The following is a 72,089-nucleotide window of genomic DNA, read 5'->3' on the forward strand; positions in this document are numbered from 1 at the left end:
CGGCCACCGCCTGCTCTTGCAGCAGCCGCCATCGACGCCGGTGGTAGATTGATGCTGCCCATGTCCACCACCTTCCCAACTGACCGCCACCGCTGATTGCCACTGCCACCCTCCAACATTGGTCGTTGCTCACCATGGGCACAACTTTATAATATCTTAGATTGCATTTATTTTATTTCAAATCAAATTAAAAAAATAAAATTATGTATTCCTTTTGCACTCATTCAAATAATATTAAAATATTGTTTTTACCAGGAAATATTTTTTATATTCTAAATCCTTACAAACCCAAAATATATGGAGTCTTGCCCTTGCCAAAATCCAAGTGCATTTTACAATATTGCAGCTTATGTAAGCCATAGTTGGAAAATTCGCCGACAAGACCACCATATGTAGTCGCGGCCAACGCGGGAGAAACCTTCTGAAATGTCAAATTCGAAAAAGATTCCCGCCAGGTCAAAACCCGCCCTCGCTGTTCTCCTCAGTCCTCAGCACAATGCCAATCCCTAGCGCGCTCCTCCGACGATTCTTTCATGGCAAACCTCAATCTCAACCCCTCCGCTGGAAGTAATTTCTCAGCCATGGATACCTCAAACACTAACCCTATTCTCTCCTCCAAATCCAACATCTACCACATCAGCGGCGTCCCGGTAGAGTTCCCCTACAAACCCTACGGCTCTCAGCTGGCCTTCATGAGCCGCGTCATCTCCACTCTTGACCGCGCACGCCGACAGGGCCACTGTCATGCTCTCCTTGAGTCCCCCACTGGCACCGGTAAAACCCTATCCCTTCTCTGCGCTTCCCTTGCGTGGCAGCAGCAACAGAGTCTTCGTCACCTCTCCAGCCCCGCTTCCATTGTCTCGCCGAATGCTGAGGTTGCCGATCCCCTTCTCCACGGTGGTGGTTTCATCCCTGATCCCGATGCATCTGGTAAGATATCCATTCTATTTTTTTAATCTAATTGTCTTTTCCTCTCTTTTTCTTTTGTAGAATCAGGGTTTTGTTTTTATCCTCGCAGGGAATCCAGAGATGCCTCAGCAAGGAACGAAAGCTAAGACCCAGAAGAGGCTCACGACTCCCAACATTTATTATGCATCGTAAGTGTTTTACCATGCGGTGGCTGCGGTTGTTGATTAGTGGTTATTTCGTATTGATTATGTTCGATTTTTTTATTTGAAGGAGGACACACTCTCAGATCAGTCAAGTGATTCGGGAATACAGGAAGACATCTTACCGCGTGCCTATGGCTATTCTGGTGACATTCAACTTTTACCTTGGCGTATCATATTGCAAATAAGTTAGCAAGTTTAAATAGCAGGAAAATTATTATGTTAGGATATCCTAATTAAAAATTAATCACAGTAGGTCTTAAGGATATTGCATTTTCTTTGAGATTAATACTATATATTTGTAATTAAATCAAACTTGTATTGCATCTTAAAATAAATTATAGAAATTTAAAGCTTGCAATGACCAAAGTTTGATCAAAATAGACGGACCTTTACCCAAAAAACATCTTATTAGTGGTTATAGCAAGCAGTTTGGATGAAAAATGTAATGCAAATAGTTGGTCACTTCTTTTTCATGCAAAGAATGGGCAAATTTAGTATTGGCTTCTCTAGATCTGGTGAATTTTCTTCACATAGTAGTTAGTATGCAACTTTTATGTTCATGCATGGTAACATATATATTAAACACCTATTTACTATTTAATGTTTAATATCCTTAGCCGCACATAATATCAAACAGATGTATGCAGTTGAGAAATATTTTCATTAGAGTTTTGGTTGTTTTTTTAGATTGTTTTTCATCATGACTCAGGTTCTTTTGAGGTACTAAATTTTTTGGTCTAGTAGTAAATGAAATATATTGTCATCTTTATTAGGCATCACGCAAGCACTATTGTACCAATAAGTATGTATGCGGTAAAGAAAACGTGGATGAAGTATGGTACATCCTCTGGCTCAGTTGACTACTAAAAGATATTTCCATCACTTGTATTTTGTGACATTTTTGGATATGCTGCAGTAAATTGCTCCTGAAGGATCAATCTGGAGGTTGTCTTGAGTTCAAGTTAGTAGATTCAAATTTGGTGGAAGTTGTTCAAATATATTTCTGTTTTTCATATATTTTGATTAGTCCTGGACGAAGTGATGTTAAAGTAATTTGCTAACAGAAATGCAAATAAAGTCAAAAGTCATCCTTCTCTTCAGATTGGTGGATGTTTTGAGGTTCATGATATAGAGGATCTAGTGAGGATTGGTCAACGTGTAAAAGGTTTGATATACCATTGCTCGTGCTTTGGACAATTATTACTACTTCTAGAATGTTGGACTGACGTCCTTTGTTTTATTTTTCCCTCCTTTTCAGGTTGTTCATACTTTGCTGCTCAAACTCTTGCAGCTGAAGCACAGTTAGTCTTTTGTCCATACAGCTACATCATAAATCCAATTGTTCGGAGAGCTATGGACGTTGATATCAAAGGATGCATTATAATTCTTGATGAAGCCCAGTATGCTTTTTAAATTTTTTGGAAAAAGCTATTTCAAAACCAGATTTCGTAACTATATTAACTTTGTAGTTTGCTTTTATAGATTTAGCTGTGCTAATTATATTGAAGTGCAAGTGATTATGAACTCCGTAATACTATATTTATGTTTTAAATATTAACATTACTGTTGCTAGCTTGCATGGTCTGTAAGCACAACCTTCCCTATTAGCTGCAAAACGAACATTTAATTGCTAACCTTTTTCTGTACGTTTATTTTAAGTAAGTTTTGGCTTGATTTTCACACTTTTCTATACATAAATACATCTTATTCTATGCCTTTTGAATAGCAACATTGAAGACATGGCACGTGAAGGTGGCAGTGTGGATATTGAAGAAGAAGTGCTTCATGGTTAGAAAACTACTTTTCAACGCCATTGCTTCCTGCTCGATAGATTAAAAAATACACTCATTGTAATTATTTTTCTTCTGAAGCACTTCAGGTAGAATTAGAGCAGTTGTGCATGAATGATAATCTTGCGGTGACATATAGACCACTATATGATGTCATTGAGGTAAATTTTATGGTTAGAAATATCGCACTTATTTGTTACACTCTACCTTACCATATGCGTTCAAATCTTCAGGGAATTGTAGGTTGGATCAATATGAGGAAAGATAATTTGCAGAAATGTGAATTTGAGCATTATTTATCATCGTGAGTTTTTTTCCTCATTGATCATCCTTTAAAAAAAAAAAATTTAGGCTGTCCTAAACTAGAGAGGATTAAATTTTCAAAGGTGTTTGGTTGGATTGATGAACACCAACTGTCCTTTATTTTGTTAAAACTAACCATTATTAATCCTTGGTTGATTGAGCACAGTTTTTGTTGTTTTGCCAATAACATTTGTATTTTGTGTCCTTTTGAAGTTCAAGAAATTTGGTTTGAGTATCTTAGTCTTTCTGAATGACAAGTATATAGTTTTAAAATTTATGGTATATGACAAGATTGGAGGCATAAAATAATTGAAGGTGGACATGCACTTGCTGCCTATGTTTCTTTCACAAAATTTATTTTGCTTCTCATTTTTTCAAGCAATCAATTATATCCGATTCACTTTTTTCGTGCATAATGTTTTGAAGTATTGAATGAGTATTTGCAATTTTACTATTTTCTCTTTAATTGCAGATTATGCATGTTTTATTGATTGCACAGTTTGCACTTGCTGGGTGATAAAATTTCATTCATAGCTAAGTTGAAACTGCCATAAATAAAAATGTTAAAGATGTATGTGGCAGAGTTTTGGAGGCTAGTGCAAGGTTTATGATAGTTAAATTTTGTGGTTCAATAAGAGTAGCAATTGTATATTGTATGATATTGGGTTTTGGCAGATAAAATTAGATGGTTTGGGCATGTATAATATAGAGTGACAGTTTCTCCAATATGGTTCTTAAAAGGAATGCAAAATAATTATGAAGTAAAACGGATGTATTAAAGTTAAACATGAGTAAAGATTTTAAAAATATATTTTTGTGCAACAGAATATAAGTTGTAACCTTTAAAAAGAATTAAAGCTGGAGCATATAAAGCTGACATGGATTATTGGGATAAATCTGATAATTTTGGTGTTGCTTTCTTTTGCATTGAGCTCCTTTAATATAACCAATCTACAAAATAATGTACAACAATGAAAGACTGAGTTTTGGCCTGGGAGTGCTTGTTGAAGTGAATTTCTTATCTATATCTGATTCAAATACGTAAGGTAGTATGTGAATATGGTTATATGTGCCGTGTAACTGAATTTTGAGTTCCATCATTGATTACTCAATTATTTGCATGTTTTGGTCCCTACACCTTTTGATTGCTATTGATTATTTGAATGTCTTATGCTTCTGGTACAAAGATGTGATTGATGGTTTTGATGAACATTTTTCAATTTGTAATAAAATATCTCTTTAATAGTGTTGTGAGCTAGAATATACGCAGTAGAGTAAGTTTTTCGTCTTGGTGATGTACAAATATCCAATACACCAATAGATAGTTGAAGAGAGAGCGAAACAACAATAAAAAATTTTTATGTGGAAAATACGAAGAGGGTAAAACCACGGGCCCCGCTCATGTGAAAAGATTCCACTAAATTTGAGAAAATTACAAAAGTTGACCCATCATTTAACTTAGAGATGGAGCAATTATAGTAGTTTGAAGGGTAGAAAGTCCAAATAGTGGTTGCGTTAAAGTTCAATAGCGTTTGGATGGAAGTGCGATTGAGGTTGGCGGCCGGATGGAAGTCCTGCAGCAGTTGGCGGCCGGACGGAAGTCCGATGGTGTTCGGAGGGTAGACGATGGTCAGTCGGAAGTCCGAGTGACGTCTGGTGGTGGCTTGACAGAGGTTGGCAACCATGCAGTGGACCGACTTCGATGGTTCAGTGGTGGTTGGGAAAAAGTACAGTGGTGGTCGACGGTCGGGTGGTGGCGTGGCGGCTATCGGCAACCGATTGGTGGTCCAACGGTGGTTGGTTTGAATTCCGACGATGGTCGGGAAGTCGAGCAGTGGTCTAGTTGGTTGATAGAAGTTTGCTTGTAGTGGTGCTTGGATGGAGCTCTAGATCCTCGAAGCCACCTCAGAGAGCTCTCCAATGTCTAGCAAAATCTCCCTCATGTAGAGGCTGAGGGTCTATTTATAGATTTTTGTGAGTGACACACTATGAATATAGAGGATATTTAGGGTAGATTTGGAGTGACCATCGAATGACCCATACTAATTCCCTGAATCATAGAGCATTTTCAAGCATTTATATTCCTTAATGATGTCAGAATTAAACAATCTTGTGCTTGTTGGATTCTTCTCGTCGAGCCACTCAATTCAACTATAAGTATGCCATACTTAGATATCATTTGGTCATCCAATTAATGATTTGAACCTTTTAAATATGCTTAGATCTCTTGATTTGGACCTGTTTGGGTTCGAATCAGATCAATTTTGGTGTCGTAGGGTTCGTCTCCTTGAGATGTTCAATTTGAATATAAGTTTTTTAAAATCAGAGTTCAGATAGTCCCAAATTTAATTTCAAAAGTTTCTAATTTGGATATGCCTCTAGATTCATGCTCAATTAAGATAATTTTTCGTGATGTATCAAATAAGAAGTTAAAGTTTCATTCATCTCCAAGTTTGGTACCTTCATTATCAATTTGGCTAAATATGGTCTCTTTTGGTCTTTAGCATTTGGTTCCATACTCTACAAAAAGTGTGTCAAGGATCTTGGATTGAATACCTAGAAATATGCTACAGAAAAAAAGGATTTTTGGTTGTATCTCACTTTCCTATCAACCGTGATTTTTCAATTCATTTTTTTTGAATTAACATTTAGTTTTTGCAATTATCAATATCACATATTCAAACAAAAGAAGTATTATTGAAATTAAAAAAAAAATAAATCTATGGTTTAATAGATTGATAAGTTAAATTACTGTCGATGACTGGTAGAAATCAAGTGGCGGAGCTATAAATTGAATATGGTTAGAGACTATAGTTAGCATTTGACTAAATTGATGAGATGTTTGTGCGACTATTCACATGGGCGGTGTGTTGTATTGTGTCATTGTGTGGAAGGGAGGAAACACATGCAAGACTAGTGATACCTTCTGCAGGACCGGTGGAACCTGGAAGACAAGTTAACAACACAGCAAAGGAAAACAACAATTGAAGAGAAATACCTCTGTATTCTCTGTATTCTGTATTGAAAAACTTTGTGTAGAGATGACAAAAGCTCCCTTCCTCTCTCTTTCTTTTCCTATATGTATTTCTCCTATTTACTTCTATTAGCTAATAAGTAAAAAGATAATAAAAAGCAACATGCTATTAAAACGGAAAAGAGGTAGTGGGGAATAAAAGTTCGTTAGCCATAGGTAAGTTGTTCCCTCGTTATTGAATGCATAACCTGTACTGCATCAGTCCTCCCCGGCTTCAGAAGAGCTCGACTCCGACGAGCTGAGTGTAATTGGAGCCTCATAGGTAGAATGATATGGCCAGATATCGGTGACGTTGAATGTGGACGATGTGTTACATCCAGATGGAAGTTCTACACGGTAGGCATTATCATTGATTTTTGCCACAATAGGGACAGGACCGATCTTTCGCTTTGCCAATTTGGAATAAGCTCCTGGTGGGAATCGTTCTCGGCGTAATCGCACCATAACGAGATCACCTACTTGGAAATTGCATGGCCGGCGGTGTGCATCAACAACAGCTTTATACCGTTGATTAGAGCGAATAATTTGTTGGCGAACATCATCAAGTAACTTGGAGTAGTCTTCCGTAAAGTTAGTAGCCGAGCTTGACTTGCATTTTGGTAGAACAATAACATCTACAACCAAGTTAGGAGCTTTAGTGTAAACAACAGTAAAGGGTGCTTTACCTGTTGATCGATTGGGCATAGCGTTGAAAGCAAATTCTGCCTTGCCGAGGACGTCCTCCCACTGCTTGGGATGTTCTTGCACCAAGCATCGAAGCATATTGCCCAGTGTGCGGTTAACCACCTCTGTCTGACCGTCCGACTGTGGGTGATATGCGGAACTGAATCACAATTCAGTACCAAGCCTTTTCCACAATTCTCGCCAAAAATGACTGATGAATTTCTCATCTCTGTCCGAAGTAATGCTTCTCGGAATGCCGTGTAATCGAACTATCTCGTGAAAGAAAATTGTAGCTATATGCGCTGCATTGGCGGTCTTTTTACAAGCAATAAAATGGCTCATCTTTGAAAACCGGTCTACGACCACCAAAATTGAGTCATGCCCCTTCTTTGTTCTAGGCAATCCAAGAACAAAATCCATGCTGAGATCTTCCCAAATGGAATCCGGTACCGGCAATGGCATATACAAACCGGTATTTTGTGCTCCACCCTTATAGCTTTGACAAATGGGGCAGCCGTCCACAATGCGGAATGCATCCCGCCTGAGTCTAGGCCAAAAAAATCTAGCTTGCAGTTGCTTTAGCGTATTCTCCTTGCCAAGGTGTGCTGCGAGACCGCCACTGTGAATTTCTCTGATAAGGTGCTGACGCCAAGATGATTGAGGGACGCATAGTAAATTCTGTTTAAAAAGGAAACCGTGCCGTATAGAGTAGTCCTCAACTTGTGTGCCTTCACTGCACTGTGCCCATATAGTGCCGAAATCCACATCCTCTTGATACAGTTCTTTCAAATGCTCAAGTCCCACGTTTTCGGATTGCAAACTGGTGAGCAGTGTCGCCTTCCTGCTGAGCGCATCTGCCACTCTGTTTTCATTTCCGGGCTTATGCTTTAGAGTGAACGTAAACCGTTGTAGAAAGAGAAGCCATCGGGCGTGCATACGGTTGACTGTTCGCTGAGTATTTATGTGTTGTAATGCCTTATTGTCACTGCAAAGAATAAATTCTTGATGCAACAAGTAAGATTCCCAGTGTTTTAAGGCACGAACTACAGCATAAAGTTCCTGCTCGTAAGCTGTCCATTTTTGTCTAGCAGGACACAGTTTCTCACTGAAGAAGGCCACCGGTTTTCCTAACTGTGATAGAACTGCTCCGATACCTATGGCGGATGCGTCGGTGTCCACTGTAAACAATTGATCGAAACTGGGAAGCACTAACACTGGTGCAGTGGTGAGGGCATCTTTGATCTTCTGAAAGCTCTGTTGCTGCTCGGAATCCCATCGGAACGATTTAAGCTTCAGGATGTCAGTTATTGGAGCCATTATGAGACTAAAACCTTTGATAAACCTCCTGTAGAAGTTGGCGAGCCCGTGGAAACTACGGACTTCAAAAAATGTTGTAGGCGTTGGCCAGTCTCGTATTGCAGCAACCTTATCGGGATCCACTTGAATTCCCTCTGCCGAGACTATGAACCCCAAGAAACGGATATGGGACGTTGCAAATGCACACTTCGGAAGATTAACGAACATCTTCTGTTCTTTTGACAACTCAAAAAGGGATTTCAGATGTTGAAGGTGTTGATGCCGGTTATCACTATAGACCAAAATGTCATCAAAATATACGATGCAGAACTTGTCGAGGAAAGGTTTCAAAACCTCATTCATTACTCGCATAAACGTCGAAGGTGCATTACATAGACCAAACGGCATAACCTTCCATTCATACAGGCCGTGAGGAGTTTTAAATGCCGTTTTCCATTCGTCCCCTGGCCTGACCCGAATCTGGTGATATCCGCTCCTTAAGTCGATTCTGGAGAAAATTGTTGATCCCGTAAGCTTATCTAGTAGCTCCTCTATCCTCGGCATCGGAAACCTATATTTGACAGTAATCTTATTGATCGCTCGACTGTCAATGCACATTCTCCAATTGCCATCTTTCTTTGGTAAGAGTAGCGCCGGAACTGCACAGGGGCTCAAACTCGTTTGGATGAGCTGTTTTTGAACCAAATCATCTATGATCCCGGCCAAGATCTGTTGTTCTTTCGGGTTGAGTCTGTAGTGTGGCAAATTCGGTAAGATGGCGTTGGGGTGAAAATCAATTTGATGTTGGATGCTTCGGAGCGGTGGGAGCTCGGCTGGCAACTCAGCTGGGCACACATCTGCGAATTGTTTGAGGAGATTGCCCACATCTTCAGCAGGAGCGGTTCCGCCTGGTTCCCTAGCTGTAGTCGTTTCCACGATCAGCAAGGCGAACATAGGTGAGGGTTCTTGCCAACTTTGAAGTAATACAGGTCCTGAGACCAAATGAGCCGCAGCTTGTTTGGCCGCACCCTTACTTATTGCTGAATTTTCAGTTGTCCTAGGTAACAACCTCAACTTCTTGCCCTTCCAGTCAAGCGAGTATGCATTGGCTCTACCTTCATATCGAGCATCTACATCAAACTGCCATGGTCGTCCTAAAATCAGGTGGCAGACGTCCATATCAAGCACATCGCACAAAACGTCGCAAACATATTGTTTGCCAATGGAGAAGGATACCCGACATGATTCGGTGACCAAGATTTCAATGCCCCTTTTTACCCAGCTGATTTAATATGGCTGTGCATGCTTAACTGTTTTAAGCTGAAGACCTTGGACCAAAGAACGTGAAACTATGTTTTCGGTGCAGCCGCTATCAATTAGAAGATCGCATACCTTGCCCGCTATAGTGCACCTCGTTTTGAAAATAGCATGTCGCTGGGAGGTAGGGGATTGTCTAGGTGCTAGCAACAGTTTTTCTAAAATGCCAAGGAATGGCTCCCCCTCATCCGCCTGGACTTCTTCAATATCCTCTTCGGCCTCAAATTCCGCCTGTTCTGGGTCCTCCCCTTCTTCTGCTTCAGCTAATTGCACCTGCTGTCTCTGTGGACACTCATTGGACTTGTGTCCGGGTTGGAAACAGCGGAAGCACTTCAACGTCGTAGGCTTTGCATATGGATTGGCCGTAGGGGCAGTTTTCGGTTTTGATATTGTCTTCCCATCCATTCCACTGCTAGACGCTGCCGATACAGATGTCGTCTGGTTTGTTCTCGGTAACACCTGGGAATGAGATTTTGTCTGTGACTCTTGCCAATGACGCCGGTTGGAGGGGGTTTTAGCTTTACGGTTCTGTTGTACCTCTACCTTCATTGCTAAATTCACCGCCTGCGGCATCGACCAAACCGAATTTAACTCCAACTTATCCTGGATACTGTCACTGAGTCCACCGATGTATCGAACAACTACTTGAGTGGGTGATTCGTGCAGATCATTCCTCGCGCTTAACCGATTGAACTCCTCAGTATACTCGCTAACGGAGCGCGAGCCTTGGGTACGATGTTGGTACCTCATGTACAAAATTTGCTCAAAATCAGTCGGTAGGAACTGTGCTCGCAGTAGCTGTTTCATCTTAGTCCAAGTGCGAATGCAGCCACGTCCTTCCCTCCTGCGGGATTGTAATACTTGCTCCCATCAAGCGCTGGCGCCCCCCTTCAAGCGACACGCCACATATTTTACCTTCTTCTCCGGCACAATGTCCATATAATCAAAGAAATTCTCGACGGACTTCTCCCAATCAAGATAATCCTCTATGTGCAAATGTCCGTCGAAAAATGGAATGTCTAGTTTCACCTTGAACTCACCCGCCGGTTGCTGAAAGCGCTGAAATCTTCTGTTTCGGTGCCAATCTGTGTTGAATCGCTGATCCGTCTCCTCTTCACTGGAATCCTTTGGATCGTAATAGCGGCGGCGCGGAGGGGTTTCGTCTTCCGACTCTTCCCGCTCGGTTGGATTGATTTGTAAGTATCTTCTCTGTTGTCCGTCATCATTCTCCCGCCGGATAGCTCGCTTATGTACAGGCGTTTCTTCCCGATGTCGATGAGTCTCTATCGCCCTGGCTGGATTGAACCCCCGGCGAACTTCGACGGCAAGACGTTGAATCTCTGCCGCTAATTCGTCAATTCTCCTATTGACTTTTTCCTGGTTTGTCCACAACGCATCAATGGTGCGGACATCCTCCCGAGCTGGTTCCTTGCCTTTGTCGGTCATACTTCCTCTTCCAGCGAAATAGCTCTGATACCAACTGATACCTTCTGCAGGACCAGTGGAACCTGGAAGACAAGTTAACAACACAGCAAAGGAAAACAACAATTGAAGAGAAATACCTTTGTATTCTCTGTATTCTGTATTGAAAAACTTTGTGTAGAGATGACAAAAGCTCCCTTCCTCTCTCTTTCTTTTCCAATATGTATTTCTCCTATTTACTTCTATTAGCTAATAAGTAAAAAGATAATAAAAAGCAACAGGCTATTAAAACGGAAAAGAGGTAGTGGGGAATAAAAGTTCGTTAGCCATAGGTAAGTTGTTCCCTCGTTATTGAATGCATAACCTGTACTGCATCAACTAGGACAACAGAGGGTGACATGTGCTGTGGGATTTCAACGAGGAAATATCACATGGTGGCAGGGCCTCCTGGGTACATGTTATATTGTGAAGCAAGATGCAATATTGGGTTGCGAGTGGAGTAGATCACAAATGTTGGGAAGCATTTACAGTAGATGATACATGGTAGATCATAGGGTTTTTAGCTAGATGAAGTGAGGATAGGTGCATACATTGGGATAAGTTGTCTGGATGGGCATGGCCTGAGGTAGAGCAGACACGTGGGTGCGGTTTTGTAGCAGTGCATTGCGAAGGATGCAAAGTGAGGATCAAATCTAGTGGTGAAATCAATAGGTATGTGGTTGCTGATGGAAATTCATATCCTTTTCATAGAAGTGTGGTTTGCCAGATAAGTTCAAATCAACTTCAATTCAAATCTAATCCTTCCTAATCCTAAACAATTCTCATTTAAAATAAATAACATCCAAGCAAATAATTAAACCAATTTTTAATTAAAAGAAAACTAGAAAATTCTAATTAAATGAATTGTTTGAAATAAACCCTAAACCTTATTTATTGTGCTCATTTAAGCCTTCTTTTGGTGTATGCAATGCAACTCATTTAGTTGGACTGGTGAAAAGGCCACGCAAGAGCTTCAACAAGGTGGAATTTCTCAACAATCTTTTCCGGTTCTTCAAGAATGTGCTACAAAGGTGCTTTTTCAGCATTCTCATATTAGTGCATGATGGTTCATACAATATTTTGATTTATTACAATTTTCTTTAATGAAGGCAATCAAAGCAGCATCCGATGCAGCACCAGATGAACCACGTTTAACTGGCATCTCATTAATAACTCTTGAAGGTGAGAAATCCTACTGTATTTGTTTGGTTTCTAACTCGTTGCTGTATTACATGAGTAACAATTTCTACCACAGGACTCTTCTCCTCGCTTAGTTATTTTTTCTCCGGGAATGGATGTCATGCAAATGATTATCAGCTTGCATTGCAACGTTCTGTCAAGCGAGATGGGAGTAAGTAGCATATTTCAAATATTTTCTTCAAAGAAAAAAATTCTGATTTAACTATTTTCTCACACTTTCTTATCCCAAGGATCATCTGAAGAAAATTGTGCCTTTTTATACTAGGCCAATATTTCTACCGTAAAGTGACATCGGTCATGATATGCATCTTTCAAAATTATCATGTTTTGGACTTTTTGTTTCTTAGAACTTTGAATTATAAAATGCTATTCTCAAAAGGAAGTTTCATATTATATGTAAAAGCAAATTGACATTTGGATTAAACCTTTTGGGTTTATAATTGTTCGTTTTTAACCTTTTTAGCCATTTGTTTTTATTTTGAAATTCTGCAAGGTCTCTTTAAATACTGTGTCAACAAATATTTTCTCGTTTTGGTGGCCTTGAAATCAATACGGCTTCTTTCCTAATTCTTAATTAGTATTCAGCGGTTACTAGAATTTCTTTGATGCTATCCAATGATTGCTCTCCATTTTTGTCGAATTCCTTTATCATTATTTTATCCAGATATCGCAACAGCATATTATTAGTGGCATCTTGGCTGCTGTATATTGGCTCTTTCAAATATTTAAAGTGCATTTTTCAGATAATGCTGCCAGTGACTGGACGATCTCTCTAAGCTTGTGGTGCTTAAACCCAGCTGTCGTCTTTAAAGAGATCGCAGAACTGTCTCTCTCTGTGATTCTAACATCTGGGTACGTATCAATGCTTTTGTATAAAGATGAGTCCAAATAAGTACTAATGCACTTGTTTATTCAGCGTTTTGGATTTCATTTCTCATAGGAATTCAAACCTAGGCTAAAAGACGTATTGTGAATATGGTCTGCTCTGAAGTTGGAGAAAAAACAAAAGATCCGCTCCAATGAAATTACACACACAATAACAGAAAACTTTAAAAATGATCAAACCTGATAGCGATTTTCTTGTAACTATATGATCAAAATTTTTAAAATGGCCGCTGAATTTTAAGATACCAATTTCTTTTAAATTTTGAAATAGACTTTGTTGAGGCACTCCCTTAGGCAACCTTCAACATTGCCACATGCCATAGTACTGAATTAATTGCATATTTTTCTGAGAGCACTTTCGGCGGGGTGCTTCTAAACCCAATGCCATGGCCGCCCAAGGGTGAAAAATTCAAGTTTTTCTAACATGCAAACTGACCCTCGAGATCACCACTGAACACATATAGTGTCTCACATGCATATAAAGCATTCTTAAGCACATCCAGAAGAATACAAAGATTCAAGAAATTTACCTGGGATCAGAATAGGTTGAACTAAGTGTTGAATCTGAAGTTTTTCTCTCTTTGTCTCTCTTCTCCATCGCACAAGAACCCCCTTAGCCCACTCTTGTGCTCGACTAGTTGTCGCTCTGCATGCATGCTCCTAGTAGGGTTTAAAAAGGAGAAATTGAGAATCAATGCATTTTGCCTTAGTGGGATGAGGTCTTAGCCCATAACAAAAAAATAAAAAAATAAAAATAAAAAAAGAAATAAATAAAAAAAAGATAAAAAAAATGAAATAAACCATCAACATAATACTTGTTCAAAGTAAATATTAGTATAATACAAAAATTTGGAAATAAATTCAAATTAAACAATCACTTAAATCTTAAATATGGCCCGAGGATCAAGATACAAGCAACCTCATCCTCACTTTAACATTCTTTAGAAGAATCCTCGTAGTTTGTGTTAGAGTCATCTTCAAAATTTTCTTCAACTATAATATTTTTTTCCCGACCCCCTTGGCATTGAGGAAACATTGAAAAGATTGGCACATACATACATTAGTACAAGAGGCATTCGAGAAGTGATGTTTTCACTTCTTAGGTGCTCCACTTTAGTCTGAATTCTGCCTGAAGATAACTATATCCGGGGTATGATTAGAAATACTTGGTCTTGTGAAGTCTACTTCAAAGTGCGGTTAAGTAGCAAGCATACTCTAATTAATCGACACTCTATCAAGCCTCTTGGCAATAATATGCACTTAGCCCCTTTTTCATGCAAAAGACTTTTGTAGAGATTGAAGAGGGGGCCAAGGATCTTCCTCTCCAGAGTACTTCTCGAGGGTCCACTCTCTCCCCTAAATAAGCTAGGTTATCGGTTAATATTGTGTTAAATGTAGTCTAAACAAAATATCAAAACAATAAAATGAAAAATAATATATTATAATTCAGATCACTTCTTTAAAAATTGGACCGAACCATTTTAGTTTCTGTTACGCCGGTCCAGCTTGGACCGGCTCATCCTGGACCGGCCCAGCCGGTGGACCGAACCATTTTGGTTTCTCAAGTTCTTAAAAATAAAGGCCCATTTTGACAATAATCCTCAACTATATTAAAGGCCCATTTTGATCCCTCAAGTTCTTAAATCAAAATAGTTCCACTTTAAGGGGTTGAGGGACTAAAATGATTCTTTGATATAGTTGATAACTATTTCACTCTTTCATAAAGAGTCAATGGGCTGTTTTGATCTTTTTTTTGACAATACTGCTAATATTTTTGGTCCAATAACCCCACTTAGATTTGCCATTAATATGCATATGGCACCTTTAACAATACTTGGTCTATCTTCACAAAACTTGTTGGGAATCTGTAATGAAATGTGTCCGTTGGTATCTTTGTAACTTCACCATTTCTACAGTTAGAATTTCTGTATTATTCTATTTTAAATATGTTATTGTTGCAAATTTCCTTTTATCAATGTTCTCACTTCGAATTGTGTGGGTATACAGGACGCTTTCTCCTGTAAGCTCTTTTTCATCCGAACTTGGTGTACGGTTTGACACTTGCATGGAAGCACCACATGTGATTAATACGGAGTCCCAGGTATGTATAATATTCTTTTATGTCTTTGAATCTTTCTTTGGATTTCTATTTTCAACGATTATCCTTTTCAGCTTTGGGCAGCAGTTTTCTCTTCTGGAGTCGGGAATATTCAGTTGAATGCTAGCTATAGATCTGCTGATAATTATGCTTTCCAGGTATGTTGTCAATTTGACATAAGTTCAATTTTTTTTTTTTTTGATTTTTTGCATTGGGCTACACCGACTTTATATGCTGATTAAACATTGCCTATCCAGGATTCACTGGGAGCAACGTTGGAGGAAATTTGTAAGATTGTACCAGGTGGTGCTCTTGTTTTCTTCCCTAGTTATAAATTGTTAGAGAAGCTACAAGCTCGTTGGCATCAGACAGGCCAATGGTCTAGGTTAAATGCACAAAAAGACTTATTCATTGGTAAGATTTCCCTACACATTGTATTTTTTGTTATTCTGTTTTACATAGGCATCCACTTAGATTTAAGAATCTCTAATGAATTCAAAATCACTTGATATGATTTTGATTATGTCTGCCATGTATACTGACAGCATATGCTAAGTTACAGGAGTTAGTGCATCTTATATTACAGACAATAAGCAATTGGAGTTATCGACTTTATAAATGCAATTACATATGTTTCTTACAGAGCCAAGGGGAAGTACCAATGAGTTTGAGCCAGTTCTGAGAGGCTACTATGATACAATTTCTGGAAAAAGTAAAAATGTACCAGGAAAAGTTAGACTTGGTCTAAAGCGGTCACTCAAACATTCTGGCTTTAAGGATTCTCATCAAAATCTAAGTAAAGGGGCTGCTTTTCTTGCGGTTTGTCGAGGAAAGGTGAGCGATCAAAATACCCTCATTTCTAGTACTTGCACAACCGAAAATTTGATTTATTTTTTTAATATATTTTCTTTACCGATGGGTAGTGTTTTATTATAATGTAATGTGCTTTTATCCATTTTGTGTTTTGAATGTTGAATTTCCATGGTGTTGTTAAGTCTTTCTGTTTCTCTGCTTGCTAAAGTTCTATGGTCTAATGGTTTCTCTAAGTTGTACTCACCGTTGAAATTGTTGCTGGTTCTATTTTGATTGTGGCTATGTGTGAATGCTTGCCATAAAACAGTAAGCATTTCAATGTATTTTTCTAAAATTACAAAAAATAATGCATATCTAATCTCAAACAGGAAATGCTGCATTGTCTAAAGGGCCGAGAGATCTAACGTGTATTTTTTGCACATATGTTCATTGAAGTTTTGGTATAGATAATGGTTGACACTATTTGTGAAAAAAATTTCATTACAACAAATTAATGGGCATAAGCGTTCATTTCTAACTTTGTTGAAACTCGCGTTAACCTGAACAGCATGTTATTAACTTATGGAGTCTTATGTGTTATATCTATGTTAATGTATCAAAAGTGAAACTTCAGATTTTTTTTTCTATAAAGAGTAGTATTACCTATTTTTAAAATTGTAAACGAGTTTCCATAAGGATTGCCATCACTTACTGTTACTGCTACATGTTCCTGTCAGTAGTACTGCATTTTGTGAAGAATTACATGCCGTTTTATTTGTGCTGAATTCTTAGTTTCCAAACAGATAATTGTTAACTAACATTTAAACAATCAATACCTATTGATTATCAACGATGCTCCAAATACCTACTTTTTTATCTTTTGCTGAAACACATCATTCAAAATGAGACATATCTATTGATTCATTTAAATGCTTGCTTACATTTAAAGAAATTATTAGAATTATTTGGTGGTTTGTTAACTGTGAATCTTTAATTTAATTTGATTGTAGTCATACTAGGCATCATACTAATTACATTTGAAAACTGTAATCCTTAGAATTCCTGCATTGAAGTGAGGGACATTATCTGTTCATTAAATTTCTTGATATATGCTGTTGTAAAATAAATGAAAGGTAATGAATATATATGTACTTGTTAATATGTTTCAAATGGACCTTCTAAAATTAAGTTTCGTATGTTATTCTTCCCATTTAATATGTTAAATTAAGATTTTATAAATATTCTTCCCAATTTGAAGGCAAAATCTTTATCGTTAATTTTTCATCATATTTGTTTAGCATCATTCTCTTGGTAGGGTTACAAGATCTATCTAGTTTTTATTTCCAATGAAGAGTTATTCACTTCTTCCCGGTACACTTGGTGGAATTATTCTCATAATCTTAAGTTGATTTATGTAAGAAGTTTATTCATTTTATTAAATTTCTTATATAATCTAAAAGTTCTTGCTAAGTTGATAAATATTATGTTATAAATTAAAACGATTTAAATGGATCCAAACAGATATTAAATTAATGATTATGAAACACGTGTTCCACAATTTACTTTGGATTCACAGGGTGGGTACCATCAATTTCAATGGGTGATCATTTGAATATAGTAGAGATTGCACATATTATTTAGACAAATAAGTATTGCAGTTCCGTTTGCCTCGGAGAAAATATGGATCTCATTATCATGGAAGACACTCTTAGTCTCTTCCGAATTGGTCAAGGACGCTCATTATCTTTTTGAAAGGAATTATTAACTCCTATTTCATTTTCATAGATTTAAGAAAGTTAACTTGCAAAAAAAAAGACCAAAAGAATCAATAAATGTACTAGATGAAATTTTAAATTTCTCAATACTTTGCAGAGACATTCAAAAAGTTTATTTTCTCAAGTCATGTATATCGTCATGATACCTAGTTTATTCTTTGAATAATTGTACATGTCCTCAACGCTTAATATTCGTTGCTTGTTTTTATACCGTCAAGTGCAACCACCTTCCTCTGAGAAAACTGAAAATAATATGGAAACTCTGACTTGTCATGTTTTATTTGGCTACAAAGGTATATCTTTATATTTATTTCTTTCTGTATTAATAATGCTAATAAGCCTAACCCCCTATGTATCCTTTGAAGGTATCAGAAGGAATTGACTTCTCAGATGACAATGCAAGAGTAGTTGTATCCTTCTCATAATATTGAAGATTCATGCACATGCACGCACATTCAGACTATATTTAGGTGTCTACGAGACAATTAAATTTAGTTATCTATCCTTGTCATCTTGAGCACTCATATTTTATACACAATGGTTCTTTAAAGTTAACCTTGACAACTTCAGGTAATTGTTGGCATTCCATTTCCGAACAAGTAAGCCTTCTCTTGACATTTTATTAGATCATCTAATGTTGTCGGTTATTATTTTGTCCTTCTAATTGTTTGAACTTGTGTTAGAAATGACATTCAGGTGATGTTGAAAAAGAAATTTAATGACACTTACAGATCCTCAAAAAATCTCATAAGTGGAAGTGAGTGGTATTGCCACCAAGCATTCCGTGCCTTAAATCAGGCTGCAGGTATATCAACTTATATTTAATTTATATGCAATTTTCTTGCCAAATGTTGTGAACGTTTTTAGTAAAAAAAATGAAAATGAACTACATTTTTCCTATTTAATTTGTTGCTAACTCATTGCAATTGAGTGAATGCCTCGGAAAAATATTTTTGTATGAATATTGTTGGAACCCCACATATTTATTGCAAAGATGGAAATTAGGATCCAATGAAATATATCCTGACGTCTCTTTCCAGTCCTGATTGCTCTCGCATGCTTTCTTAAAAAAAAAAAAAAAAAAAAAAAAAAAAAAAAAAAAAAAAAAAAAAAAAAAAACTATGCAGATTATGATGAGATCATTCTATCTATCCCTCTTTTCATATGTTAGACAATTATACGGGCAATATGTTTTAGCAATGCTATTATAATTACAAATCATTTATCTTATGTTTTCATGATAGTCCTAACTGAGTAATGATTAATTTTTGTAGGTCGTTGCATCAGGCACAGGTTTGATTATGGAGCCATTATTTTGTTAGGTATGACCAACTCTGCAATATATCCTTTCGATTATTTTCTGAGATAACAATCATTTCATGGTATAATTTTAAATATGGACTCAGCTTATTATTGCTCAGATTTACTTCAATTATTTCGGCTGTGATTATTGATGTTGGTAGATTGAAACTTACAGTATACTTGGGATGACGTAAACATAAGATCTTGATCATGTTTACCTCCTTACAATAGAAAATCAAGTTGTTGAGTACTTGAGTGTGAAAGTATTTAATAATTAATAATTATTATGTATGGTTGTTCAAATAAGTAGTTCATATGATTAGTTTTTTACATTAAAAAAAAAATTAAAAGCTTAAAGTGCCAAGCGAACACAAATAATAATTTTAATACTTATATTTGTTTCCTTTAACTGTTTGTGATATACTTATAAGTATATTAAATAGCATTTATTAGAACTAATATTTTTATATAACTCATCATCTTATTAAATTTTCATTATTATATTTACAAGCATTTTGTATTCCGTGTATCATATTTAAATTACATATAATTGTTTAGTTTAGTAAAACTGTTTTATTATTCAATTTTATAAGTATACTTATTATCATTTGAACTTTGTATGTAATTTATAGGTTGCTATATATATATATAATAGTAATTAGATAATTTTTTTTGCTTAGCATTTCTTTACTCTAAACTGTTCTTGTTAAATAATTTTTCAATAACGTTTTTAAATTACTAACATGCTTTAGGATTAATATATAATAAATTAATCATAAGTAGTTATTTTATTAATAATTAATTATAATTGATTATTATAAGTTAATTATAATTAATTTTAAATTAATTATAATTTATAAATAGTTAATATTAGAAAAAGAAGAAGAAAAGAAGAAGTAAAAAACAAAGAAAATAATAAAAAAAAAAAGAGAAAAAGAAAAAAAATGAAGAAGTGGGGAGAGCGTGATCCCTTTTGTTTAGTTCTAAATCCTGTACTCGACACTAGCGACGAGTTGGCGGACATCCCTACGCGCTCATGTAGCGTGAAGGGGACAAAATAAGTACCCATACGTGGGAAAACTACTGTGTTCTCTTTTCAACATGTGCTCAGAGACCTTTAAGCCCTCATGTAGCGTAGTGGGGATTGAAGAAAATGCTGCCGCGGTGTCACTCGACATCTACCTGAAGCGCTCATGTAGCATGGAGGGGAAAGTTGCTTCTTGATTTTTCCCCTAAATGGGAGAGACGTCGGGAGGCTGTCAAAATTTGGACTGAAAATATAAGGAATTGGGACTTGAACTTGCAAAAATTGATTACAGAGGACATGCTTTAGAACTCAAGTGACTAATTGAAATTTGAATCTAATTGAAATGAGAACTCGACTTGAATAAATATAAAAAACTTGAAATGCACTCTATGCAACTCAAACTCAAACAAATTATAATGAACTTGATTTGAATCAAATGACAAGGACTCGAGCATACAAGGGACCTGTACCGAATTGAATGCAAAGAACTTGAACTTGATTTGAATATCAAGTGAACAAAATTTGGACATTTGAACTCAAGCAAATATTTGAATTGGATACAGAGAACTTGAACTTGTACGTCGAACTAAACTTAAACTAAATACGGACCGCAGAGAATTGGACTTCAATGCAATAAATACACTAGGAGATTAAAATGTGAAAGTCCTAAGTTATGATTCAAAAACTCTTAAATAAACACCAACATTTAAGGAAATCAAAGGACTTGTGGTGGAATACTTTTTGATATAGGCAGCATACAAGCAAACATGTTGGACTCCTTTACAACCATTGAAAAATCAATGTGTGGTGAGCATCAACGAACAAGACCCAATGCAATTGAACGTTGAAGAAACTCTTAAAGCATACAAGTGATAAACACAAGTGAATGGAGGAGGTCAATACACTACGAATGTAACAAGTTGCAATGCATGCATCATATCTTGTAAAAGAGAAGTTTCCTACATTTGTATTGCATATAACGACCCTATAAGTGTCATTAAAGGAGTTGCGAGGAATATAACATTCGAACTATCAATGTCAACCCACTTGTGGAAGAACACAATAGTTCCCTGTGAACTACGACGACTGATGGAATTACTTATGAATAATAATAGTGGACATGTAGTAAGTATGGTAAATCCATTGTGGACTCAAGTAATATGTTCTCCGCAAGCAAGGATGTAAGGCTACAGTGAAGGCAATTGCCTAATGACGATGGCGAAAGAACTGTTGTATACACAACAACACATCTACGGACCACTGTAGAGGACCCTTGATCTATACAATACATTATTTAAAGTAAATACGAAAAAAGCCACAATGAGAGCAAATACTTGTGGGCAGATGCAAAGAGACTTCAACAAATGCAGTACCCCACAACCAACAACCATGCGCGAATAAATATATGAAATCCTTAATAATACTGTTGGCAGTTGATATGTGGAGTTCACATAAGTCTTGCAAGAAGACATGGTAGCCCCCACTACATCTATTTGCAAGCATTGATGGGAGTTTGTAGTGGGCATATTAGCTTGTAGATAACGATGATGGATAAGATATAAAAGCAATGATCTCTCTGCAATCGATATCAGATGTATAAAAGATGTAAGTGACAGTTGTCACAAGAATTGGAAGATATGCAAGCTCCTACAGGTCTTCATAGAAGACCTGTCATGCTCTCAGCACGCTAACCACAAGCAAACGTAGAAGAGTCCTCACTCATATAGTGGTCCACTCATAGGTGATGACTATTAATGTGCAGTGGATGTTAAATCATCCCTACAGTCGATAACCACTCAGCATCAGTCAAATACATCAGCCTTCTACAGGCAATGATAAAAGATCTGCAATATATATAATCTCTTTACAAATACAGATGTACGCATCACATTTCACCTGTGGATAAATGTATAAAGACTTCAGTAAATACAGTATCATATAGTCAGTTTTAGTCTGCAAATGAATACATCTACCTGCGGCAGTTGCAGATGTATTATAGGGACCAAAGCCCACAACAAAATGCATAAAGAATCCAGCAAATGCAAGTACCCACTAACCTTTGTAGGAGACACCCGTTGTGTACACGAAATGTCATCTATGAACAAAATGCCACATGACTACAATAAATGTAAATGCCTACGGGCCACTGAGAGAGACCCGTTGTCCACCTAATATGCCACCGAATTCGCAATCTTCATGCAAGCAGACAAAAGGTGTTTATAAATATTTTAAAGTACCCCCACACATGCACCATAATTTGTATATACATAGGTATATAAAAGAGGCAAGGGTAATCACAAAACCCGCATGGGCTTCGACGAGCGTGTTGTGAGAACACACATGATGTTTAGGGATGATGCGCGGGTCAATAAATAAATCTAAGCTTGAGCTCGATTCTTCTATGCAGGTAGATATGAGTCGACATGGCTCTAATCATTAAATAAATATACGATCACGAGGTCGACTGAGATATTTATTTATACATTCATATTAGGCCTTCAATAAAGAAAATTCACAAACAAAGGAAAATGACCCCAAACACTTTGATGATGGCTGTGTTGAATGAAAATGTCAACCAGAGGGGTTAACTCCAACCATTTCAAATGCCTCTAAAATTTCACAAAATTTAAATATTTTCAAGTGACCTCAAAATCACCTCGATGATGGCCGCGTTGAATGTAAATCTCAACCAGAGGGGTTAATTCCAAATGATTCAGGATACCATACCAAATACTTAAGAATCCAAAAATCATTCCAAAATCTAGACATAACCATCCAACCACTTAAAGCAAAATCCATTCACCCTCCGCAATAGTTTGTTGAGGTGGACAAATTGAAATTTACTTCAGCTCATATAGAGCATAGTCGCAAACATCACTAGGATTCATTCTTAAAAAATCTCCTGTTAGTAAGGACGTGGTATGTGTCTTCTAACCGACAGTTTTGTCGCCAAATGACACCACATGATACATGGTTATGACCCATGACCATTTGAACCGAGTGGTTTTTGCCTCCAAATGACACCATGAAATAACAGTTATGGCCAGAGTCAATATTTTCCTTAGTGGCATCAAATCTTTGAGATAAGAATCAATAGGATATGATCGATAGGGCACACAGCCTTCTATTAGCTAAGGTGGATTCAAATTTGCCCCATGAGACACACAATCCCTCCAAGTTTATAAGGTCCCCTTGGATGAAGCAATCTGATGGATCGGTTCACCCGGTCCGGCCTGGACCCGTGCGGGCCTACAGGCGGAAGAGAGGGGGGCGGGCGGACCGGCTGGACCAAGGGGACCCACCCACTTAAGTGGGGGTAATTTGGGGATGGGAGGAATTTTGGGGATGGTATGAAGAGGGTCATTAGGGTTTAGTTTTGGCATCATGAAAAGAAAAGTCTCTTTCTAGTTTTCTTCTCCTAGTCTTCTTCTTGTTCTTTTCTAGGATTTTCTTGTGGGAGATCTTGTCCTTCTCGAAGTGGACAAACTTATCTTATTTTCTCTTGGCTTTCTAATGCAAAGGTTTTTGTTTTTCATCCCAACTCTCTTGTGATTATTTCTCTTTGATTTTGGTGGAGAAATTCCTCTCTTTTGGGGGGAAATTAGGGCAAAACCGAAATTGTGAAACCCTAGGGCGTATCACAATCCATGGCTACAGACAAGGATCCTTCTTTTAGGTTGGGTCGATTACCTCCTCTGACTAAGTAGACTAGGGACCACGATGACCCGGGACGACGAAACCATGGTATCTTGATTGGGCTCATAATCACTTCCCCCCACTATCCGCTTTAAGTATAAGATGATGAAATTTTGAATATCAAACTTTCCAAATACCCATGCCAATGCTGCTACTATATGTCGGATACTGTGTATCTACGAGTACGACGTATTCATTGATGACTAGCCTTAATCGAAAGTTCTCTCTCGTGACCGAGGGTGGTAATTAACTATAGGGGCTTGCGCCTATAGGAAATCATAACTCATATCATAAATTTCTTGCAAAATGAGGGCAAAATTTCTGGTTAGTGTCTTATCTACAATCCTATCTGCCTTCCTGAAATTTATCCCATAACTTAATTTCGTTAAAAGCTCCCCTAAAAAAAAAGCAAGGGGGTGGAGGTTGCGGCCGAATTTTTCGGAGCCCACAAATGTATTTCACAATCTAGAAGTGTTTGCTCACTCATTATATGAATAGAAATATGAGGCGAGCATATTGATTATACATTAATGACAAAACAATAATGTTAGAGTAGATAATTTACATAAGTTTGAGTTTTTCATATTGTTCTTAGCATAATTTAAATTAATCGTTTCATAATAATGCACTTCCCAATTTGTCTAAATTGGATCCTTATGCGGACTATTAGGAAAGGTCAGACACATGTATTCATATATTTTTCTTTTTAGGATAATAAACATCCTCTACTCAATAAGGATTTGATGTTATGAAATTTAAATGCAAGTTCAAAACTATCCATGAGCTAGTGTCCTCGCTTTTTTCCAAGAGTTAAAAATATCAAACCATCCATCCTCTTGAATATCATTAAAAATAGTGGCGTGTGTGATTCCAATATTTACATAAATTGGATGCATCCAAGTTTTCACAATGAATGATTTCAATTGCATGAGTATAAAGTTTCAAGTGTCTTGGAATTAAATATAAGGATTGTTGATGATATTTATACATTATTTGATGGTTTTGATTAGAAAATGCATTTATAAAATTAGATATTAAAGTGATATGCCACTTAATTATTTCTTTGTTTTGACATATGCTTTATGAATTATAAAGTTATTATTAAATTAATGAAATTTTATCTATAATCAGCTTTCATTTTTTAATTCACAATCAATGGTGTGAATTTGAACTTGAAGATGATAAATCCGTGGGTGCAAAACTATGACTTGGAAAAAAGCAATCATTCTCCTCCTAGGCTGTCTCCGTGTATCTATGTAGTGGTGGAAGCAACGAAGGGCTCCGTATGCCTCCACTCTATCCTAATATTTAAGAAAAGGTTTTTACAGCTTTGTAGAAAATGTGTTCTACCGCTACGTATGTGTTTGTTGAAATATTTGTGTTGATATACTATGTCTGATATCTTTTATGTTTTGTGCATTTTGGCTTACTTCCAGATGAGCGTTATAGGGAGCAACGTAATCTTGCTTATATATCAAAGTGGTTGAGGAGCTCAATTAAATTTTATAAGAGCTTCGATGACTCATTGGAGGGACTGCAAACCTTTTTCAGAGATACGAAGGTCTTATATTGATAACCTACTTTTGATTTCATTAAACTAAAATTTACTTGATGTTATTTTGTGATGATTTATTTGACAGAAACTACAGATTTCGGATGAGGATTCTAATGATCTTACTGATCTTAATAATAATAAGGGGAAATCCGAGCCTTTTAAGTCATCAAAACAGGCGACTCCACCAAAGGGGAATCAGAAAATAAATAAGTCCAGCAATCGTATCGAAAAAATTGATTCAGATAAGAAGACTTCAGCCAAGATTAACCAGTTCACAATAACATCAGCTTGTTTAGTTAATGATAGTTCTCTTGGCTTCCAGCCACAAACTCCAACAGTTAAGAGAAGGGCTGGAGAGTCAAATGAGAAAATTTTAAACTGCTGCACTTTCAATGATTCTGAAAATAAATCTCTGAACTGCTTATGGTAATTACTTCTATCTCTCTCTCTCACCACTCCGGGCTTTTATTACTTACCCTTAACCTGCTTTGTTTTGTGATTTCAATTTTCTTTTTTGGCGTGGAAAATTGAAATTATTACAGGTCTCAATCATTCTCCCCTGGAAGCAGTCCAGATTTACCCATGGTTATTGATGAAGATGTCAGAAGCACTGGGCAAGACACTTACCCAATTTTCCGGAATTTACATAAGTTTTCAGATTTCCCAACCTCGTTAACATGTGGTAAAACTTCAAATGGATTAGCTTCACAGGATGTTGGCATATTATCAGTTACACCTGCAAAAATAGCATCTTCACTACCTTCTGATCCTAAATTGGAAAATTTATCAGTTCTCCAAAACTTCCATCAGTTTCCAGAAATTCCTTCCTCCTTATCATGTGGCACAACTGCAAATGAATTTGCTTCTCAGGATATTGGCCTATCAACCGTTACTCCAAAAAAATTAGCATCCTCAGAGCCTCCAGACGCCAAACAAAGTCAGCATTGTGTTATGAGCATAAGCTCTTGTAATCAGAAGAAAAGGAGGTTGAAGGTCTTGCAGAACAATAGCTATCCTGAAATGCACTTTTCAAATCTGTGTTTTGATGAATCAATTGCTCAGCTTGCTCTTCCTAGCAGCATCAATATTCCTAGAAATATTGATCCAAGAACTGATTATTCCTTGGAGGATAATGAGAAAGTGAAACTAGAGCTGTTTAAATCTGAAAGTCAGGATATCATCTTTCAGTCTTCTGATATTTGCAGTGAAATAAAGCTGCATGTTAGCTGCTCATCCTGCAAATATCCCTTGGGATTGCCTAAGAACAGATTTCTTGTTAAAAGCCTCATGATACTATCATCAAAACTCTTTCTGTCATATATTCGGACATATGGAACTCATGGTTCCTTTACGCCAGAGTGTCTTTCAAAGACTCCCCCGACAGTCATAAATGTCTTAAGCTGTGAAATGTTGTCCATCAACGAGCTAATCATTAAAGGCAATGTGAACAATTTCTCAAAGCATGGAGTATGGTGTGAAGAAGATGGTTGTGTATTCAAAGCTATATTTTGCCCCTTTTGCAAGAATTATGATACTTGTCTTGGTGTCCACGTTTTAGCAACTGATTCCTCAAATGCTAGCTTACTAAACAAGGTAAAATTTTATAATTATATGTAATTTATGCAATGGCTCATGCAAAATTTGACACCAGGAACTTGGGAAGGCTTATTTTATTTCTTCCTTTGTAGGTTCTCTTTTATGCAGATTGCCTATGCATTAGTGAACCAAAAACATTCAACGAGGTAAGCTTATTTATTACAACTTTTGTCCACTCTGATTAAAATTCTCATCTAAAATTATCTGTTCTTTATTACGTTTATCATTGAGTGCTGAATTTGATTTAATTGACCATATTGGTACATTTATCAATTTGAAGATTCAATTTCTCCCCATTTATGGCAAAACATTACATTTGAGTCTCTTAAAGCTCATGCTTTCATTGTTTTTTCATCCTCAGAGTACTCTGCCCAAAAATGATAACCTTCTTGGTGAATCTTCTGATCATATTGAAAATGAGAAATATACTCCGCTCGAAGAACCCGCTTGTGATGCAAAGCAAAAGCCAGCTGCAATTATGAAATATACTGACAATCCTCAAGCCAAGAAGCCTGCTTTCAGTCCTAAGGAAAGGCTCGTTGATCATAAAAATGCCGACAGTCATCAACCTAAGCCAATAGAAATTGAGAAATTTACTTACCAACCTCAAACTAAGCCAGTTAAGTTTGAGAAATTTCCTTCCAATATCCAAAAAATGACAGATCAAACTGTGAAATTTGCAAACTGGTCTCAGCCCCGGGGCTCTAATTCTTCAGCCACAACAAAATCAAAGGTTTGAAACCATCATCATCATTTTTTTTTCATTTTTCATTGAAGGATGAAAATTTTGGTTATATTATGCAGCTTAAACTACCCAAACGGCAAGAAAATTCCTCCAAAAAATGATGAATTCACATATGATGGGCAAATTACTTGGAACTCTCAGCCTTCAGATGATGATGATACTGCCACGCATTTCATCACTCCTACAGTCATAAAAATAGGTATTTTTTTTAATGCGAATATGACATGCATTCTCATCAAAATGCCTACATCTCGCATTAATTATTCTCTACATTACAGTTTACTGCATCTTCTATGTTCCACAGTTCCAAGTGTTAGATAGAGCCCTGGAGCTGAACTTGTTGTGTATATATATGTTAGGCCCATTATTTGATGCAAACTACTTTGATTTTTTTGATCTGATGACATTATTGAGCAGATTAGTTTTCTTAATAATTCAAGCAAAAATTAGTTTTTTTTTTTAGTTGAAAATTTTCGTTTGTTATATTGGATCTAATGGGATTGAGAGATTTAAATTGGATTTATTCTTCAGGTTGACTTTCACTACGTACTTTCAGCCGAAAATTATTGAAATATTCTAAATAGTTGAAACTAAGCTAAATCATCAAATTTTAACTCAAATCATTGAAACTATTTAAAGTTAATTGAAATTCATTCTGACATTATATTTATATATTTAAAATTTAATTAAATGCTTTATTTTTTGAGGAAAATTTTGTTGAATATTTTATAAACGTTGAGATAAAAGCAATCGAAGCCAAATATGATAAACAAGTATTAAAACATTTGGAATCACCATAACTGATGATTCAATATGGGAGAAATTGAATTTTTTTAAAAGTGATTATTGTTCTTCTATTAAGGCTTCGTTTGGGACGGTTTTTTTATTGCTTTTGAAAATGGAGTTTTAGTAAAAAAATTAAAAAATTTGTACTATAACTCTGTTTTAAAAAGTAATGAAAAAGCCGTCCCAAACGAAGCCTAAATATGTGAAATAGTTTAGATGCAAAGTTTTTCTATGACATTTCTGTATGGAAGACGCAGTATTTAAGTGGAAGTACAGCATAGTTTGATCTCATTGCGAGCAATAGTATATATGTGTTTTTTGTTACAGCATTATAGAATTAACTTAAAAATAAATATAATATTTCTTATATGAAAAATTTGGGAAAGTGAAGCTCATTGGGATCACTAATATTAGTTAATGATTATTAAGAATATCTTTAATTACAAAGGAAAAAAAAGTTAATACAATGTTCTTAATAATCAGAGTTAAATTTGATAGTGGAATGTCTAAAGTTCACAAAGCAAACAAAGGCAACGCCTGAATAGCTTGCCAGCTGATTCAAGCCCTAAACTCTTAACAACCTTAAAACCTCCAAAAAGATGAAGATTTTAGTTTCACATAAGAAATGAGTGAAGGTAAGATCATCTCTTTTTAGAATAGATTTTTCATCCACAAGCAATCAAATGAGCTGTAATTTCAAAATAACCATGGCAACTTACTCAAATAATTCTATTTATAAAAAATAGAATAGCAACAGTTTGAAAGCCAGCCTTCTAATGTCTACGAAAATCTTGATCACACCAAGAAATACTTTTAAGCTTGGGGAACAAACAATTAGAAGTTCTTAAGATCATAAAAGCACCATTAAAATTGCAAGATTTTGATGAAAGCCCTGTGTTTTATCGCAGAACAATCTTTTTTTCTGGTTCCTTCTGTTGTTATATCTGTGGTCAGTCTGATGGCAAAAATGTCTCTAAAGTTCCCAGGAGTCGTCCATCTTTTCCATCATGTGTTCAATTCCTGTATAATACATCTTCCCCGCCAAGTTATCAGTTCCTGCACACGTTCATGTCATTGCATAATTTAATAAATGAATGAAAAATAATTTCATTGACGGGTAACACGAGAAGTTATTGTGTGCGGAGACTGGACAGTAAGATTCGTCTAGATTTGTTGTGCTTTTACCGGCCTTTTGCTGGCCTTTTGCAAATGCTCAGCAAATATACAATTATGGAAGTACTAATTGAAGATTTGTTGCGCTTTTTCTGCCCTTTGGTAAAAGCGCAGCAAATAATTAGCAAAAGTGCATTCATAATTACATATTTTCTGTCATTTTGTTGAGTATTTGCAAAAGTGCAGCAAAAAAATAGTAAAAGCGCAGTAAATCCAAACATTTCTCCAATTTTTATATGAAGTTAATGTTTTACACGTTAAATTAACTAACACAAAGGGGAGAGAGAGAGAGAGAGAGAGAGAGAGAGAGAGAGAATTTGAAATATATATAATATCAAACACAAAATAAACTTTTAAAATACATGTATTGCATCTACGCTATATTTTCAAAATAAATGGATTTTGAAAACATCCAATGCAACAGTCCCCTAATGTATGGCAACTTTGCACTGCAAACTGCTTGCAACAAACCAAAGCACCCTAAAACCAGAATCAGAAATACCTTTTCTTCATAAAAAGTTTAAAAAAGAGTCGATAAGGAAGATTCATACTTGGGTTTGAAAGAGAAGCTTCGAAGAATGATGAGTAGTCTCGCAATCTGTTGGTCCCTGGGTTCAATGAATGCACTTCAGAGTTCATTTCTTTATAATGGAATGAAGGATTAGTCATCTCCTCGGATATGATTGTTTCTGCCTTGGCTTTCTTATCATTTCGGGATTCGATTTCTATCTCAGCTTCAGATTCAGTATTGGATGGTGCTGTAGAACTCTGCTTGCGTTTTGATCTCGCCCTTCTATTCTGGAACCAGTTGTAAACATTTGTTTCAGAAATTTGACCATGTTTTGTCAGCTCAAGAGTTACTTCCTTTATCTTCTGTTTGGTTGGCGTTCCATTTCCCTGATCAAATATGTTCTCAAGAATTTGGAGCTGCATGGGTGTTGGTGTCCATCTTTGTCTTGAAGCAATTTTATGACTGCTTGATGTCAGCATGGGATCACAATACATGCTCCCAAATCTCATTCCTAATCAAAAAGCAAAATTATTAACAGTAGCCTCATTTCATCATTTTGTAGGAAGTAAAAGAAGATCATAGCAGACAAAGGGGACAATAATCTCGCTCTCTCTCGAGAGGAGAGATTATTACGTGCGGAATCCGGACACAGCATTGTTCGATTTTGTCTATGTGAACATTAAAAGTGCAGTGTGAATAGTACAAGTGCGCCTTTACTATTCACAGAGACAAAATCAAACGGTGCTTGTGCCCGTACTCCACACGTAATAATCCATCCAGAGAGAGATTATATATCTCATACACGAACACAAACATTCCCTTCAGGCAACGGTTAGTTGATTAGATCTGTTCTTCGCTCTTGTGAACAAGACATAGACAAGTGAAACCGTGTAAATTTTCATGTTATTTTTTTATGCATGACTTTTTTTTTTTGTATTTATTTTTTTTGTTCATAGTATTTACTCCTAAATTAACATTCATATACTATAAATTTAGAATTACTCTTTTGCCTAACGAGAAATTACTACGTACGGTCATTGGATGGTCCAAAGGCGAATCAGGATGCGCCACGTCACCCGGTATACAGCGGTACATAACAAAATGATGACGTAATACGTTCTGATTTACCTCCGGACCGCATGTAATAATTTCACTTGTCTAACATTATTGATCATCTTTGCATCGCTGTCCAAGAACTTGCATGACTAGTCAAGCAATCTGACTGCATGGCCAGTACAAAGGACATTGCCGCACTAGAGTACAAGCTGTGTGATCATGGCTAACCACCTTGTTGACCAAAGATTGATTGACCAACCGCAGAAACATTTGGTCAACAAAGCCGACCAGTCAAAGGCTTTTTAGGGTTAGTTTGGTCTGTCAATTAGTTGTGCGGAGCAAGCCTTCCAAGCATAAATACATGCCATGGTTGGGGGCAATTCAGACAATTTGCCTGAGTTGCACACCGATTGACCATACCCAACTAATGTGAGTGCTAATCATCCAACCATTTGATCAAGATTGAATGGCCTTGATTGCTAGGTTTAAGTCATTTGTCAAAACGGATTCAGTAGCAGCTGTATCTCCATCGGGCTTATTTAGAATAAGAATTAAGAATATAATTATATCAAATTTTGATTTGCAGGCACTTTAATTGTCGAGACTTACAACAATTTAGAGCAATCAAAGTGTTTTTTTTCTTATTAAAAAGAAATTAGGAGCACAAATACAGAATAAGAAACTTGCGCTTTCTTCTGAAAAGAGAAGCTATACAGAGTTAGCACAATCTTCTCTCTTTTTTTACATAAGCTGCAGGCCTATAATTGATAACAAAAATCTAACATACGAAAGGGTTTGGACCAAAAAAAAAAGGAAAAAAAAATCTGAAGGTAAAAATAGAAGAACCAGTGAACAGAAAGACCTAATCGATTGTGCTAGTTAAAATGGGAGTAATTTTATGGAATGCAATAACCAAAAAAATTAATGTTAAAAAAGAGTGAATCAGAAATAAAAAACAGTTAGCTCCACCGAGTAATTAGAGCAGGTAAATTCAACGAAAACCTAATCATCAAATCCTCTCAAATTAGAAAAACGCATCCCAATTTATCCCCCCCCCCAAATCCCTCTTTTTCAGATCCGAAAGCCATAAATCTCCTTCCGGTGTGTGCATTCCACCAAACACAGTTCGATCTAAAACCCCAGAATCAAATCAATTAGAAGCAATGAAAGGAGAAGAAGAAGAAGAACCTGCTAGTGAATCCTGCTGAGCCGAGACGGCCTTATGCATCTCGACGAGCTGCTCACAGATTGTGGCGTACACTGCGATCTGACGGCGGAGAATCTCCATTTGCTCGTCTGTCATCACCTTGACGTATAACACTCCTTCCCCCATTTCTTCTCCTCTCTCCTCTTCCTCCTCTCTTCTCCTCTCTTCTCCGTCATTCAAAGAAGCGGCGACCTTCACCCACTCCATTCCTCCTCCCCCTCTCTTCCCCAATTCACCTCATTTCTTCATACTCGTCTTCCCGAGGAAACACAAACAATCGAGTTCTCTGGTAGTCCGAGGAAAGTGAGAAGATCAATGGAGAGAGAGAGAGATAGAGAGAGAGAGAGAGAGGGGGGAAGGGGAGTGAGAGAATATAAGGAAGGAGAGAGATTCTCTCTCTTCTGGTAGACTGCTGATGATTCGTTTTCAAAGCTTTCTAACGGCGGTTCGGCTCAGAATGATTTGTCGGCCCGAATTGAACCATATCGATTAATTTCGGTTAATTCTCACATATTATATTATATTTTTTTTTAAATTAAAAAATGTATAATTGATATAAATAGTTCGGATTATTTACAATACCATAATTTTTTTTCTTTCAAATTCATAATAATATTGGGATAAATATATACATTTTACATAATTAAAATTATATTTTTATGTCATTTTAATTATTTGCATGTAAATTACTAAAAATATAAATAATTAATTATGAAATATTAATGCCTTCGAATTGTTTATTATTTTTTACATCATTAAAAATATATATATGTTTTTTATTTTATATATTATTGCTCATTAAAAAGACTTAATTAAGAAAAAAATATTATTTTATTAAATTCAAATTTTAATAAATAATTAATTGACCAATAGTTTTAGTCGATCAATAATGGTTGTATAATGTTTATTGATCATATTATGAATTGATTAAGATTATTAAGACAAATTTAAATAATTTATTGATTTTTAATTTTGGTTTTGTTTATCTGAGCAGGTTTAATTGGTTTTAAAAGTTCAATTATTTCATTAAAATTGTTTAATTGGATTAAATTATGTATAATAATGATTTCTATATACTTCTTTTAAATTTATGAAGTGAGTTATTTTTAATATTTTGAAATAGAACATTTTCTGTTGATTTTTTTCTTTTATCAATATTTGATATTTTCAACAAAAATTATGTGTCAAGATTTATTTCTACATTAATTTAAAAAAATGATGTTCGTTTACCTCTTAGGCTTCATCTAAGACAATTTTTCTTGCTGTTTTTTAAAACAATTTTCTAGTACAAAAATTAAATTTTTGAACTAAAAAATTGCTTTAAGAAGCAGTAAGAGTGTTTGTGTCTGCTTAATCATATGCAGCTTAGGTAATCCTGATCTATTTTATCCCTCTTACTATTAACTTATCTTCTTGCGTGTAAACTTATTCCATTATTTTTTAAAATAAAAAAATAATGTAATAAAATTATTCCATTGTTCGTGTAATTTATTTCATTTAAATAAAATAAAAAGCCCAATTAGGGTTTTAGCTAATGCCCTAAAGAATTAGCTATATTTTTCGATCAACCACCACATTTGAAACCAATGCACCACTCCTCAATTATTTGTGCACATTGCAAAAGATTAAGGAAGAAGATTCCTTTACTAGCTATGACCACACACTCAATAGTAATTAAAAGCTTCCCATCACATCTCCTTCAAACTTTTGCTTGGTGAACCATTAAAGAAAGGAAGCTTTCTGTTTTAGATTGTTGTCATATTTTATAAAATTGATTGTAAAGTTATTGTAGCAAAAAAAAAAAAAAAAAAAAAAAAACTTAGTTATTTTGATTGTAAAAATAGTTTTTCATCATAAAATATTTGAAAAATAATGAAAAAGAAACAACAAAGGAATAGCCAGAAAAAATTAGGTTGCCGTATGCAAAACGAAACAGTGAGAAAACTCTCTCATACAGACTTTTTATGTATTGATGTATGAGGTTTCACTTTCAATATCAAGAAATTAATGAAATATTTTAAATATACATCTATCATATTTCTTTCAACTAATAAAAAATATTTAAAATTCTAATTGAAAAAATATATTAAATGAATTATAATGATAGGCCCTAATATTAGGCATGTTGATATATAATTATTTTTTAGAGCAATGATATAATGGAAGCAAACTTTCTTTATGAGCATGTGGATGTCACATTCAAGTGAGATGGATAAAGAGAGGCAAGGAAAGAAGTGGAGAGCATGTGCATATATGGGTCCATATTTCCTTCCCTTTGGTCAAGCTTTATGAATAAATATTGTCATCAAAATCTTATGGACATTAGATTTGGTTGGAATTTGGTTGTTGGATGGGTGAAATCTATGCATCTATTTGCCTAATTGGTGTTGTTTATTTAATTACTATGTGAGACAAATGCATATGCAATTGGTATAAGATTTGCGCTCGATTGATTGCTAAGTTTAATTTAAATCATGATTAGATTTGCTTATTAACACTAAAAGACAAATAAAAAATATTTCTAATATTCAAAGATGATGGATGAGTAAGGAGATATCATTGTTACTAATTTTCACCACACACCGAAGATACACGCACTGAGATTTATAGAAAGAGAGAGTATGATAGGAAGATTAATGGTTGATGAGAACTTACGATCCAAAAGTCATTGAACTCCTCAACAATGATTTTGACTCGAATGATTAAATGACAAGGTTATATATTTTGGTTGAAAGAATTTTAAGTATGTTTTCTCAAAAAATAATACATTGTTTTGTATGTAGTTTTCGATTTTTTCCTATTGTTTTGACATGAATTAAATGCAAACTCACACGTACATCATATATATAAGATTCGAATACAAGATCTCTTTCTTGTTAGCTTGAGCTCCCAACAAATAGATCAAAGCGAATACAAATCTCTCTCTCTCTCTATATGTATATGAGATTTGCATTCAATGGGTTTTTAATTTATTATTTTTTAATAGTCAAGGAACAGTTCATAAGGCAGGTAGGGTACAATAATAATAATAAAAATAAAGCTACATATTTTTGTTAATGTGAACTCACATAGCCCCTTTTCCTTGAAGACAATGACAACAGCTCCCTTAAGAAAAAAATCTAGCAAATTGAATATTATTTCTCAACTTATTTATTTAACAATAAAAAAACCAACTCCATATGAAGAAGATTAAGATTTATAAATAATTCATTTAGTTTCTATTTTATGACATAAAATTATCACATATTTTCTAAAAAAATGGGCAAAAATAAATAAATAAATAAATAAATAAATAAATAAATATAGTATATATATATATAATATTTTTAACTATTTAAAAATTTTTAGTTAAACAAAAATTAAGTTGTCTAAGAGAGATTAAAGATGATTTAATACAGTAAAGAGACAAATTTTTATGTTTTATGAGAGTACAATAAAGTTGAGAAAAAAGAGCATCACGCACAGATAGACAACCTTCAACAAGACAAGACGGTCAGTAATTGTTATGTCTTCTAGGGTTTGCATTGCAACGGATAAGTGAATCATGAATTTGCATTTGACCTATAATGATTGACTTATTGAGTCAAGGGAATTGTTCATTCAATGCACCTCTAAATTTGTCCAGAGCAATTAAAAAAAGACTCATAAACCAACTCCATAAGAAAATATTGAGAAAAAGGGTCAAAATGGTCTCTTGACACTTACTGAAAAATCAAAATAGTCCCAAATTATATTAAAATATCATTTTAGTTCCTCAACTCCTTTAAAATAATCTCATCATGGAGTGCTTTGATTCATTTTTAAAAATTTGAGAGACAAAAATGATCATTTAATACAGTACGTTGTGGACTATTTTGATCTTTTATAAAGAATCAAGAGATCGTTTTGATCCTTTTCTTATGCTGTTTCTTGAAGCACATAATATTGCAATTCATCATACTATCTTGTAAGATAACACATTAATAACCAGACATAATGAGGTAAATAGTTACAGTTATGCACACAAAGAATGCACTCTTACTACGTCAAATCAGTCTGTAACCAAATGAATGAGCAGGGGTAGAAGAAAATGTTGCAAAAATACTACTAATGATAACATAATGAATTAAACCAACCATTCTGACAATAAATCATCCATCAACTCTCTCATGATCACCCATTCTATTTCCCTACCCAGAGAACTTATATCTTCATGAGCAGCAGTTAACAAAGGCATCAACTTCAGATCCCAGACCACTATGTCATCTATAGATTGGGGTTGTTCAACCTTAGGATTTGAATGTATCTGAATCTGAATCAATAAGTCATCAAGCAATTTTCTTCCATGAGGTAGTTTTGAGAGATAGTGAGACAATCTTTTCGACATTAATTGGGTCATAGAAGAATCTAGCACACTCGATAATGCCTCATTCACTAAATCAAACAACATCTTACGATCGATATCGATATCCCCAAGCCTCATTGTTGAGCTATCATCATCCACAGTCTTGAGTTTTCTGCACTTCTCCTCTACTTCATCAAAAACACAAGAAGAGATTGGTTTTACTTGTCCATCCATCCTTGAAATTGCTTGATATAAAGGCCAACAGGACCTGTAAAACCCTGAAACAACAAGGATATCTCTTACATAAGCTTCTCCACAGCCTTCAGTTAGTATTGTTTCATTACTTTCATAAAGTCGAGTTTGAGTTGCCATTCCACATCTTTCTCTCTCAACATGTACTGAACTGCTTCCAAACTCTGGTAGTAGCAATAGGTAGAAAAAAAAGCCATAACTTTCCTCATTAGAAGATAAGTGAAAAAAATGAGATAACTTTTTGAAAACAAGCGTTCAGAAAAATGTCGCAAGATAAACAAATTGAAATTAATTCATCTTGATATTACCCATTTATTTAGATAAATCCTTTAATTCTATGACGTTCTTGGATATCATAGAGTTGTTTGTAAAATATCTCTCATGCTTCAAGCAAAAAGAAAATACAAATGAATCATGGTACAACAGCATGAGGAAATATTTAATATGTCAAACTTAAATAAAAAAAAGATGAGTTATTATGCTCAAAAGAAAGAAAAATAAACAAAATTTCATATGAAACTCATAATGAAATTTGCAATATTTGACCTTGGTTTCATATGGATGGTGTTATGTATTGATTTAGTTTTAGGTTATGTCGTTCATGCATGCTATCACACCCTTGTTAATCTCTATAAATAGAGGCATTGTATGTTGTATTGATTTGGGGAAAAATCTGAATAAGCTTAGTTTTATTTCCTCCAAATCTTTGTGTATTCCCTCTCCTCCCTCTCCCTCTCTCTCTCTTGCAAGAAGAGCTCAAGATGAGCTCTCAAGATCTTCCTCCTGATTCTAACAGATGGCATTGCTAAAGTTTTGCACCTGGCTTGAGAATATCAGTCACTTATCTAGTATGAGATACAGTCGTGCATTTAAGAAAGTTAACAAATAATTGAATGAAAAGCCATGAAGCTGATACATATAATAGCCATAACTGCAGTAAACCAGTAGTTCTCACCTAATAAGGACATGCTCAACTCGCCTGAGACTTGTGCTGATGAATGACCATCACCAAAAGGATCTTCAAATGGGGATACAGGACTATGATGCTCATTAATCGGACTGCAGGAAAATGAGGCAGGGCTTGGTGGTACTTCAGTCGAGTTGTCCTATGTTTGAAGCAAATGCATATAAGAAATCATTTCCAAGACAAAGAAAATCTTCTATAGAATTAGAATGAAATTATCTTATGATACCTGCACAATACCAAAATTTATGATAGCTAAGGGAGCAGTCTCATTCGACTTCACATGATGAACTGTGTCTACAGTTGATTCCCCCATTGAAGAGGCCTTCTTCCCAAAAAAATTGCCCCTCAGACCCAAATTCCGTTTCAGATTTGAAACTGTGCTTTTGATGCTGAAGGCATATTTTTTTCTTTTTTTGACAGCTGCTGAATCATTTTTAGATGCCTCATGCTTCTGAAAATTCTGAGCCTCAGGTGCTACTCGGCCATCTTCTGCAGATCCAGTGCCAGAAGCAAAAAATGATCCATCAAAGTTTGAAAGCGACATAGCTTCATCACTCAATGGTACCATTTTAATCTGTTCATGTCTTAAATGCTTAGGTATTGATTCATTCACAGCCTTCTTTTCCTCCCAAAAACTAGCATCTTTTTCCTCCTTGGAGAAACCAGAAACTGATCTTGATATAGCCGTTTCTTTTGCTGAGAGTGACTTCCCAATGTTTTCATCCTCAAGCATAGGTTCCTTCATTTCAGTATTATCTTTTAAGACATTTTTCAGTCTATCATATATGAATTTTCTAGTCTCTCTCTTGATGGACTTAGAGGACTCCTGTTCGTCAAAATGGAATGCACTCCTATAAGTTATCAGAGATTGTGATCTTCGCAACATTGCCCCATGCTTTGCTGCTTCCCGAGCCTGCTGTTTTGCATCTGTTGAACTTTCATGAAGGGAAGTATGACCTACTCCCAACCTCCTGATAGAACCATTTTTTCCCTTGCCCTCCATTTCCAATCTGAGCCTTTCCTTCACCTCCTCAAGAAAATCTTCCATGCTACCACCTTTTTTAGCTACCGCGAGTGAGCCATGCCACGGTACTTCCATTTCATCCTTCATATCTGAACCAGGTTTGAGAATCACAATCCTTGTGGGAGAACAAGGTGTACACCTTTTCTCCTGAAACTTGGCAGTGGATGCAGGTTCAGAACTATTAGCTGCTTTTTCTCTGCTTATAGCCATATCATCTTCTATTTTGGGCATCAAGCAAATGTTCGTATATGCTGCCATCTTCTCTTTTTTGAGGTTTTCCAGTGCAAGAATTTGTTCATTTTTAAGTTCTTCACTACTGTATTGTTCAAGGCTGCTTGAAAACTCCCATAATTTGGATTCTTGCCATGCTTCAAATTCTTTTTTAAATTTCTGTAGTTGCTCTTCTTGTGAATGTTCTCTGCGGTGTGGTTTTGCAGAACTAGAGCTTTTGGTTGGAGGAATGGAAAACTGCTGCTTATAATTCAATGGCGATTTCGCTGTGGTCAAAAGAAGTGATCTCAGATTGACTTTAGTACTCTCACAATGTGACATTGTTGGACTGTGTTTCCATAAATTTTCATCTAAACATTCCATGGCTTCCATTGCTGGTCCTGTTTTTGGCAGCAAAGTATCCATGTTCATTAATCGAGCAACAACATTTTGTCCGCCACATTTAGATTTTTCTCTATTATACATCTCATTCATCAACATCTTTACAGAACTTCCATCTTCATGAGAATTATTTTTTAAGCTGGATTGTTTTACCTGAAAACAACAGTTACATCAAATAGAAAGAGCACATTCAAAAGCTTTCTATCTTTCAGGATACAGTAAAAACTACTTTGTTTTGTTTTTGTTACTACACCTAAAACAAAAATGGCACTGAAGAACATACCATTTTAAAATCAGAAACAAATTTATAGATAAAAACCATAAAATGAGGCTGCAAAGTACAATGAAATTGAAATGATATGAGGTAAGTTGTTTGCAGATAGAAATATCAATATGCAATAATCAAAACCATGCAATCTAACCATAAACTAGAAAATAAAAATTCCTCAGGATTAACAGAATGTAGTCCTAGACATAGCAATCATGCTCGGCTTACATCAATAGAATATCAGTTTAAATTTTATGCAATTGAAAGAACAAAATTTCTGAAGTTATAAACATGAAAAACTGATCTGCCAAGGTCAAGTCTGAAGAACAAAACAAGCTTCAACTTAGAATAAGGAAGTTCTACTAACCTCAAAGTTCTCATTAATGATTTGATTTCTACTGGCTGTTTCCAGAGGCAAGTCCAAGCCATTCATCTTGTTGGCTGATGTCAGAATGCACCAGACTCTGAATTTCTCTTATAATTTATAAACACTTCGCCATCATCATCAACATCATAATGGAAACTGCAGCTGCAAAATCAGGAATTAGCATCAATTGGTGAATCTTACAAAATTCTTGATATTTTTGTGTGTTTGTACTTATTCGGTTTTTCTCTTGGTGATTTCAAGTAGATTGAGAATTACTTCCCGCCAAGAAGTATTGAAACCTTTACTTGCAGCTACATAATAGCCATTGATAAGCAGAGAAAACAACAGTGTGGCTGCGCAATCCGTTACTCAAATCAAGAAATAGATGAATGAGTAAAACAAAAAAACAAAAAAATTGCATGCGATCAGAGAACTAAGGTATAACAGGATTACCAAAGGTTTTAACAGAATCTTATAAACGAAAACAAGTAATATGGATAATGAGAAAGATTCAAACAGATACTAGCGAGCGAAAAATCTCAACTTGTTTCAGTAATCATAAAGAATACTATCCAAATCACAATACCATGTATCTTCCAGACAAAAACTTCGCATGATCTTAACTTAATACTCATCTATAATCTCCTAAAATTTGAGTCTTACCACAATTATGAGATCCTCATGTCATCAGTCTTTGAAAAGGATTCAATTGAGAGAGGGGAGAAATGTTAGAATATAGAAAGGCTGCTGCGTCATGAACTGTCTAGCCCTTCGAAGAAGATTTCACTATACTTTCTACTTATATATTGCTTGATTACTTTTATGGAAGCTACTTTTACTCGGCCAATTCGAAGTTTGTTTTGATTCAACTCATCAGCTTGGGAGCTAATTTATTAGAAAATAATATAAAATAAATATCTTCATTTATTTTTAAAAATAATATAAATATAATTAATTTGTTGACCGGCTTCATAAATATCTGATTTTTCCAGTTAACAACGATGATTTTGTTTTTAGCACAGAAGAAACAATTTAAAAAAAATAAACAAAGTGTATGAGCTAATGATTCCTCATAAAATACCCAATCAATAACTTTCACAATTTAAATTATGGTAACACAAATATATTAAAAAAATTAAAGTTAAATAAAATTTGACTATTTTGTCTGAGGTAAAGCTGTTTATTATATTTAAAATAATCATTAAGGTTATATTATTAATAAACTTGTTGGAAGATATATTTATTTGTTTTGCATTTTGTTTGTTGTGAAATCACAAATAAAAATTTAAAAATTTGTTTGGGATAGCTACAACTTTTATAAAGATGATTGTAAAACTACTGTGGAGAAAGTAGCTATGATGATCAAATAATGTTGGCCAAATTTCTATAGTTCCTGGTGGTAATTGTCAGCATCAATCATTGTGTAGAGCTTTGAAGCTTTACAAATCATTAAACAGTCTTCAATTTTAGATCATTTTCATATGAAGAATGTAAGTCTATTTATAAAACTTGTTTGGAATGATATTTTTTGTAATTTTAGTCAAAATCACCAAACACGATATCGTAGTGGAACTTCCCAAAACACATAGTTAGAGGGAACAAAATTACTTATCTAGAAAACCTTCTTAACCAGCCTACAGTAGGAAAAAAATTCACATGGCTTATTCCAAATATAAAAGTTCACTATTTTTATGTATGAGAATTTAAATTTTTTGTACTAAGAAATTGTTTCATAAAATAACAAGAAAACTATCCCAAATGAAGTCATAATCTCAACATAAAATAATTGACAATGAATATAAATAAGCATTTTTATAAGATTTTTTTTTTTAATATTCCATTTTATTTGCCTATAGCCTAAGTGGTATATTATTGATTCGGAGGAAAGAAAAAAAAAATAAAGTTATTATTATTAATTTTTAAAATTTTAAAGTCTCCAATTAAATATTAATTTTGTGAAGATAAATATACTGGAAAAGAGTTATCATATATTACGGCTAAGGTTGGAAAGCTTGTTTGTTTTTTGTTGGCGGCATTTTCGCGTGCTATTTTGACTATTATATTCCATCTCTGTGTTTTCCCCCTTTCTTTCTATTAATAATTTAAATACAAATTTAATTGTTTCTTGTAACAATAAGTAAAAGAGTTACAGCTTATGAGAGGATTGGTCATTTGCCAATTGGGGCCTACATTTGGCTCAATTTTTATGAAATTTGGGCCCACCTAATTTCATACAAAATTTGTGGTGCAATCATACTCCAATTCGAACATATGGGCATCTAATGATTTGATCTTGAGTTAAGTGAGCACCGGCCGATTATAGCCTTACTCTTGTTGTTCTCAATTCGAGTCATATATGACTCATTAACTTTGATTTAAAATCAGTTTAGTCTAAAAGTTCATGTAACGTCATAACAAATATGCATTGATTGGTCGATTAGGTGATATTATGTGTGTGTCAATAGCTCAAGGACTTAAATCAACTTGTTGTGCACAAGGACAAGCGTTGAGCGCGAAAAAGAGTACATAATGCATCTAAAATCCGAGCAGTTGAGCTTATGTAACACGAGTTGGGTGTGACAAGTGTGGTTTCGAAGGCGGGTGAGGAAAACAAACAAGGCACATGTGACTTGGTACACGTGGGCAAGAGTTCATAAACATGATGCTAAGCACATGTGAATAGAATGTTGGTGCACGTGTGAAGTTGTTTAGGTTTCTAGGCTTCTTGATCATACTCTCAAGCATTTGAGCCACCTCAATTTTTAAAATAACTAAAGCTTTGTGAATATCCATCCTTTAAAGAGTTTTCCATAGCTCACATGAGAGACATAATTTTAATATTTTAATCATGCCTTTGACTTTTGCTCTGACCTATTGATGAAACGTCCCAATGGAAAATATATAGAAAAAGTGTGGAATTTGGAAGATAATGCTTAGAACTAGTAAATGCTTATGAGCATCTTTTGTGAAGGAGCTATGCATTATGCATGTCAGTGTCTTTTTACTACTAATTAAGGTAATATGAATTTTATTTTAAATATTGAATAATTTTGAGTTAAGATTATATGTGGCTATGCATAGATTGGCAATGAGTTGAGATTATAATATTTTGCAGTTATTTTTATGTATGAACTTTTATTCATTTATTTATTGTTATTGTTAAATTTGGATGTAAGATGTTAAAATTTGGATGATGGAGATAAAAAAGATCATAATCGGCGGGCAACAGTAGTAAAAAAGACTGTTGTATGGCAAAGGAGGTCAGAAAAATCGTACTCAGGTGATGATGGTTGGAAGGATCGTAGTCGATGGGCGACGGAGGCAAAAAAGACTGTTGTCATTCAATGGTCATGTATAAATTCATCTTTAGTTGCGGATGGGCAGTAGTTTGATGATAGTTGTTGGCCTGGTAGAAATTTGGCATTAGTCGGTTGTCGGGCAGAAGTCCGACGATGGTCTAGCGACAGTTAGGCGACGGTGGTCGAGGAGGAGTTTGGGGGAAAGAGAACTCAAGTTTCTCTCTCTTCCTTTTTCTTCTATCCTTCGGTGTAAATCTGGCTTCAGTTGGTAGCCGGGCATAAGTCCGGTTTTAGTAGACGAACGGTGAAAGTTCAGCTGCGGTCGAGGAGTCGAGTGGCAAGAGAACTCTAATTTCTCTCATTTTCTTCTCTTCCTTGCTTGGCCCCACATCCTCCCTCCCTCTTTCCTCTCATGGAAAGAGGGGTCTATTTATAGTTTTTTGAGAGTGACATAGCCAATAAATTGAAGGAAGATCAAGGATATATTGGGAGTGGTCTGAATGGACGGTCGATATTGATCCCCTTGCTAGTGGATTGTTTACTGGTCATTTGAAAGATTCATGATTTTAGAATTTGACAATCTTAGGTTCGTTGGATTAGTCTCATCGAGCCGCTCGATTTGACCATAAGCATGTCACGTTTAAAAGTCATTTGGTCATCCAATTTGTGGTTTGAACTTTCCAACAACGCTTCAAGTTCGATTTGGACCCATTTTGGCTTGGATTGAGTTGAATTTGGTGTCGTCGGGTTTGAATTTTTAAGACGTTGAGTTTGCCTCGAGATTCATGCCCGATAAAGAGGATGATATATATATATATAGATGGATTGGAAGATTTAAACTTTTTTTTACGTAAATTTTATCCAACAATTTAAATAATATTTAATAAATTATGCTAATTTTTATTAAATTTATGATTATAATGATGTTATATATATGTTTAAAATGTTAGTTTCAATAATTAGTAAGGTTTTATTTAAGCTAGGTTTCGACTTGAACTTGCAAAAAAAAATTATAAATATGATTGAATAAGATTTGAAATTCGTGTAATATTTGAACTTAAAATGGGTTCAAAGGGCTCTAATTGCATTAGGTAGTTGATAACCAGCATAAGACTTGTCAATATTTATGACATGAATTATTTAATGCATTGTGTTAATACTAGGACGTTCTTTGGAAGCGACATGCTGTATGTCCTAAATATAACGAGAAGGGTGCAAGGGGGGTTACATCAGCGATCGACTGCAGTGTTAAATAGGCAAGGGTTCCCATATCATGGACGGATGTGGGCAAAGAAGCTAGTTTATGATACTAGAATTCATATAGGATCTTAGAATGTAGGTTCTCTTACATTCAAATTAATAAAATTGATTAATATTATGATTCATAGGAAGATAAATATTTTATGTATTTAGGAAACTAAATGAGTTGGAGAGAAGGCTACGGAGATTGATGGTTTAGGATTTAAAATTTGATATTTTAGTAGAAGTCGTATTATAAATGGTGTATGTGTGATTATAGATAATAGTTTTAATGATAATATTATAAAAAATGATAGAATTGCAGATAAGAATATAATTTTAAAGATTATTATTGATGCTAAGATTATTAATATTATAAGTGCTTGTACTCTTCAGGTATGCTTGGATATGTGTTTAAAATTAAAATTTTGGAATAATTTAGAACAATTAATTCAAAATATACCTCTTGAAGAAATAATTTTTATTGTAAGAGGTTTAAATGGACATGTTGGTAGAGAGATAGCAAATTTTAAAAGCATTTATAATATCAATGAGTTTGGAGCAACTAATGAAGATTGTAAAACTATATTAGATTTGCTCTAGCTTATGATTTTGTAATTGTAATACCTTATTTAAAAAAGAGATGATCATCTCATCACTTATAAGAATAAACATAGTAAAACTTAGATTGATTATTTTCTTATAAGAAAAATAGATCATTTAGATTGCGAAGATTGTTAAGTTATTCCGAGTAAAAGTTTATGTATTCAAATATTCAATAGCGCTTATTTGTTTTGGACTTTAAGATGAAGAGGTAAAATAAAAAAAAATATACTTAAACATTGTTCTGAGATTAGATAGGAGCATTTAAAGAACACCAAAAAATTTTTTGAGAGTATGACTCGAGATCTTAAAATTTTGTCTATGTATGAGAAAGTGACTGTTATGTGGGAAAAAGTAACCAGTAATATTAAGAATGTTGCAAATGATATGCTTGAAGTTTCAAAAGAAAAATCTCGTAACAATAAAAATAGTTGGTGGTGGAATCAAAATGTGCAAGAAAAGATTAAAAATAAACAATTTTGTTATAATAATTGATTTAGATGTAAGAACTCAAAAAATTGAGAAATATATAAAGAGGCTCGTAAGATGGAGTCTAAGAAAGTAATCTACGATGCAAATATTTTAGCTTTTAATGATTTATAAAACAGATTAGATTCTAAAGAGGATTATATATATATAACAAAGATATATAAGTCGTAAGGATTTGTTCAAGTGAAGTGCATTAAGTATGAAGTTCAAAAAATAATTTTCTTAGAAGAGGATATTCAACAAAGGTGAATAAGATATTTTGCCAAGCTTTTCAATGAAGATTGAGAGAATATGATTGACTTTAGTGATCTTACCACTATAAATGAAAATATTTTTTTTTTTTATTTTTATCGGCATATTAGTAAAATTGAAGTTAGAGAGACTTTAAAGAAAATGAAGTTTAGAAAAACTATTGGACCTGATAATATTTCCAATAGAAATGTGAAAAAGCTTAGGAGATGAAGGAAATTTCTTGGCTTACCAAACTTTTTAATATTATTTTGAAGACTAAAAAGATGCCATATTAGTAGAGAATGAGTGTGTTGATTCCTATTTTTAAGATTAATAAAGGTGATGCACAAGCTTGTGCAAATTATAGAGGAATTAAGTTGATCTGTTATACTTTAAGACTTTGGGAGAGAGTTATGAATATAATTCTAGTCAATTTGATATATTATTTACATTTTTTTGATTTAATTTAGATCTATTTTAAATTTTTGAATTTTCTAAGTCCTAAAAAAGGCTGAATTTTGTCATGCTTAATTTTCTGACCTAAAAAGTTCTAAATTCAATGAAATTTAAACCTATAGTGCAAAATATCACTAATTGTAATGTTGCTAAGTTTCACCCATATCAGGTGTGTGCACGATTTCTTAGGAATTTTCTAAGTTGTCTAAATCTTGTCTTTAATTATTTTTCTTAAGTGTCACTAATGTTCAATCGGGTCTGAAACTTTGGTCATTTAATCCTGACATTTATGCATGCACACCACACAATTACATAGCCTAGTTCTACAAATTTGAAGAGTTATGAATTTTTCAAAGTTTTGGGTCCAAAATGGACCCATTACTTTGCAAATTCAAACCACAATCATCTATTTGGTATCTTAACCAAATAAAAATACAGGGGATGCCTAAGATGCCCAAAAAAATTTCACAAAAATTTGTATCTAGTTTGACTATTAGATTGTGAGAAAATAGTTAAAAAAAAAAAAAAAAAACAAATACTGATAACTTGCAATTCACTGGTTAATATGGTTTACTTTTAATCTTAATAAATAATAGACAAAATTATCTTTCAAAAGATGCCAAAAACATTGAATTTGATAAGAAAATTAGTTTTTTTATGAATTCTCAAAGTTCTGGGTACTTAAATTAATTTTTTAAATAAATTAAATCGACTTAACTGCCAGCGTAATGATTGCGTGGGACATGGTGCACCGTTGTCATCTCACTAATCCACATGGCAGCCAACCGGCACCGTCGGATTGAAGCCAAGTGACGAGGATTTAGCCACGTCGATGTGCGTGTTTCAATCGGCTCGGGTTAAATTCTCAACTGCCACACACATTTTTGAAGAGATGATGTGGCATCTTTCGAGCCGTCCGATATTGCAGAAGAAAGGATCAGACGGCTCTAATCGATTTATAGGAAAATAATTCAAAATGAACTAAAATTTTCAAACAGCCATAACTTTGTAATTACTCAACCAAATTTAACAAAATTTAAAACATGGCTTTATGGGAACATAAATTTTCATTGTCTAGAGTTTGGAGGATCCATACAATGAAAATTTTGAGCATTTTTAAATTGAAGATCTATTTAAAAGTCAAGATAACTTACAATCCAACTAGTGGATGTTTTATTTCTTGGGCTTCTTTTCCTCCTGGTGAAGTCCTCTACAACTTTTCTGAAGACCCCAGAAGTTGGTGACAGCTGGATTTAAAGTTGCTGATGAAAACCCTCTTTCTCTCACTATCTTCCCCTCTCCTCACTAAAATAGTGATTTGAGGCTAGGTTTAGTGGGGAAAAGCTTGGGAAAGCCTTAAGAGCTAGACAAGATGGGGAATGGTTTTAAAGAGCTGGAGCTGGAGTTGTTTGAAATGAGGATGAATGTTTTGCATTAGGTCAAGTTTACTTACTTAACCCTTGGCTTTTGGAATGGGTGGCTTAGATTCATTAGGGGAGAGCTTAGATACATGTCATGTGTCCCCTAAGCTGTTTAAAGCCAAGGAATAGGGCTGGTGTTTGAGTGTGACTTCCCTTGGTCCATGGGGAGAGGACCATACCTTTTTCTTCATTTGGCTAAACCAAGCTTAAGCTTGGTTCAAGTGGCTGGTTTAGGTCTTCTTAGGAAAGGAAATGAACCCCTTTACATCAGATAAAAGTAGTTTTAGATGAGGGATTGGGATTTCCTTGGTGGCATGGTGATGTGGCCATAATTTAATCCTTTCCCATGGGCTTGGAAGGGTTTGTTGACTTGTTGACCTATTGAGTAGTTGATGGTGACTGGGATAGGCCTTGCGATGGTCAAAGGTGTTGTAGGAAACTATATCAAGGAGCTTGAAGTTAATGGATTGAACTTTGCATGGGTGTTGAGAATATGTGAGGGGTTTGACCATGTATGGGAGTTTGACCAAGTCAAATCCATGGGAATTTTACTTAGGGATATGTTAGACATGCTTGGAGTGTCCAATTGAAGGATTTTGAAAGGTTGAATTGATTTAAAATGGCATCAAAAATTAAATTTTACATTAGTGTATGTTAAGGGATGATTTGATCAACCAAAGTTGACTTGGTAAACTTGCACAAATCATGAGTTAGATTTGGGTCCAGCAAATTCTAAATGATATTTTAGTGCCAATGGAGGTGGTTTCATGCTATGGTGAAGTCATTTGGGTTGAAATTGACATTTGAACTCTTAAGGGGTTATTTGGTCAACTATGATTGATTTGGTCAAACAAGTTAAACAAAAGCCTTTGTTTAGATTCAATGCGCAGTGACAGAAAGAGTGGAGTAGCTCCAGGCTTCCAGTGACAGATAAGATTAGAGAAAGTCGACTTAGATGGTTTGGTCATGTAAAATGACGACCTTTCGATGATCCTGTTAGGAAAATAGATGTATTATATTTGGCCTATATTATGAAAGATGAAGGTAGATCTAAAAAGACTTGATTAGAAAATATTAGAAATGACATTTTTTTTATTAAATTTAAATAAGAATTTGACTCTTAACATGACACAATGGAGAAAAAGGATTCATGTATCAAACCCCACATTATGGGATAAAGGTTTGATGTTGTTATTGTTGTATATTAATTACATTCTAATTATACTTAAGGCTAACAAAAATATCACATGTCTGATTTGGAAGGCAATATATAGACCTCGATAATATGGGACAAGATGAAGGAATTGATCTCAACTATTGAAATAAAATTCAAAAGTCAAAGTCAATTGAAGAGAATGGGTGTGTATACAGAAATCAATAAAAAATTAAAAAGAATTATTTAGATTTCAGTTGCGAATGATCCATGACATATACAAAGTGGTTAATGCCGAGATTGCATTCTTTACATTTCATATCAAACAAAAAATCAGGAATGTAGCTTAAAGAAAAATATATTTACATATATAAAAGGACCACCAAGTGATACATAAATAAAATTGAGTACATGGATCAAGTGATACAAACAACTGGTTAATGCTGAAATATTATGCATTCTTCACATTTCATATATATCAAATAAATAAGATAAGAAGAAACAAGTTTGCTTATTGGGGACGAATATCGATATAAGAAATGTGAGCAATCTTATGCCGATCGGAGCCTCCATCCTCTCCATAGCGCTCCTTTAACTCTGGATGACATTCCCCAATTATTGTTAGACGTTTCAAAGAGGGAGGAAGGTTCGGCAATTCCTGAAGCATCGGAACATCCTCAATATACAGTTCCTGAAGTGAAGATAAGCTTTCCAAGGAGGAAGGGAGAGACTGTAAGGACGCGAGATATATATAGTTCAGCTTACAAAGAGATGAACTAATATTCAGAAACCACTCCTCCGCCTCATTTGGAAATGAAACCAGCTCATCATTTAATGAAATACTCAGTTCTTTTAAGGAGGCGATACTTCTCAACGGCTCCATTAGCAACAGCGATGGATCACTTATCCAGAGATTGCTGAGCATGAGATGGCAATTATTACTGGTCTCCACTTCTCGGTATCTTCCGCCAGAGATCAGATTGGGGCAATTTGTAATTGACAAGTATCTTAGTGCTGCAGGTCTTCTAATTTCATCAGCCAGAGGAATAGGATTTGAATTGCTACAAAAATTCAAAGTTGTCCACCCAATTCCATCTATCTCCAACCTCTTGAGCTTAGAAGGCAAAGAGGGCAACTCTTTCAACTTGGGGCAGTCAAGTAGAAACAGATGAGTTAAGCAAGGAAACAAACATCCATCTTCAGCAGCTACTCCTGCCTCAAACCAATCCTCTAATGCATCTAAGTAGCTAATATGTAACACTTCTAGCGATGGAAAGGCATGGTATTTATCATTCCCATTAAATTTACTTTCGAGACATTTTACTTTCGGCATTTCAATAAGTGTCAGTGTCTTGAGAAAGGGAAGTTGCCCAAAAGGTGGAAGAGTTTCCCATTCCCTGCAATTTGAAAATTCGATTTTCTCTACATTGAAGATTGGATTGACATTGTTCATCCATATTGCAGACCTTGCACCCATGTATCTCTCTATGCTCAGATTCCTTAGACATTTTGGTGGTTGAAGGTTGTCGAGCATGTTCTCATCCAAATCGATGTTCCTCGAATCAGTGTCACTCCAACATAAGGTCAAATCTGTGAGCCTCCTCTTTTCACATAATTGGGCATTACGAGCCTCCTCGGCGTCCTTCACATTTTCAAGACAGTTTATTCCTAATTTGCAAAGATCATTCAAATTCTTGAACTCATCAATTCTATAACCCATCTCATTTCTAAGATCAAATATATGCAATTCTTGAAGAGACTTTAGCTTCCCAATCCCACATATCGATGAAATAATATCCGTTGGCAATTTCATGTAACGCAAGTTAGAAAGGTTATTAATGTCACTTGGTAAAAAATCATCAGATAGGCTTCCCATCCATAAGCGATCAAAGATTATGTATTGCAAGTGATAGAGATTACTTAGAGATCTTGGTAGCCTGGTGACATCAACTACTTTGATCTTCAAATATCGAAGATGTTTCAAATATTTAATCTCCTCATGTATCATTTCCCATTCATCTGTACATTTGTATAATACACATATGTATAATACACGCAGGCTTTTCGATGCTTTGAATAATTCAATAAGTGCACTCACAAGATCCTGATTAGAATCTTCATAGAACAAGAAAAGAGAATGCAAATGTCTAAACTTCTCAATCTTTTTTAAGATGTCTAGATTTGTAGTTCGAACAGACAAGTGTCGAATAGTGTCAGAAATTTTGAGGGATAACTCTTCATCATTCAAAAGTTTACCGCATACCTGTGCAAAAAATTTAGATGCCGACTCATGTATTAAATCATGCATCTTGTAGTCATCTCCGACCTTGTCAAATAAAGCTTTTTTGACTAAAACATCAAAATACCTTCCTCCGATATCCTCCATAGTCATTCCTTGAGACGGCTGAATGAAACCCAAAGCAATCCACATTCGGACTAAATCATCTTTATCAAACTCATGATCTTCTGGGAACATACAACAAAATGCAAAACAATTTCGTAGATGATTTGGGAGAACTATATAGCTCAGTATTAAGATGGAATGGATAGAATTCTGATCAAATAAATTGCTTTCTAGAACTGTCCTCCAATGCCCTTCATTCAAGTTGTCATTCAGAACACCACCAATGACTTTAGCTGCCAATGGCGAGCCTAAAAGCTTTTTAACTATCTCTCCAGAAATGGCTCTTAATTTTTTATGATCATCAGGGCGGTTCTCTACACCAACAAATGCGTGAGAGTTGAGGAGCTGCAAACACATATCTTCCTCTAGCCCCTTTAATTGAACTATTTCCACCTTCTTTGTAATTACTCTTGCAAACATCAGCGCAACTGCATCCGTTCGAGTTGTTACCAGAATCTTACTATCAAAACCCCCACAAGCTAGAGGGGCGAGCACATTCCCCCATTTACTTTTACACCGTTCCTCCTCCTCTTCCCAAACGTCATCAAGGACCAGTAAGAACCTTTTGGACATCACCTCCTTCTTAAGTTTCCCTTGAAGCGCATCAAGTGAATCCAAATCAGGCTTCTTCTTCTCAAGAGATTCCAACATATCTGCAATGACTTTTTTCACATCAAAGTTGTTGGAAACACAAACCCACATTTTAAGATTAAATTCCTTTGTCATTTCATCTTCATATACATGTTGCAAGAGAGTTGTCTTCCCCATACCACCATGGCCAACTATAGATAGAAGAGAAATATTACCGTGAAAATCAGATCCCCGAGGCTCATTTGATGGATTCCTCAACCAATCCATAACAAGCACCTTCTCCTTGCCTCGACCGATGAGATCATTTTTAGGCAAGGATCCCGTTTCACGTGCTCCGTGCAGCTCAAGCTGCTGCTTCTGAAGCTCCTTCTTTGCGTGTTTTACAAGATGAAGGAAAGTATCAATACCAGTTGTTGAAACTTTATGAAGTTTCTGCACAGCCTCCTCCAGTCGCTTCAAGGTGGGATCAATTTTGAGAGCACGTTTGCCAATTTTAACAAGTCTTTTCTTCATGGATTTCATGATGGAACGCACCCTTCTCAGCTTCTTGTTTTTGGTCACCTGTTTTTCAAGTTCCATGTACTCCAGCTCATCAAACACGTCTTCCGCATCATCAATGGCATCTCGGAGCTGCCATAGCCATTTGTTAAGAGCTGGATATTCTTCTGTGATCTGCTCTTGGCTGGAAGCAAAGTGGACGACAGCTTGGATCTGGGGGAGATTCTCTTGCAGCTTGCCCAGCTCCTCCTTCATGCCTGTCTGCCATCTGACTTGATCTTTCAGGTAACGGAAGCCAGCGCTGATGACCTTATCCATAATTGGATCAAGAACCATATCCGCCATTGCAACCACGATCGATGTAGAGCAGAACAACTGAACAGTAAGGGGCTCTTTGGTATCGGATTTATGTTGGGATTTTAGTCGGATTTACGCTAAATCCAGCCAAACGGTTTTTGTGCGCGCGTTAAATCCCGGAATTTCATAAATCCCGAATTCAGGGATTTACGGCTTAAATCCCGGATTTACTAAATTCCTCGGTTCGGTGGATTTAACGGGATTTTGCCGAAGAAGCGCGCGAAAGGGAGAAAGTTACCTTCACAGCTAGCGAGCTCGTGTTCTTGCTTCCGATCAAAATGTGGTAACTTGCGATCGGACAGGAGGGAAAGTCGTAGAAGGAGCGAAGTCGAATAGCCAGGAAGGAGCTGAAGAAGCGACGCTTGCAATCTAAACACCTCCTGCAAAGCAACGAAGCCGAGCAGCAACGACGAAAAGTGAAGATAAAAAGGCAAACCTAGACGCCTTATGTTATTATTGATTAAGTTAATTAATATAATTTAAATTATTAATAATTAAGTAAATTAATTAAATAACTAATTGTATTGTTAGTGCATAAATTAATTATCTAATTTAATTTAATTGTATAATTAGTAATTAATATTAATTAATTAGCTTAATTAATATAACTTAAAATATATATATATATATATATTATTAAGTATATATGTTAAGTACAAACTACTCATTAATTATTACTTACACAATTAATTTTATATTTAAAAATAAATATATAAAGTTATATTAATTAATCTAATTATATTAATATTTAATAACTAATTATACAATAAAGTTAAATTAGATAATTAATTTATGCACTAATTATATAATTAATTATTTAACTAATTTACTTAATTATTAATAATTTAAATTATATTAATTAAGTTAATCAATAATAAATTTTAGAGGCATCTATGGTTTGCCTTTCATCTTCTCTTTTCATCATTGTTGTTCGGCTTCGTTGCTTTGTAGGTGTATAGATTTCATGTGTCGCTTCTGCGGCTCTTTCGTGCCTGTTCGACTTCGCTCCTGCAACGACTTTCTCATCAATCCGGATCGGAAGTTACGACATTTTGATCGGAAGCAAGGACAGGAGCTCACTGGCTGTGAAGGTAACTTTCTCCCTTTCGCGCGCTTCTTCGAATAAATCCCGTTAAATCCGGCTACCCCTCGGATTTACTAAATCTAGGATTTAAGCAGTAAATACGTAAATATGGGATTTACCGAATCTCGGAATTTAATGCGCGCGCAAAAACTGTTTGGCTGGATTTAATGTTAATCCGACTTAAATCCCGCTGTAAATCCGATACCAAACAATCCCTTAGGTTTCGTTTGGACAGTTTTTTTTTTATAGTTTCTTACTGCTTTCTATCTAAAGCAGTTTTTAGTGAAAAAAAATTCATTTTAAAAAATTCTTATACTGGTAAAATTATTTTAAAAAATAATAAAAAAGCTGTATCAAATGAAGCCTAAGCTGTCGGGTAATCATTAGTTGACTACTTTTTTTAAGTATAAAAATTTTTGAAATGCTTTGATGCTTCAAGATTGAATATTTTTCATCATGAGACTAAATTGTTCTTGTTAAAATATAATATTCAGTTTAATATTTTGATACACATTTGCATTGTTAATGAGCCTTCATCTTCTTTACATATTCTGAACAATATCCTTTTTCATGTCGTTTTATAATTTAAATTAATCTTTGGGATGTATTTAAAACTTCATTACAATTAAATTGATTTTTATTTGATAAGCAGAAGCTCAAGCCTTCAATGTAACATCAAGTAAGTAAATGAAAATAATAATAATAATAAAGCTTTATTGAATACTTTTCTGGCTGGCAAACTTCCCCATCTTCTAATCAATTGATGACATTAAAGTCCAAAGGATGTCACATGCACAAAGACTTAATAATGTAGATCACAAAGCTCCAAAAGGTTTTGACATTAATGACACTGATTAAGACTCTTCAATTTAATTTAAGACCTCAAATCTTAATTAGCCCCAATTAATTCTCACTACAATTGAAAATAAAAATTAGAAATTAATTTCGTTTGAACAATTTTTTATTTGGAAAAGTTATAAGGGTAAAAAGATTTGTAAACAGATCCATTACCACCGCTGTAAATTTCATTAAATAAAAAAAAAGATTTATAAACAAAGGCCCAAAAGGATGCCAAAACTAAGATCCCAAAGCTTTAATCACCAAAATAAGCTGCAGGTTGCAAGGCAACCCCAAAAAGACAAAATAACCCAAAATTTAGTCACTTTGAATGCAGCAAAAATAACCAAAAAACAAATTAAGAAGGCCATGAGGCCTGTCAGACATGGGAGAAATGGCAGGAGGCTTCCTGCAAAATCAATAGAAAAGTTCGTCATCCGGTTGCCAAGCAAGGACCATCCATAAGAGGGACAACAACAACAACAACAACAACATCAAGCCTTTATCCCACTACGTGGGGATAAAGGCCACCATTGTCCAACCAAAATGAGAGAATCAACCACCAAAGTTGCCAAAGCAAGCTAAGCCCATCTAAGGGGTTCTGTAGGAATCTTGCCTTATCATTGTCCGACCAAAACGATCTGCCCAACATACAAAAAACATCCAGCAGCAGCAATAACCACAAATAATAGTACATTCCCAAAGTCTGGAGCAATATAAGGATAAAAAAAATTAGCATAGACAAGTTAGAAATTTATCATAATTCTTCCGGCAGCTAATTTTACCCTAGATGACCCTTTTAATCAAAACCAAATTAGTATTTAGAGAGGAGATAGAGTCATCATACCTTCTCCCCTTTCTTTCACGCCAAAGGAAACAAATAGAAGCACAGATAACCAAATAGAAAAAAAAAAATTGCATCCATTTAAAGGTGAGAATTATCACTGATGCCGTTGAAAACCTGTATATAATGTTAAAGTCTAAATAGCAGCCTCAGGAAATAGAACTTTCAAAATGCTAAAATAGAAATCAAACAAAGAATAACTGAGAAACAGTTTCAAGTTTATAATTACAAAAAAGACAGGGCGAGTAGAAATGTTAACTCCTAGAGATAAGTTGGTTTGCCGATAGTGCCACAGAAAAAAAATATCTTAGACATTCACTAAACCGAAACAAAAATTACACACAAACAAGAGATTTAGCTGAAACAAAAACTCCACTTTAATCATAGAGATTCACAACAACAATAAGAGAATAGTGAACAATATATTTGAGTTACATGCATGACTCGAGCAAGAAAACATGAAAAACTTTGAAAATAGCATAAGAAGAAAAAAGTTCGCTTTTTTTTGTTTTTGTTTTTCTCCAAATCGGTAGAATCGGTAGAAATATCAACATAAGGAGTGTGAGCAATCTTGTACCAAACGAAGCCTTCAACTAATTGGTAGTGCTTATCTAAATATGGATCATGACATTTATCGATTGCTAGAAATTTCAAAGAGGGAGGAAGGATTGGTAATTCCCGAAGTTTAGGAACTTCGTAAATAGATAGATTCTGAAGTGAAGATAAGCTTTCCAAGGAGGAAGGGAGAGACTGTAAGGACTTGAGCCATTTAAATTTCAGCTTACAAAGAAATGACCAAACTTTCAGAAACCACTCCGCCACATTTGGAAATGAAACCAGCTCATCATTCTCCAGAATTCTTACCGGCTGACTTTATTGGGAGGGAATTAAAGAGTCTCCTAATCAAGAGGGAGCATTTTAGGAAGGTTCTTAATCAAATAAAAATTATTTTTGAATATTTAAATTATATTTGGGAGGAAATTATTTAAGCAAGAGATTTATTTTGAATTCAAAATTTAAGAGGAAAATATATAGAAAGGAGGAGGAATTAAGGGAAAATATATGCTAATTTTTATTAAATTTATGATTATAATGATGCTATCTATATGTTTAAATTGTTAGTTTCAATAATTAGTTAGGTTTTAGCTTGAACTTGAAAAAAAAAATTATAAATATGATTGAATAAGATTTAAAATTCATGTAATATTTGAAGTTAAAATGCGTTCAAAGGGCTCTAATAGTAAATGAGCATATTTTGAGTGAGCTCGTTGCTTGTCCGTGTTTGACTGTTTTGAAATTTTATTCCTTAGAGTTTGGCTCAAGTTCAAAAGTGTTTGTGAATAGCATGTTCTTATTCAATTTATTTGTTTTTGTCATAATAATCAATGATCTTCGATTTATTCTTCTTTGTTCTTATTTGTTATTGCTAATTTAATTTATTAATCTTATATGCTTTTATTCAATTTATTTGTTATTTATTCGAATTACTCAAATTAGTTAAAGAATATTAAATTTCAAAAGTTTTAAATAACTCATAAAAAGAGGAAATTTTTATAAGTGATAATAATCAATTAAGCTCAAAATTTAACAACTAATAATTTAATATCTTATATTATAAATAAAATATTCATTTTTAATAATAACCTTCAATAAGCAAATTAAGAGCTGCAATTTTTTTTGTCTAGGAATTGAAAAATTAGCAATATAATTAATTTAAATAAGATAAAATATAAAAAATTTCAGCCAAATTAGAAACTTAAAATTGATTTTAAAAGTTATCAATAAGAAAAAAAAAACTAGCAATAAATATAATTTAAAAGAACGGAAAGTTATCAATAAGAAAAAAAATCGTAGAGTTGAATTGTTTTATCTTGTAAATAATCAAAATCTAGAATTTAACGACATATATAATGAAATATTAAAAGAAGAATAGATTTATATATAAATGGACCATCAAATGATACAAAAGAGAGAGTACATATATATAATATCTAAGACTATAGTTCAACAGTAATCAAATAGTTTATTTGATTTTAGCTTATATGAGTCTTAGGCTTTGTTTATGATAGTTTTCTTATTGTTTATAACATAATTTTTTAGTATAAAAAATTTTTGAGCTCGAAATTTTTTAATAGAAAACTGATTTAGAAAGTAATAAAAAAACTGTTTTAAACTAAGACTTTTTTTTTTCTTTTAACATGTGAAGGACCGTAGTCGACAGACAACAGGAGGTCAGAGGGACCACAGTCAGTGGACGATGTGGTCAGAGGGTTTGTAGTCAGTAGGTGATCTTGGTCTGAGGGATCGTAGTCGGCAGGTGACGGAGGTCGCAGGAATCGTAGTCGGCGGACAACATAAGTAAGAGAAACCCTGGTCAGTGGTCGACGGGAGATGATTTGATTCCTATAATATTATAGATTAAATGACTTGGTTAAATCATCTCAATAGAACAAAAGATGTGACTTCTATGAAAAATCTTTGGGGATGAATTTTTCATCCCCAACTCCTTCTGGGGATGAAGTTGCAAATTTTATAAACATTTTATTTTATTACTTACATCCTACCCCTCTATGAGCTACAGCTACCCATTTACACAAACCTATCAAAAAAGAAAATAAATGATGACTATTTGAATTTAATGATTTGTTCATTCATTTCAATATCTAAATGAAAATTGATACATATGGTAACTACCATTGTAATATGCTCATATGTGATGTACCATTTTGAACACAACCCTTCGAGCGCCTCAAGTCAATCTCTTTTCTTACACACATAAAAGTTCAAGAAATACCCAACCAATTCATACTAGATAATTATTAAAAAGAGTAGACTTTTAGTCAAGAGGGAATATGCCAACTCATAGTTAGGGGTGTCAATATTTGTCACGACATGAAAATTCATCCCGAAAATTTCGGGATGGACGAGACCCATTTTTTCAAACAGGTCGGGTTCGGGTTGACCGGACGGGTTGCCGGGTCAACTCGGAAACCTGTTAGAATAAGCTTCCACGCTGCTCGCACCTGCCCCGGCTACCAGCGCAGTTGCCAGCGCCTTACTCTCGCCTGCCCGTTGCTGCCCGCGCCCTGCCTGAGGCTGCCCGCTCCACGCAGCTGTCGCTTGCGAGTCGCGCCCGCGGATGCCCGCACTACCTGCTCGTGCCCACACGCATGCCTGCACGCCCGCGTTCGCGCTCACGCCTGCGTGTGCCTGCCTGCGCGCCCGAGTCCGCTTCCTGCCTGTGCGCCCGTGTGGGGTCGGATCAACTCGGCAACCCGACGGGTCGGATTTAGATCTGAGCTTCTGACCCGTTTACCTACCTGGGTCGACCCGATTGAACCAAGGTCAGTTCTGGGTTCGACCCAAACCCGACTCGTGACACGAAATTGACACCCCTACCCATAGCGCCCTCAACAACTCTACATAATATTTAGGTTTTATTTAGGACAACATTCTTACTACTTTATAAAGCAGTTTTTTAGTTCAAATTTTTCTTTAACTATAAAATTTTATACTAAAAAGTTGTTTTAGAAAGCCATAAAAAAGTTGTCCCAAACGAATCTTTCTTTCTTTCTTATGCATTCAATGAGCCCATAAATAACTTCCTTTAAGAATCTCTTTCTCTCTTTTATTCTATGGACTTTTATTTTAATAAATTTTTATGCATCATGCATGCTTTGCTCTTTGGAGTTAGGTAGGGGTGTCAATTTTTGACACGACCCGAACCCGACCCGGAAAAATTCGGGTTCGGGTCAACCCAAACCCGAAACGGGTCGGGTTCGGGTTCATGAAATCAACCCGTTTTAAAAATCGGGTCGGGTTCGGGTTGACCCGCCAACCCGAAATTGACCCGAAAGTGACCCGAAAGTGACACGAAAACTCATTTTTGACCCGAAAACCCGAGATTGACCCGTTTTTGACCCGATTTTGACCCGAAAACCCGAGATTGACCCGATTTTTGACCCGAAAATTAGCAATTTTGGGTCAATTCCGGGTCATTCGTGTCGGGTCGGGTTGACCCGGACCCGAATCGGGTCGGGTTCGAGTCCAGAAACCTGACCCGTTTTTAAAAACGGGTCGGGTTCGGGTTGACCCGAACAGTGCCGGGTCAGTTTCGGGTTCGACCCGAACCCGACCCGTTGACCCGAATTGACACCCCTAAGCGAAGGGAAAAACCAGTTCGTTAAAAGTAACATTGCGTGAAATAACGACTTTGTTATTATGTATATTAAGGCAACTATAGCCTTTATATGTGTCGGAATACCCAATGAAAACATGAGGATGGGCATTAGGTTGAAGTTTGTGACGGGCTTGAGCCGGTATGAGAGGAAAACATTCGGAACCGAAGATCCTTAAATGCGTGTAGGACGGTTTGGATTTATGAAAGACTTCGAATGGGGACAGATTCTAAAGCGTGGGTGTGGGTAGCCGATTGATCAAGTACGTTGCTGTGAGAACCACATCTGGCCAGTAAATGTAAGGAACAGAGGCTGTGTGGAGCAGCGTACGAGTTGTTTCTATAAGGTGCCTGTGTTTGCGCTCCGCTAACCCGTTCTGCTCCGGAGTGTAAGGATAGGATATTTGATGCTGGATATCATTTTCTTTGAGAAATTTGGTAAAGGTGTTATTAACATACTCAAGTCCACCATCAGTCCTGAAGCACTTAATACGCTGATCAGTATATTTTTCAACTTGAAGTTTAAAATTGACAAAGTATTCAAAAACTTCAGATTTCTGTCGTAACGGGAAAAGCCAGGTAAATCTCGGAAAATCGTCAATGAAAGTAACGTAAAATTTATATCCCTGATTAGAAATAATGGGAGCAGGCCCCCACACATCTGAGTGGATTAAAGCTAACGGAGAGTTTTGACGATTATTCGAGTTATCAAAAACAAGCTTATGACCTTTAGACATGTTGCAAGAAATACAATTTGTAAGAAATTTTCCTATGTTTAAAGACGGATTACAAGAAGACAATAAATCAAGAGTTCCTTTGTGGGGGTGCCCAAGACGATGATGCCAAGATGCGGCCGAGCTGATGGATGCCGTGAGCCCTTTATTCTGTGTGGATGTCGCTGCTGGCATGGTGTAGAGGCCGCCACTACACGGGCCTTGAAACAGTACTTTGTGCGTCGTCAAATCCTTCAAAACAAATCCGGTAGGATCAAAGATAATAGCTACATTGTTGTCTTTAGTTAGTTGAGAAATTGATAAGAGATTGTAATGAATGGAAGGAGAGTGAAGAATATGAGATAGAGTTAGCTTACGAGACGGGGTCGGGAGAATACCCGCCCCCGTGTTGGCGATCCCGACAGTGCTGTTATCTCCAATGGTCACCGTGTCAGCGCCATGATATTGCTGGGAGACTGAGAGATTGTCGAGGGAGTTTGTGAGATGCGCAGAAGCCCCCGAGTCCAAGAACCAGTTAGGATTGGCGTTGTCGGCGTGGGCAGTTAAGGCAGTGTTCTGCTGTCGTGGTGACGGCGCATATTGGGTATTCAGACGGTGCCAGCACGTCTGGGCCGAGTGACCCCGCTTGAGACATATTTGGCAGATTACAGGAGGAGAGTTGGCTGTTCTTGGATTACCAGATGCTGGAGCAGAACTTCTTCCTCTGCTTCGACGGCCACGGCCTCTATATGAGAACAGAGCCGTGTTGGGGATCAGGTGCCGGTGCAGATCGGGTAGCCTCCGCAGCCAGATTAACCTCTTCACTTAAGAGAAGAGGGTATAGCTGATCTAGGGAGATCGGAGTGAGCATGGTGCGGATTGCGATTTTGAAGGATTGGTAGGAGGGAGGAAGACCGTTGAGGATGTATAGTATAATATCCTCGGTATCAACTGTAGAGCCGGCGGCGGCAATTTGATCCACCAGGGATTTGATTTCAGTCAGGTATTGATTCATAGAGGAGTTCTTGAGAGAAATATGGTGAAGATCATTCTTGAGTTGAATGACTTTCGACCGATTTGTTGATTGGAAGCGAAGCTCCAAGGTGTTCCAGATCTGAGCGGTGGTGTCGAGAGAGATGACATATCGAAGGACAGTAGGCGAGATAGTCGAGCAGATTGAAGCAGAAATGTTCTGATCAGTGAGTAGCCACTGCGCATACTCCGGATTATTGACTGACACCCCATCAGTTGATCGAAGATTTCGATCGGGTGGAGCAATGGAGATATCAAGAAAGGACTGGAACCCATTTGCCCGAATGATCTTTAAGATCTGGGATTTCCATATTGTATAATTTTCTGGTGTAAGTTGGAGAGAGACGATGTTCTTGATGTGAGACACCAAGAACTTCAGCGTCGTCGGGATGACGGGTTCTGCTTCAGTGGTACCGGTGAAAGTCCGATGGGTATTCGCCGCGGAGGAGAGCGATTGAGACATGGCAAGAAAGAAGAGGATCGGTACCTTAATCTGATACCATGTAGAAAGTAATGACACTTGAGGAAGAAGACAAAGAACCGAGAGTAAAGCTACAGAACGAAATATTATTCTATATCCTAAACTATGATACAGTAGCCTATTATATAGGCCTTTAGGAGAACAGATATAAGAGACACATAACCAATGATGTGTTTACACGTGGACAAGCAGCTAATACATCAGACTTTAATTTGTTTCTGCTAATAATACATAAGCGTACATCGATCAAGTGATACAAACTTGTTCATGCTGACATTGCATTCTTCACACTTGATATATACCAAAGTGGTTGGACCTATTATCAGGGATGAACATAGATATTCGGAATGTGAGCAATCTTGTGCCGATCGGAGCCTCCAACCTTTCGATAGCGCTCATATAACTCTGGATGACATCCCCATATTGTTAGACGTTTCAAAGAGGGAGGAAGGTTCGGTAATTCCCGAAGCATAGGAACGTGATATAGATCCAGTTCAATTAAGCAAGGAAACAAACATCCATCTTCAACATCCATCTTCAGCAGCTCAAACCAATCCTCTAGCAATGGAAAGGTACGGTATTTATCATTCCCATTATATTTACTTTGGAGCCATTTTACTTTCGGCATGTTTTCAAGTTTCAGTGACTTGAGGAAGGGAAGTTGCCCAAAAGGTGGAAGAGTTTCCCACTCCAAGCATTCTCTCAATTCGATTACCTCTAGATTGGAGATAAGATTGACGTTGTTCATCCATATAGCAGACCTTGCACCCATGTAGCTATCTATCTCCAGATCCCTTAGACATTTTGGTGGCTGAAGGTTGTCGAGCACTTTCTCATATAAATTGATGTTCCTCAAATCAGTGTTTTTCCACTCTAAGGTTAAATTTGTGAGCCTCCTCTTTTCACATAATTTGGCGCTACAAGCCTCCTCGGCATCCTTAACATTTTCAAGGTTGTAGATTCCTAAAATGCGAAGATCATTCATATTCTCCAGCTCCCCAATTCTATAACCACTCCCATCTCTAACAACAAAATTATTCAGTTCTGTAAGATACTTTAGCTTCCCAATCCCACATATCGATGAAATACAATTATTGTCCATGTAACGCAAGTTAGAAAGGTTATTAATGTCACTTGGTAAAAAATCAGCATCATTATGATACTTACCATAGATTATGTATTGCAAGTGATAGAGATTACTTAGAGATCTTGGCAGCATAGTCAAATTATGACAATTAATTCCTAAGTATCGAAGATGTATCAAATTTCCAATCTCCTCAGGTATTATTTCCAAGTCCTCTGGAGACAGTAAGTATAATAAGCGCAGGCTTTGCGATGCTTTGAACATTTCAATAAGTGCACTGTAAATATCCTCCGGATTAGAATCTTCATAGAACAAGAAAAGAGAGCGCAAATGTTTAAACTTCTCAATCTTTTTTAAGATGTTTGGATTTGTAGTTCGAAAAAACAAGTGTCGAAGAGTCTCAGGAATTTTGAGAGATGAAACTTCATCATCCACAAGTTTACTGCATACCTGTGCAAAAAATTTAGATGCTGACTCATGTATTAAATCATGCATCTTGTAGTCATCTCCGACCTCGTCAAATAAAGCTTTTTTGACTAAAACATCAAAATACCTTCCTCCGATATCCTCCATTGTCTCTCTTTGATTAGAAGATGGCTGAATGAAACCCAATGCAATCCACATTCGGACTAAATCATCTTTATCATACGGATGATCTTCTGGGAACATACAACAAAATGCAAAACAATTTCGTAGATGATTTGGGAGAACTATATAGCTCAGTCTTAAGATGGAATGGATAGAATTCTGATCCAATAAATTGCTTTCTAGAACAGTCCTCCAATGCCTTTCATCCAAGTGGTCATTCAGAACACCACCAATGACCTTAGCTGCCAACGGAGATCTTGAAAGCTTTTTAACTATCTCTCCAGCAATGGCTCTTAATTTTTTATGATCATCATCAGAGGGGTTCTCTACACCAGCAAATGCATGAGAGTTGAGGAGCTGCAAACACTCATCTTCCTCTAGGCCCTCTAATTTAACTATTTCTTTCTTCTTTTTAATTACCTTTGCAAACATCAGTGCAATTGAGTCCGTTCGAGTTGTTACCAGAATCTTACTACCAAAACCCCCAAAAGCTAGAGGGGCGAGCACATCCTCCCATTTCCTTTTATCTTTCTCCTCATCCTCCTCCCAAATATCATCCAGCACAAGTAAGAACTTTTGGGACATAATCTCAGTCCGAAGACTATTTTGAAGTGCATCAAGTGTGTCACAACGAGGCCTCTCCATCTTAAGAGATTGCAACATATCTGCAATGAGTTTCTTCACATCAAAGTTGTTGGAAACACAAACCCACATTTGACGATCAAATTCCTTTGTAATTTCATCTTTATAAACATGTTGCAAGAGGGTTGTCTTCCCCATACCACCATGGCCCACTATGCATAGCTGAGAAATGTTTCTGTACAAATCAGTTGTTTGATAGTCATTTGATGGATTCCTCAGCCACTCCATAACAAGCTCCTTCTCCTTGCTCCGCCCGATGAGATCATTTTTAGGCAAAGATCCTGTTTCACGTGTTTTGTAGAAATCAACCTCCTGCTCCTTCTGTTCCTGCTTCGCGCTGTTTAAAAGATAAAGGAAAGTAGTAACATCAGCCGAAACTTTATCAAGTTTCTGCACAGCGTCCTCCAGTCGCTTCAAGTTGGGATCCATTTTGAGAACACGTTCGCCAATTTTGAAAATTTTACGAGGACTTTCAAATAGGAAGCTCACGAACTTTCTTTTCTGGCCAAATTAATTAGAAATAGATTATCAAATAAATAAATAAATAAATATATTCGCCAGCAGAATCAAATAGGAAGCACACGGTGGCCGAACGCACCTTTGTTTCTTCAGTGTTTTTGATGAGCTGTTGTTTATGCTTCATGTACTCAAACTCATCGAGCACATCATCTGCCTCATCAATAGCATCTCGCAGCTGCCATATCCATTTGTTGAAAGTAGGGTTCTGATCGCTGATTTGTGCTTGGTTAGCGGCAAAGACGACAGCTTGGATTTTGGGGTGGTTCTCTCGCAGCCTTTCCAGTTCCTTCTTCAGGCCCGTCTGCCATCCGACTTGATCTTTAAGGTAGTCTTCAAGGTATTCAAAGCAAGTGTTGATGATCTTATCCATGATTGGACCAGCAAAATATCCCTCCATCGCAGCGACGATTGAGGTAGAGAGAGCAGAACAACTGATACAGAGATCGGATGAGAAAGAATTTAAGCCGCAAATGGCCACGTCCAGCGTAGAGAGAAGGCGAATCTGCCTCGTAGCCGACGACTGAAAGTCTCTGTAAGTCAAGTAAACTGAGAGAGATGGCAAAGCTGCCGCTTTGCCGACGACTGAAAGTCTCCGTAAGTCGAGTAAACGGAGAACAAGTGAGAAGCTTCCCTGCAGTTGTAAGTTGCCGACCCAAAGTCTCCGTTCTGAAATAAGAAAATGTAAAATAAATGGGAAGTTTTATTTTGATGGGAGGACAGAAGCTGCCGCGTAGTCGTAATAACTCAAACAGTAAGCTGCTGCGTAGTGGAACCACCAACAAGTAAAACAGAGATTGGAAGATATAAGATTAGATAGTCTCTAATAGCTCTAAATGAATGCTTTTTATGTAGTATAATTGACTAAATTTGTTTTTTTTTTTAAATAAATCATCATATAATAAATGTGTGATTCACAAATGATTGCTTTGGATATTTATGGGAGTGTTAAAATTGGGATCAAATTGACTTAATTAATTTGAAATAAATTTGATTTAGTCGAAAACAATTTGGTCGAAATTAGTGCTACATGATTGAATAAGACCAACTGAATGAAATTCAATTTAATTATATTTGAGCTAATTTAATTCGAGTTGAACTGGCTTAATTTAACTTAATTTAATACAAATGAAATCTTATGCATCCTCAATTTGAGTAGAATAGGCTTAATTTTATTTGCTTTGACTTGACTTAAAAAATGAGACGATGACTATTATAAATTTCATTTCGAAAAAGAGGGCAACAAAGCAAAGAATTATCTATTACCAAGAACATTATGGTTCTTGATAATGAGTTTCAAGATTGATATATATAATAATATTTAATATTATTTAATAATTTTTACATAATATTAAATATAGGTGGAACATAATTTATTATTCCTATGTTTCTCATAATATTAATATAGCTGAAAGTTAATTAAATTTTAATAATTTTCAAATAATATTAAATACAATTTTTTTTTCAAATAATAATAAATTTAGCTAAAAGTTAATAAGTTAAACATAATATTAAAAATTAACTTTTACATAATAATATTTATTTTCACACTATAGTAAATATTAAATATAGCGGTTTCCCTCTCAGTCCTTATCTTTTCTGTCTTGTTATGGATGCATTTTCTAATTTATTAAAGGAGAGGGGATTCATTGGTATCAATGTAGATAATTTCAATCTTACCCATCTTTTATACGCTGATGACGTGCTTGTTTTTGGGGAGGCTTCTTTAAGTAACTGTCAAAATCTGGCAAATATTCTCAGAGATTTTGGTAATTCTACTGGCTTGCATATCAATTGCGAAAAAAGTGCTATTATGTTCCCCAAGCATCAAACTAATCAACAAGTCATTTGCCAGATCCTATCAATCTATAACATTACAAATAAAATCTCTTACCTAGGGATCCCGTTGTCTTTCAATAGGCTTAAAGTAGAAGATTTTCTTCCACTTATGGACTGCATCACTCATAAGATGAACGGATGGAAGGCTAACTTGTTGTCGTTTGCTGTGCGCTTACAGTACTTAAAGTTCACTATTCAAAACACCATTGGGTACTGGATTCGTGGTTCGATTTTGCCTAAACAGGTGTGTAAGCACTTTAACAAGGTTAGCTCTAGATTTCTTTTCTTTGGAGATTCAAATCATTCTAGAACATTGCACATGATATCTTGGGATACTATATGTCAGCCCAAGAACAAGGGTGGGTTGGGGATTCCCTCTGTTAATGCCATACAATTTGCATATAACTGTGCTGTCATACTCAGGATGTATAACAGCACTTCTCCCCTCTCCAATTGGTTGACTAGCAAATATATCTCTCCTTGGCGGCCTCCTCCTATGACTGCTTCAAAATTCTGGAAATCTATGTGTAAAACTTCTACTGAAGCTAAGGATTTTTTTCATTTCAAGATTAATGCTTACTGCCCTATTTCACTGACCTGGGATCACTGGTGTTATGAAATGACTTTAAAAGATTATATGGGAGAAGCAATTTCTGTACAGGAGAAAAAATTGGGCTCTTTTTATTATGATTCTATGTGGAATTTACCGAATTTCCTACCTGAGCAATTGAAGGTTTTATTTGTCATGTCACATGGATTAAGCAATGAGCCTAATCTAATGTGGAAAGATAAATCTGTATCAAAATTCAAAGATTATGTCCATGAGTTTTATAGTGGCTTATCTGATTGTAACTGGTTCAAAAATGTGTGGCACAAAGGTAGCTGTCTTAAGCACAATGTGTTTGTTTGGCTGGCTTTAGTAGGGGGCTTAAGACAGCTGATGCTCTTCGCATTAGGTAGATTAATGTGCCCAGTAAATGCTCTTTATGTCATATTTTTGATGAATCAATTACGCATATGTTCTTTGAATGCTCATACTGCTTTACAGTTCTCATTACTGCCATGCCAGACACTAAGAATTACTGTTAAGACCTTCTCTGCTTCACCTGTTTGTTTGGGTGAACTCGAAATACAAAGGAAATTCTGCTTTGAAAAATTTTTACAAATTCACGGTGTGCTGTATTACTTATTATCTCTGGAAGGAGAGGAACTCTAGAAGGTTTGGAGGTATTTCGAATAGCTCTACTACACTCGTCTTGTCCATTAAAAAAGTGGTGTTTGAGAAAGTGCTTGAATGGAAGAACTCCTATGGATTGCTAGAAAGGTTATAAGTATGGATCTAGATGGGATGCGATGTCTTATTTTGCAGCAATTTTGTGGCCAGTCTGGACAATGATGATGCCCCTTGCTGCTGATCCCTTGGATGGCCTTTGGGGCAACCAGGGATTGTTGGTTTCTTCGAATGTATCACATTTCTCTGAGTCCAAACTGATTCTGGGCCAGGGGCATGTTCTTATACCAGTTCTGTTTTTGGCTGCTGATGAGTAGTTTCCATTTCAGGAGATGGAGTTACTGGTGGAATGCTTTCACTGATTGTTTTTTGAAGATTTTTTGCAGGTTATGGTTATTATCTGCATCATATTGAAGATATCCTGCTTGTTTCTTCGTATATTATTCTCAGGCATAAAATCATCTAGTTCATTTGAAAATTCTGAAGCTGTGCTTTTGTTCAAGAAATTTGGTGGTAGTTCGCTGGATCTGGCGGTGGTCTTTTTCGCAGTTTTTATTTTAGTATATTTCTGATGGTTTTTTTTAGCCATTTACTTGTAATTTTGGTTTTCTTTTATTTTTGGGCTTATTCAAGCCAGCCTTAAGGCTTTAGCATTTCTTCACACCTGTAATCAGTTTGATTAATAGAAGGGCTGTGCCCAAATTTTCCCAAAAAAAAAAAAAAAACTGTTGAACATCATCAAAAAATTCGAACAGTTGGAGGAAAGTGGTCCTGAAAAAAAACCCTCCACGTCTGGCAGAAGATAAACTAAAATCTGGAAAGAAAAATCACATTGGAATAGTAGATGAATGATAAATTCCTCTTCCTTAGAGCATAATGGACAAATGTGATGAATCAAAATATTCCTTTTTGCAAGCACTTCAGCTTTTTTGAGGCCATTAAGAACAGCTAACCATGCAAAAGAAGAGAACCTTAGAGGCAATCACTTATGCCAAATGAACTTGTGCCAAGCAACCTTTGTGAAATAAGAGAAGAAAAGCATTCTAAAAGTTCTAAAATTAGGTGTCCCATCTCCATTCAAGGGTAATCCATAATAGGGATGGACGAAATCAGCTGACAAACATGAGGAGGAAAATGATTATTCAGATTACAAACTCCATCAATAACATAATCCTTCACATTTTCACAAATTCCTAAAAACCTTAAAACAAACATTTTTATAAATAATTCCTTAAAACATTAAAACAAATTTGCTTTAATGTAATTTCTGTTTTTAGAAACTTTTGTTTTTAGAAAAATGTTTTTACACATTTGTTTTAATATTTTTAGGAGTTACTTTAAAATAAATTTGTAATTTTTTTTTTTGAACATTATAAACATGCAATGTTGTTGTTAGACCCCAAGTCCTGGATAAGAAAAATGGAGAGTGACATTCAATGATCGACAATCAGTATAAAACTTATTGAATAATCATCATATTATGTTAATATTAGAGCATTGTTGAGATTGTTGCAACTTAATTGTTTGACTGTTGAGATTATTGCAACATATGTATTTTTGGTGATTGCAAATCTTATTATTTTAATTATTGTTTCTCCCAACATATATTGGATATAGTGTTTTTGTTGTTTGTGTGCACTAACATTTCAAGGAAATCTTACTCTAGATTATTGAAGACTTCAAATCAAATTAGATTTCGATTTACTGAATAAGGAGTTTGTATTTTTCACTTTTTTTAAGTATGAGAGTGTGTGATTGTAATTGAGTAACCGTGCACACACACACTGGAGGAGTTTAAATTTGTAATTTTTTAAACTAATCGTATTGTATGATTTCATTTCGTATGGGACAATTTGTTCAATTATTTCCTCCTACGAGAAGAAATGTGTAATTTTTTTTTTCTTAGTACTAATTATACTATACGAAGTCACCTTCATATAGACGACGTTCAGAGTACAAAAAGAACGGGTCCTGTTTCATCCCAACGAATCTCAAATTTTTCTAAACTGATTATACCGTACGATGTCATGTTCGTACAGATGACGTCCATAGTATGAAAATATGGGGAACCTCTTCGTCCAAACGAACGCCAAATTTTTTTAAATGGATCATACTGTATAATGTCTTGTTCATATAGATGACATCCATAGTAAGAAAAATTGGGGAACCTTTTTTTTTTTTTTTTGAACGAATGCCAATGTATTTTGAAGGGAACATACTATACGATGTCTTGTTCGTACTAACGACGTCCAGAGTACGAAAATATGAAGTATCTTTTCGTCCCAACAAATCAGAAAAATTTTCTTAACAATTTGTACAGTACGAACATGGTTCATACTGGATGATTATCGCATACGAAAATATTTTGTTCAGGTTCGTAGCAGTTTTTAAATTATTCATACATAGAAATTACGATCGTAATATATAATCGTATACGCTCAAAATGGTAATTTTCAATTTAATGAACAATTTTTCACGTCTTTCATATGAAAAGTCCTTAAAAACTAACTTGGACTTTCTGTTCTTCGTATTTTCCTTAAGAGTAAGTGAAAGAGTGTTTTGGGAAAGTGTTTGTGAGAGAGTTCTTGCAAGTAGAGTGTGAAGAATTCATAAGGTTACTCAAAGGTAAGAATCTTTTTTATATTTTAGTTACTAATTTTTCTTTATTTCTTCTTTCTAGTTGCTCGAGAGAAGATCTTTGAACAAGATTTGGTACTCTACCGACACTTATAGGATATGAAAGGATGATGGTATTCTACCAACAGTTGGATGATATGAAAGTATGATGATACTCTGCCAACACTTGGAGGTGTAAAAGGATGATGGTACTCTATCACACCGGGGATTGATGGAAGAGAGAAAAATTGTAAAGGCTTATCTGCCTTGATGTGGGGGCAAAAAGAGAATCACTTTGATAATAGTACAATACCTGAAGAGGAAGTCTTCAAGGAATGAACATAGAGCTTCTTGAACCGAATGAACGTAGAGCTTCTTGAACCGAACCACTATAAATCTTTGTGTTTATTTTTATTTCCACCCTTTTATTTTTCAGTATCTTACTTTTTATGGTTTAAAACTTATTTTGCATAAAACATATAAAACTAGTTTTTTTTTAAGAGAACTATTAAATTACTAATTCACCCTCCCTCTTAGTTAATCTTGGGACATTTGTATAGGTTTAACAACCTATATAGACTTTACAAGTGGTATTAGAGATTTATTTCAAAACTTAAAATTTAGACTACTTTTTAAAAATGATAATGACTAATTTTGGAAATCGTAACACACATGAAGGATATTCGATCACTAGACTTCCATTATTTAATAATATCCCTTTCAATTTTTAGAAAACACATATGTCTACTTTTCTTCAATCGCTTGACTATCACATGTGGATCTTATTACAAGATGGATACCCTAGCCAACTAGACTACAAAATGGCATTAGAACTGAAACACCGTTTACTGACTAGATTGTAGAAGAATGTGAATTAGCTCAGTTAAATGCGAAATATTTAAATAGTTTCTTTTCTGCACTAAAATAAGAAGATTACATGTGTGTTTCTACTTGCAAAACTTGAAAAGAAATTTGGGCCAAACTTTGTATAACATATGCAGGAACTAATGGAATGAAATAATCTAGATTAGATATTTTATTATATGATTATGAATTATTTGGTATGAAATCAAATCAATCCATTTCTAACATGTATACACTTTTCACTCAAATAGTTACTTCTTTGCATGCATTAGATAGGAAACTAACGAATGTTGAAATGATTAATAAAATACTTTGTTGTTTGCCTATGACTTATGTTGCTAAAAGAACTGCTATTACATTGTCTAAGGAATTAAATATATATTTTATTAACAATCTTCTTGGATCACTAATATTTTACTAGCAAGGAGTGACTCAAAAATAGATTGATACAGGAGAAAAGCAAAAGGCGAAGAATATAGCTTTGAAAGTGGATGACTAGGAGAGTGATCAGTCATCACTTGAGGATGAAGATAATATTACCTTAATGACCAGGCAATTTAGAAGTTTTCTAAAGAGGAAGCAAAAGAGACACCAATAGTGGAATAA

The 72,089-nt window shown here is 35.4% G+C and overlaps 5 protein-coding genes across 5 annotated transcripts; 1 reads left to right on the forward strand and 4 right to left on the reverse strand.

Moving 5' to 3' along the window:
- The first annotated feature begins 357 nt into the window (after nucleotides 1-357).
- On the forward strand, nucleotides 358-28,109 carry LOC110101508 (Fanconi anemia group J protein homolog). The gene is made up of 28 exons (XM_020829426.2): nucleotides 358-930; nucleotides 1,019-1,097; nucleotides 1,180-1,255; nucleotides 1,886-1,950; nucleotides 2,029-2,073; nucleotides 2,177-2,277; nucleotides 2,371-2,512; nucleotides 2,839-2,900; nucleotides 2,984-3,063; nucleotides 3,136-3,206; nucleotides 11,920-12,007; nucleotides 12,086-12,158; nucleotides 12,232-12,327; nucleotides 12,920-13,028; nucleotides 15,069-15,162; nucleotides 15,234-15,317; nucleotides 15,417-15,573; nucleotides 15,803-15,993; nucleotides 18,092-18,136; nucleotides 18,297-18,325; nucleotides 18,410-18,531; nucleotides 19,001-19,048; nucleotides 25,188-25,312; nucleotides 25,392-25,732; nucleotides 25,849-26,899; nucleotides 26,995-27,048; nucleotides 27,264-27,635; nucleotides 27,707-28,109. The coding sequence occupies exons 1-28, from the start codon at nucleotides 534-536 to the stop codon at nucleotides 27,746-27,748; spliced, it is 4,239 nt and encodes a 1,412-aa protein (XP_020685085.1). The 5' UTR covers nucleotides 358-533; the 3' UTR covers nucleotides 27,749-28,109.
- A 1,018-nt stretch (nucleotides 28,110-29,127) lies between these two features.
- LOC110101510 (WUSCHEL-related homeobox 8) lies at nucleotides 29,128-32,726 on the reverse strand. The gene is made up of 3 exons (XM_020829428.2): nucleotides 32,362-32,726; nucleotides 30,158-30,628; nucleotides 29,128-29,489 (listed from the first exon to the last, which is right to left on the reverse strand). Exons 1-3 carry the CDS (start codon nucleotides 32,585-32,587, stop codon nucleotides 29,407-29,409), a joined length of 780 nt encoding a protein of 259 aa, XP_020685087.1. The 5' UTR covers nucleotides 32,588-32,726; the 3' UTR covers nucleotides 29,128-29,406.
- A 3,724-nt stretch (nucleotides 32,727-36,450) lies between these two features.
- LOC110101506 lies at nucleotides 36,451-40,260 on the reverse strand. Its single transcript, XM_028696805.1, has 4 exons — nucleotides 40,195-40,260; nucleotides 38,150-39,712; nucleotides 37,912-38,062; nucleotides 36,451-37,120 (listed from the first exon to the last, which is right to left on the reverse strand). Exons 1-4 carry the CDS (start codon nucleotides 40,258-40,260, stop codon nucleotides 36,486-36,488), a joined length of 2,415 nt encoding a protein of 804 aa, XP_028552638.1. The 3' UTR covers nucleotides 36,451-36,485.
- A 9,167-nt stretch (nucleotides 40,261-49,427) lies between these two features.
- LOC110101501 (putative disease resistance protein RGA3) lies at nucleotides 49,428-53,324 on the reverse strand. The gene has a single exon (XM_020829415.2). The coding sequence runs from the start codon at nucleotides 52,921-52,923 to the stop codon at nucleotides 49,597-49,599; it is 3,327 nt and encodes a 1,108-aa protein (XP_020685074.1). The 5' UTR covers nucleotides 52,924-53,324; the 3' UTR covers nucleotides 49,428-49,596.
- An 8,841-nt stretch (nucleotides 53,325-62,165) lies between these two features.
- Nucleotides 62,166-66,617, reverse strand: LOC110101503 (putative disease resistance protein RGA4). The gene is made up of 3 exons (XM_020829416.2): nucleotides 66,614-66,617; nucleotides 65,016-65,602; nucleotides 62,166-64,918 (listed from the first exon to the last, which is right to left on the reverse strand). Exons 1-3 carry the CDS (start codon nucleotides 66,615-66,617, stop codon nucleotides 62,426-62,428), a joined length of 3,084 nt encoding a protein of 1,027 aa, XP_020685075.2. The 3' UTR covers nucleotides 62,166-62,425.
- Nucleotides 66,618-72,089: the final 5,472 nt, after the last annotated feature.

This window comes from Dendrobium catenatum, unplaced genomic scaffold (assembly GCF_001605985.2).
Source record: "Dendrobium catenatum unplaced genomic scaffold, ASM160598v2 fragScaff_scaffold_847, whole genome shotgun sequence".
NCBI classification, from domain to species: domain Eukaryota; kingdom Viridiplantae; phylum Streptophyta; class Magnoliopsida; order Asparagales; family Orchidaceae; genus Dendrobium; species Dendrobium catenatum.

Bases quoted from the DNA above. Each gene is read 5' to 3' on its own strand.
- LOC110101508 (XM_020829426.2), top strand. From the start codon at position 534: ATGGCAAACCTCAATCTCAACCCCTCCGCTGGAAGTAATTTCTCAGCC. The intron at 1,256-1,885 runs GTGACATTCAAC...CATCTTTATTAG, and splicing joins GCGTGCCTATGGCTATTCTG to GCATCACGCAAGCACTATTG. The intron at 27,636-27,706 runs GTTTGAAACCAT...TATATTATGCAG, and splicing joins CAGCCACAACAAAATCAAAG to CTTAAACTACCCAAACGGCA.
- LOC110101510 (XM_020829428.2), bottom strand. From the start codon at position 32,587: ATGGAGTGGGTGAAGGTCGCCGCTTCTTTGAATGACGGAGAAGAGAGG. The intron at 30,629-32,361 runs GTTCTTCTTCTT...CTTTTTGATTAG, and splicing joins TCAGCAGGATTCACTAGCAG to GAATGAGATTTGGGAGCATG. The intron at 29,490-30,157 runs GTATGAATCTTC...GAACGTGTGCAG, and splicing joins AGCTTCTCTTTCAAACCCAA to GAACTGATAACTTGGCGGGG.
- LOC110101506 (XM_028696805.1), bottom strand. From the start codon at position 40,260: ATGAATGGCTTGGACTTGCCTCTGGAAACAGCCAGTAGAAATCAAATC. The intron at 39,713-40,194 runs GTTAGTAGAACT...TGTTGTTTTCAG, and splicing joins TCATTAATGAGAACTTTGAG to GTAAAACAATCCAGCTTAAA. The intron at 37,121-37,911 runs GTGAGAACTACT...TGCTACTACCAG, and splicing joins GTTGAGCATGTCCTTATTAG to AGTTTGGAAGCAGTTCAGTA.
- LOC110101501 (XM_020829415.2), bottom strand. From the start codon at position 52,923: ATGGCGGATATGGTTCTTGATCCAATTATGGATAAGGTCATCAGCGCT.
- LOC110101503 (XM_020829416.2), bottom strand. The intron at 64,919-65,015 runs GTGCGTTCGGCC...TAATTTGGCCAG, and splicing joins AAAACACTGAAGAAACAAAG to AAAAGAAAGTTCGTGAGCTT.